Raw genomic sequence first — 72,089 nt, forward strand, 5'->3', positions numbered from 1 at the left:
AACACTTCTCATGATCCTGCACGGGCCCAAAAGTGCGTGTAATTTAGAAATCATCTTCATAATATCAACATCTTCGACTACACTCTGAAGGGTAGCTTTTAATTCTAATGAGATCAGGCCAGTGATTGATATGATTATTGGTAGTACAACAACACACTCAAGATGGTAAGTACGTTTCATCAGCATGGCCAAATCACTATACTTTGCAATCTTTTCACAAAACTTTGAGCGAAGGTTGCTGTCACTTGGAATACTTGCATCAATAAGGTAAGCAGAGTTATCTTGTTTTTTTCCATAGTACAATATCTGGGCGGTTACTGGGACAATAGCCAACCACTTCAACAGGTTGATCCCAATAGAGCTTAATTGAGTCATTCTCATAAACTGCCTCAGGGTCATGCCAATAATCCCTAGCATGTGATCCAACAAGGTAGTGATATAGTACTTTCAACACTTGATTATGCCGCTTCCAATACATAGTAGGAGTAAGAGGTGTACAGCTTCATATTATGCAAAATCATCATGACAACTTGAATGAGTTAAATTATCCTGTACTTTATCCAAAAGATTAGGATCGGTGTTTAGTCACAAAATGACACAAGATATGAGAGAAGCTCAGCAGCACACTCTTTTGTAGCTTGGGGATGAGGTTAGTGTAATAAATACCCAACTGCTACAGTGCACTCTTCAAGCTTGTAGGGATAGAACCAAGTGAGCCAAGTATTATAGGGACTATAGAAGCTGTCATTGACCACAGAAGTCTTCTGTGCCTCAATCTTCAGATCAGTACACCGCTGATACTTCTTGTTGACCTTTTGAGATATGCGACTATCTCCTGGGATGGCAATGTCAATGAGAAAAGCATGTTTCTTTGTAAAGTTATCTGGTCTGTTGTGGGGCAAATGTCTATCTGTTTGAACAGTAAAGTCCCATAGAAGTTTCATATTGTCATTCTGTATTACAGGCTGTGGGCAATGTTCCCACCACTTGGTAGCACACTCAAATCCACCTCTCTTGGCTAACTCCCAGTGGATTATCTTAGCAGCTACATCATGGCACTTCTTATAATATGTTTGAGCAATTACGTTACAGCTACTCAATAAGTGATCGACAGTCTCATCATGTGACCCACACAAACGACAATTAGCAGAACCAGCTTGATGGAAAATTCTACCCTTAACTGCATTAATTGTAATGGCTTGCTTGATCCTGGCAAGCCATGAGAAATCCTGCAATTTCCTTTTTAAAATTGCTGTTAGACAACCAGCTCCACTGAAACTTGTAATCTACAGTGTCTGATGTATCTCTAAGGAATTGGCCATGTAGTGGTTTAGATTTCCACATTGTAACATTTTCTTGCATTCGTCATTTCTTGTAGTCAGAGGGAGACTCATCACAGTCAAAATCACTGCAGATATACACTTTCTGAAGCCAAGGCTCAGTACTTAATTCCAGATACCTCCCAAGAGCCAGTTTTTCCTGGGCTACAATGTCTTATACTGACAGAAAGCAATCTGTATGTTCATGGGACATACAATCTGTTGATATCATCAGTAATACTAAAGCACTTGTGTAGTGTAAGCAACTTCCTGGTAGAGAAATCTAAAGTTTTTATTTCTGCTTGTGTCCATTTCACTATTCCTGCTGTGTACCTAATCAATAGTTACATTTCTACCATTAAGATCAGACTTCAAAATCTTTCGAACTCTCTTTGTAATTAGATGTAACTATTGACTTGATTTTCAAATCTTTGATAACTTCATTTTCAAACATTCCCAAAAATTATTATTATTAATAGGACTGCATCACGTACAACCAAGTACATACACCAACGTGATAACCCCCTGGTGAGGCTATTAGGTGATTAAGGCATGATCAAAATAATTATGATCCCAACCAATGGGACAAGCTACAGTATGTGTTGCTAGCACACTGCGTTCAAGACAACAATGAACCAGTATATAGCTACTCTTAGTGGTACTATATAAACATCAGTCATATAACAGTACTATGCAATTACATTTCACCTACATAGATTTTACCGAGTTGGTAGCTAATTGTAGATGTGACAGCTACAAGGTCGCTATAGTAGCTAGTGTGTTATCTTGCGGACATTCTCAAATTGATATATACTCTAATAGAGCAGTCACTTACCCTAAACAGTTTCAAACTATCACTTTCTTGTAAATAGTATCTAATCCAAAACAGCCAAGCTGTAAAAAAAGATTGCGGCCCTCAAAAAGGCTATAGTGAAAAAAGATGTGAAATCCAAGGTGGCGGCCAAGAAATGGCTGTAATGGTAGGTTAATGCCAAAAATTTTAATTACGACAATTCAGGTGAATTTGCGTTGCCTCCTCCACTACGATTCGGCACCAAATTCACCCGAAGTGTTGTAATTAAAATTTTTACCATTAACCTACCATCACAGCCATTTCTTGGCCGCCACCTTGGATTTCACATCTTTTTTTCACTATAGCCTTTTTGAGGGCCGCACTCTTTTTTTACAGCTTGGCTGTTTTTGATTAGATTTCACTTCTTTTTGTATTTGTATACCCCAAAGCCAGGGGCTTCCTTTTAACTTGTTTTTTTTTCTTTTCTGCAGGAATTGTGGAACAAAGGAAGAAATGTTGTGTACAGTTTTTTGTCTGATTAAAAATATTTGTATATTTAACAATGAAAGATAATCATACTGTAAGTAATAAGGTGACTTCTTATACATAACTGAACTGTAGCTGAAACTCTCATTGTTTCTAGCTGAACTCTCTACATGGTGATTTGTTTCCAACACATATTTCTACAGGGTGATCTGTTTGTAGCTGATCCCTATAGGGTAACTTGTATCTAGTTGATATCTCTACAGGGTGACTTGTTTGTAGCTGATTTCTCTACAGTGTTATTGTTTGTAGCTGAACTCTCTACATGATGGTTTCTTTGTAGCTGAACTTTCTACAAGGTAACTTCTTCTAGCTGATCTTTCTACAGGGTGACTTGTTTGTAGTCGAACTTTCTACATGATGGTTTCTTTGTAGCTGAACTCTCTACAAGGTAACTTCTTCTAGCTGATCTTTCTACAAGGCGATTTATTTGTAGCTGAATTCTCTACAGGGTGGTTTGTTTGCAGCTGAACTCTCTACATGGTAACTTCTTCTAACTGATCTCTCTGCAAGGTGACTTCTTATAGCTGAACTATCTACACAGTGATCTTTTCGTAGCTGAACTCTTTACGATATGATTTGTTTCTAGCTGATCTCTCTATAGGGTAACTTTTTTCTAGCTGAACTCTCTACAAGATGGTTTCTTTGTAGCTGATCTCTCTACAGGGTGACTTGTTTATAGCTGAACTCTCTACAAGGTGATTTGTTTGCAGCTGAACTCTCTACAGGGTGGTTTTTTGTAGCTGAACTCTCTACAATGTGATTTCTTCTAGCTGATCTCTCTACAGGGCGATTTGTTTGTAGCTGAATTCTCTACAGGGTGACTTTTTTTGCAGCTGAACTCTCTACATGATGGTTTCTTTGTAGCCAAACTCTATGCAGGGTGATGAAGTTTTAGCTGAACTCTCTATACAGGATGGTTTCTTTGTAGCTGAACTCTCTGCAAGGTAATTTCTTCTAGTTGATCTCTCTACAATGTAACTTCTTGTAGCTGATCTCTTTACTGGGTGACTCGTGTCTAGTTGTACACTCTACAGGGTGATTTGTTTGTAGCTGAATACTCTACAGGGTGATTTGTTTGTAGCTGAACTCTCTACAGGATGGTTTCTTTGTAGTTGATGTCGCTACAGGTGACTTGTTTCTAGCTGATCTCTCTACAAGATGGTTTCTTTGTAGCTGAACCCTCTCTCCAGGGTGATTTTTTCTAGCTGAACTCTCTCTAGGGTGATTACTTCACAGCTGAACCCTCTACAAGGTGGCTTCTTCTATTTGATCTCTCTACAGGGTGATTTGTTTGTAGCTGAACTCTCTACAAAGTGACATTTTCTAGCTGAGCTCTCTCTTATTTCCAGCTGATCTCTCTACAGAGTAACTTGTTAGTAAAGCTGAAGTCTTTACATGGTGGATTTTGGTTGTTAAAACTCTCTGAATGAAGATTTGTTTGTAGCAGAACTCTCTACAGGGTGCATGACTTGTTTATAACTGAACTCTCTTCAGTGTGACTCGTAATGTTCTGGATCACTACAGCAATATATTTGTAGCTGAACTCTCTATAGGGTGACTTGCTTCTTGTTGAGCTGTCTTTGAGATTAACTGTTTGCAGCTGAACTCCCTACAGAATAACTTGTAATGTAATAGAATTCTATAATGGAGTAAATGAATTAGCTGAATGCTCTATTAGGGTGACTGTTCTATTAGAGTATCTCCATCCCGAATTTGCCACATGGAGTTGGCTTTCGAATCAAAACTCAGTGGTTTGTAATCTGATTCTTTTGTACTACTGCAAGGACTTTCTATGAAGATTATTCCAGCTATATACTGATTTTCAACTCATTGTTCTTAGCGGTTTGCCCAGTAGGTGTAAAAACTAATACTTTTTATTCATAAAAGTCTATCGCGTAATTGTGACACTGGTTGGGTTTTGTGTCATATCTCCATGGTCTTTATCTTGATTCCTTTCAAACCACCTAAAGGTACTCCTACGTTGGTTACTCCATCTACATAGCAATTTTCAACTCATTCCATGAAGCGGTTTACCCTGTAGGCGTGACAACAAATCAATCTTGTTTTACGTGAATAATCGGTCATAACTCCCAAACTATTCATCGGATTTGCACCAAATTTGATGCTAGGATTTGCCTTTGGACTCCCTTTCTGTGTGCCAAATTTCAAGGCAATCGGAGCACACGTTTGCGTTTTATAGCAATTTTTGCAAGTTTGCGAAAACACGAAGAAAAAAAATCGAAACTTTGGCAGCTCGTATCTCGGAACTGGCTGGAGCAATTTCCTTCAAATTTGGTATGTAGACTCCCCTGGTTGGTGGGAAGCTCTTTAGCAAATTTGGTTCCAATTGAATAAGGGATCACCGAGATACAAAAGTGTGAAAATGATGTTTTTTTTCTTCCTGTCAATATACCCTCAGTGTGGCACGCCGGCTTCTTGGGCCGCACGACACACTATCGTGTGTCTTGATAACATATCTAACCAGTAACCGAATGCACACTGTGGGTAATTAAATGTGTGTGCTCTACTACAATTAAGTAGCTGCTCTATTAAGAGTATCTCGATTGTACATTACTTTATAAGAGACTTGCTTCCAGCCTTCTTACATTATTCTGCAAGCACCCTCTCCAAGTTACGACTCCCAATAGGCTGATGAGCTGGAGAAACCTGACACTAGCTAGCTAGCTAGCGTTATTTATAATAAGTCACCTGTAAACAATCAGCAGTAATGAAGCACCTGTCACCTGAATAATTAACATTAACCCATTTTACATCTACTTTGCAGCCCATCTTCTCTGTAGGATTCATTACTTCTCTAAGATTGACAAGCAAAACGAAGAGTGAAAATGTCACTACAATGGTATGCATGACACGTGCTACTTGTTTTGATTGGCATTAAATAGAATCATTATACTATTTCACTTACTATCACGGATAGACCTCACTATTATACAACTATGTCTTCGTTCAACAAGGATTGTATTCCTGGTGAGTACGGAGCCTTAGGCCTTCTAGTTTCCTCAAACTTAATTATTATTTATTTATTATTATTTATGACGTAATTTAACCGCATTTCGTATTATTCTTAGTACTTGGTTGTATAACTAGGCCTTGGCCAAATACAACCAAGTACATTCACCAACTGGACAACCTACTAATGGGGCATGTACCAACAGCGCATAGCCAACACAGTGTGTGCAGGTAGAATAGATGCACAGTATTACAATTCTAGAGGAATTGACTGACATAAGGGATGTATTAGTATACAATTACAATCAGTGATTATCCGACCGTGGAGATGTGATGATGCGAGATTGCACTTTAAATTGTGAGAATCATGGTATTGAATCTGACACCTACAAGCAGTAAAGCTTAAACATCCAACGAATACTTATTACATTAATTTTATGCAATTGTACACAATTTGTGTTACATGACATGTTTAAATGAGGATGGATTAGAGCGCTGGATTAAGACATGGCTGAAGTTGCCAAGAGCAGACCGGGATAAAAGCAGAGTATTTCAACTGTCTGTCACCTACAACTGATATTTGAGTTATGTATATATTTAACATGAACTGTGTCATTTGTACTAAAATAATCACATGATGCCGTGGATATGCTGCAAGACCAAAAAAAGTGGAGAACAAATGTGGCTGAAATGCAATACCAGAATTTCATGGATATGTCAGTGTGCACAAGTATGTGGAGCATTACTGATGGCGGCAGACTGTAGCTACATACAATAAAAGTAGTTAATAGCAAGCACAACCATGCACACAGCAATTATCAGCCTAAGGGTACATTTTGTGTATGTTGTATTTGTTCTCTCCATCAGCGTTCAGTATGTGGGATGCAATTTGGCAGTGAATGTTTATGTAGATTTCTTAGGCCCCATATCAGTGATCAGTCTGGGCACTCCTGGCACTAAAAGCAGTGTAAAAGGCTTCAGGTGGAGAGAGAGAGAGCTATGCATCATCACACAAACTTACCAGCTGGAAACTGCACCTTCTTCGCACAATGGCCTGCCAGGTCAGGCTTTTACACGAGTGAAGGTAGCCTAGTTACGCGAGACTAAAGAAACGACTATCAAAGTGTTGTAACCAACACAAATTAACCTCCAGCGATCAATCATGTTGTTTATTAAGCAGGAGTAGCAACCACTCGTCTTCCAATTGAAATAGTTACTGTCGCCCACTTGTAAGCACAAATGAACAGTAGTTAGCTTGTCTAGTGGGCATCACGTGCTAACTGTTTTGATCAGCATTAAATAGAATTGTCATATGTTTCTATCACCTCCACAAAAACACCTGTCCATTATACGATTGTCTCTTCATACAACATGGATTGTATTCCTGGTGAGTGCGAAGCTTTAGGCCTTAATGCTTGTAGTTTTCTCAAGTTTGTAGTTTTCTCAAACATTATTATTTATTTATTCATTTATTCATTATTTATGACGTAATTTTAACTGCGTTTCGTATTATCTTTAGTACTTGGTTGTATAACTAGGCCTGGGGCACATATAACCAAGTACAGTCACCAATGGGACAACCTACCAATAAGGCAGTCCATGACCAGTACAGTGTGTTGTGTGTTGGCACATGAATGCAATAGACAAATTTCATAATAACCATATATGTTCGAAACGGGGCAACCGCAAAATATTGTCACTCGGTGATAGTCAAATTTTGTCTCGTAGTTTTGCAATGCCAACTCACGACCACTGTTACATTCCTCAGTGCACTAATAGACAGAACAAGAACCCGTAATTATCGTATCACTCCACAAAGGTTATTACAAACTTCTACATGCTTTCCTCCATTCACTACAGATTCTCTTTAACATCGTGCTGTAGGTATTTACTCCCTACTTTTCCATCTTTATCTTCCCTCGCTAGGCAGCAGCCTTTGGTTTAATTTGCAAATTACTCGAAGGTGAGGGCTGTGGAAACCTGCAGACCTTCTGCCCACATTTTGTCACCTACTACTCTAGACATACTTCTCATTTGTCTGTACTCGATGACCCAGCTAAAGATTTCTGTCTAGCTGTCCTGGAACTTTAAAGTCATTCGATAGATTTTTACATAGCTGTAGTGTATGTGCCTGCTCCTTTGCTGACTGGTACCATCAAATGGCAAGATGTTATGAAGACGCTGCAACATTACATAACTGTAACTAGTAACTGATTCTGTTATTGTATTATACTAATGCCTGTATTTGAAAAAGCATTACCGTAAAAAAAGACTACTCTTTGAGTGCTATATTTTTTGTATAGTGTAAGCAAGGAAATGCCTTAACTGTTTTAAGGGACTTCCAAGTTTTGAGCTGGAGCTGAAGTAAAGCATGTGCTTAGACTTACCAAGCAAGCCTTCAGTGAAACAGTTGACTTCACTCTGGATAAGGATGTATCTAAAGGCATGTCCACACGACAAAAATAATGCGAATTGAATCCGCATTGATTCGAATTATTCGCGTCCACACAGAATGCGCATTAGGGTGATTCGAATTGAAAGTGGATTACACGAATCCACCTCCACAGGTGGTTTGAATACGAATTGGCTGTGAATCAGGATTAGCTACGTCATAATAATGCATCACGTGAGGGCTTGACACGTTTGCGCGTGACCTTTGTAAACAACACAGGATAGAAATACAGAAGCACTCAGTGTGATAAAAGCGCAGGGACGTATGGAAGCAGTGTTTCATCATCGTATCTAGCCCTTAGAGTTTGAAAGAACAACGGTCCCATACCCATCACGCACCATCAGCAGTTTTTCGTATTCTATTCGTAGAAATCCTTCCAGTACATTATAAACAAAAGTATAAGCGTTACTACGAGCTATTCCTTTCAGTCTATCGTTAAACTCACCTTTCTTTTGGTTGGCCAAATGAGTGTTTTCTCAACCGTTTAATTATCCATTTATCACACTAGTAAATTCAATAATGCGCATTACGCGATGATGCGTGTGGACACGTTCAATTCGGATTCAATACGCATTGCCTGAATTTGTTTTGCATCCAGTTCCTAATTCGAATTCGTGTGGACATGCCTTTAAAGACCTTCGCCTGCAAATTTAGACATTTTTTTCTTTCTGTAGGATGTAAAAGAATTACCTAGTCCTGCTGCCTTGCCAAGACATAGTAGTGGTGGTTTCTTTGTAGCTGAAATCTCTACAAGGTGAATTCTTTTAGCTGATCTTTCTACAGGGTGATTTGTATGGGTGCCTACTAATGCTGGCCATCTTAAGAGACTGGAAAGACTTCATTCACGGTTTTCATCATATGACTTTGCCAGATCTTCTGCATTTAATCTTACTTTAGTTGAATGTCGCAGATTTCATACTGCCATACAAGTATACAAGATCTTAAAAAGGCTATCACCCTCCTACTTACTTTCCACATTCAGGTCTGCTTTATCCGTCATAGGTCATGCAGGGCGCAATGTCCATCATTTGTATGTACCTGCTGTGCGATTAAACTATGGCAAACGAAGTCTATATTATCGTGGCACAACTATATGGAACAGCCTGCCTACCTCAATCACCGAGATGAACTCATTAAATGTGACCGGATTTGACAAAACCAGGCTTCTACACACATCCAGATTTGCGACTTTGAAGAACCATAACTCAATTTGGGAGTACGCTATCACTTTCAAATTTTGAATAGTTATTGTACTATGCAGAAAAGAATTTTGTGAAAATTGTAGATCAATAGCATATTTGGTGACCAAGCTACAACTGGTTAAAGTTGAAGAATTGGATGTGTGTGGAAGTCTGGTTTTGTCAAATCCGGTCACAAATAGCTTTAAGCTAGCTTATTTAAGTCATGTTTAGTTAATTGTTTGTATATATGTACCTATATTGTTTTGTATGCTTGTTCAGGGCACAGCTGAAAAACAGCTTCTGCTGATGCTGTCTCCCTGTTTAAATAACATTAAAAATAATAAAAAATAAGAAAACCTTTTACGCACATAACTACAGCCAGAATTTGCTATAGCTAGCTATACATTTTCACAGTTCTAATTTTTGACAGAAAATAAGTAGCTAGCTATTATTGTGAAAAACCTTCATGAATAGCCATGTTTAAATTTTAGCGATTTTAAATTTTGCTAAACCAATAGTTATTATGTGATGTCATGAACTACTCATTCACAATCAGGAACTATTAACCTTTGGGAATGTGGTTAGTTAAACAAATTATTCAAAACATTAAATGTAATGAGTTTTAATTTCACGGACTGTCAAAATTAGCTGTCTATACAAAGGGGTGCAGGGTGAGTTCATGGTGGCATCCCTTCTGAAATCATTTTATCATTCTAAGGAATCGCTGTACCAAATTTGGTGCTTTAATCTGCTGTGTCCCAATTTTGGCAAAATTTTGTCATAACAGACCCTACCGTAGTTACCAACTTCATTGCAAGGATCAAACCAACTGCAATAGTCTCAGTTTAACATCTGAAGTGGACATGATATCATGCATATATTGTATACGTAGGGAGAAAGTTTTGATGGGCAAATTTTTTGCGGGTTTCACTGTTTTGTCAGAAACCACAAAAGTTTTCCCGTGAATGCTGCTTCTAGCTGTGCACACTATACTGTGCAAACATTAGTGTTTGTGTATTAGCACAAGCCTGGTTGGGTACAAGACTAGTGATAAGTATCTGTCTTAATTTGCTTAACAATGTGGGAAGTCCATTTTCCTTTGTGAGCCATGACTGGATCTGAGCAGTCTCGAACCTGCAGCCAATGGATTTTTGTTTAAAGGAGTCTGCCAGATGGTCAGGATGTTTTCTCCTTGTCAATTTCATGTATTTGTATCATTATTGTCAATATCACATTAAATAGCTCATGCATAATTGCATGTCACAAGTTAAATATTTCCCAACCCTACATCACACATATGCAGGGTACTACTAGTGTTGTACATTTTATTTATTCCATTTCATTTCTAGCCACTGCAACATCAACTTCAGCTGCTGAGCCCAGTACAACTACAAGTACAATTGACATGACTACAACATCAACTTCAGGCGCTGAACCCAGTACAACTACAAGTACAATTGACATGACTACAACATCAACTGTGATGGGTATGTGGGATGTATCTGTTATATTGTAGTATACATCAAATCTAGTTCTACTTCTAAAATAACCATGCACTGTTCCCAAAACTGATTGTGTAGTATGAAATGATGTTATACAGACTCTGTTATGTAGTGTTCCTGTATATAGTAGCACTGTGGTCGTGTAAACTATTCTTTATGGCAAATATAGCAGTATTTTCGCTTTGATCTTTCACTCCAAAATTCTTTAAATACTAGTTAAAACACTGCTGCGAGTACAATATGGAAAAAATAGCTCGAGAGCATGGGCAAGGAAGTGTGCACCTGTGTGTAAGGTTAACTTTGCTCAAAGCTTTGGTTGCAGTATAACCACTGTAAATAGTTCTACCTTGAATACTGTTTGTACAAATTCATTTCTTTTGGATGATCATGTTACATGTACCTGCATGAATGGACAAGTACTACTAGCACCACATAGTTTGTATATGCATTGATTATTAATTTAGCTTACATGTCATTCTGCTGTTTACTCTCATGTTTCACTGTTACTATACTTGAATGATGGCATAAGGTTCATGTGCATAACTTGAGGACATGCTCTTTAATCCCAATGCATTGATTTGTGTTATTATATGTGAAGTAGTCCTATACTTAGGGCAGGTACCACAGTGTGTTGTAGAACATGATGTAGAGAAAACTCACCGTATGCAGTTCCATTACAAAACTACAGAATAAACAGTTGAACTGGTAGAACACCTGCGTTACATGCATCTGGATCCTGCTAGTGGTTTTAGCATGCCTTTTTTTTTTTACTTGACTTTTTCCTGCTCACAGTAAGTTCATAGTATCCTAGTTTTGCTTCACTGCATATGAAACGCTTAAAAACATATGTAACACATTTAATAAGTATATTGCAGATTGACATGGTAAAACCAATTGAATGTGTGTTGGTTTGTCTGTGTGACTATCCTGTGTGTTGTATTAGAGTAAGTGCCTTCTCTTTTGTAAGTTCAATTTTTCCTACTTGTGTACATTTAAAAATAATTAACCTGGGTGCCAGAAAGCTTGCGCCTGTGTGTTGCTCAAACCATTGCTTGGCTTGCTATGCAGTAACTCCTTTGCAAATAATATAGGTCTTAAATAATTTATGAGCTCTTTTTTTGCTGTTGGAAACTGAAGCCATGCCTGTAGCATGTGCCTGCATGGTAGGACAGGTACTACTAGTACTACATAGTTTGTATGTGTTTTTTTGCCTTACATCCAGCTGGTTAACACTTAATTAACTCTGCATGTTCACAACATTTCACTATATCTGCAGGATAGCATAAGGCTCATAGTGACACCACCATACATATTAGATAGCTTTAGAAATAATGTTTAATGTAAGGCTCAAACAAATAGCCAAATATTCAAATTGATATTCGTTTGCATTGTATTCAAATGAGCCTTATCCGAAATTACGTCACAGACATAAAAATGGCTGCTGTAATGTGGGGACGTTCCTAAAATTTGTATGGGCAACTATGGGAAGAAAATTTTTGAATGGCAATTTCTCAGCCAAGAAGGAAGATATCAAACTCTAACTAGCAGGTATGGCTATAGGACGTTACAATAAGTACGTAAAGGTAATTTTCGGTTGATTTTCAAAACAACACCAGATTTCTATTCTTTCAGCTAATTTATAGCCATACCTGCTGGTTAGAGCTCGATGTCTTCCTTCTTGGCTGAGATATTGCCATTCAAAATTTTTCTTCCCATAGTCGCCCATACAAATTTTACGAACGTCCCCACACTACAGCGACCATTTTTATGTCTGTGACATAATTTCGGATAAAGTCCATAATAAAATCAACCAGCAATTATTTGCACTTGATCATTTATACAAAGGCACATGATAATTAAGATTATGGTCAGGTCGAAGCCCTTTAATCCAGGGAAGCCAAAGTGTGCACCTCAAAAATTTCATAAACTGTACCACATTGCATAATACTCCTTAAATTTTAATAGTGATTGTGCCAAGGCTAGACTTTTTGTTAGGTTTTTAGTAGTGCATAAACAAATGTTCTAAAATTCGAATATTCGCTCTTTTGGGAGCATTTGAATATGAATTCATAACTGTGCAGCACCCAATGTATATAATTAGGTCACATGCAGCTGAAAATAGTACAGGACACACACACACCAGGTGTCAAGTTGTTAACATGTTCTTCACTATTGTTTACACTTAATTAACAGCCTGTTGTCTACAGTCAGGTGCATGTGAAGCCAAAAGTACTACACATGACAGCTAGCTAGCACGGCAGGTGTGAGATTGATTGCAGTGTAAACTACTACTTTGCTGCTGTTTACACATATTGAAACTAGCCATTGGGATTGCGCATCTAATAAAATTTACTGCTTTTAGCGGAATTCCGCATATCTACCGACTTGGTAAGGTCAAAAATGCACAAGAAACCCACTAAAAGTTGGCTTAGGAAACATGGCGTCTGTCTACAGAAACTAGAACAAAGCCATTCTAAAAAAGCGACACTATTCTCAAAGCGGCTCTCCTTAACTTTTGTCTTAAACTGAATGGCCCGCTCTAGGGCAATCACAGTAAATGATAAGAAGTGTTATATCCCTACTGTGCATTTCCATTGTGGTATCTTGAGCACAGTAAGGATATAAGACTTTATGTAATACTTTCACACCTCAGATTAAAGGAGCCGCCTGGGCTACATACGAAATTTAGACCGGGCTATAACTAGGCAGTGATTATATAGACGTTGATGCCGAAATCGATTGTGGAGATCGATTAATACTCACGTAATTAGGACACACGACTTGGATTTCGCTACAAAAACCACTCAGATGGAGAGCGTTTGTTATCCTCGCCATCCTACAAGTTGAGAAACGTTGGGCTAAGGTGAAAATTAGCGCTATAGCTTATTCATTGATGGTTTTCGCACGTTTCCAAATACGGACACGCTCCCATCACGAAGCTGCCACTCTGTACAGAGTAACCACTCTACAAGCAAGCTTACCTGTCTAGGCCTTTAGTGAACTGCGTAGTTTTCCATAAACAACTCAATAGCACTGATTAAAATATTAAACTCATGTAATGGAAATTCTCCGTGATATCTCTAGGATATGTCTGTATATCATAACCGCACGTAACCAGAATGTACTAGCTGCTGACCCATAATCAAAAATTTTAGGTATGCATATATAATACATCCAGTGGCTGCATTTGTATTGGCTTGGGTGATTGATCTCCCTGTACAGGCTATCAGCCTAATAAGTGTTTCATATTAGCTGTAACACGGGGCATTCGGGATTTGCTTGATATGTATGCCCTCAGGCAGTCGGGCATACATATCAGGCAAAGCCCTCATGCCCGTGTTACAACTATTACTTATTGTTTTAATATTGTGCACTACTCCAACTTGTTTCAGTACTTTTTATTGATGTGCTATGGTCCCTACTCTGGTTAAAAATTTTTAATTTTTGTGTACTTGTTTGTTAACTTTTTTGTAAAATAAAATTATCATGACTGGGTGAGCCCACACATACTGCATTAAAGAAAGAAATGGAGCCGTGCGCTCCAGCTATTAATTATAATCTGAAAAGTGAAGTATCCATTACCCTTTGCAAGTTATGTTCAACCCATTACACAGCATTGCGAATCAAGAACTGTTTGAAAAGCACCACTGCAATTAAAGTAGCCAGTATGAAAATACAGATGATTTTCGTTCCTAAGGGAAGCCATCACATGCTATCTCCAAATCAACACCTTTCACTGTCAGCAAAGATGAATAGGACACAAAGGAGGACACTGGTAAGTCCATGAAGAATACATTGTGCATACTGCGGTATACCAAAAGGCCCAAAGTGACGTCGAACAGTGAAATAATCAACCCCGTAGCCTTAGCTGTATTCGAGTTAAGCTTGCATCAGTCAGTTACTCAGTCAGACAGTAAAACATTCCATTTAATAAATATATTCTTTCAAAATTCCGTAGCAACTTGTTTAAAGCATTTTGGGTCGATCTGAAAGTTTGTTTGGGCATAGTTTTACCTAACCAATACTACCTTATCGTCGTCAAGAAAAAGTAAGGCTGGTTTTGGGTCATGGGCCACGTCCACACCTTTCTGCTCCCTACTATATACTCCAGCTGCACTTCATCTTGTATTTATTTGTTCTAGTCGTTTCTAGAAACTCCTACACCAACTTCAACTGCTAGTCTCATTCCATCTTCAAGTGATATGATCACAACATCTATGGCCGTAATGCTGCCATCAACTATGATGGGTGTATACTCATCATAGTTGATGGCAGCATTACGGCCATTGTGACAATTCCTATTTGTACTGACAGACATAGTGAATAAATGTGTAAGTTAACTGAAATTATGTGTGTGTGCGTGCATACGTGTGCACGCGCGTGCATGCGTGCTTGCGTATGTGTGTGTGTTTACTGGAGCTTTGTACACAACATTGACTAGTATATTAAAACTATAAACTTAAAAATGATGTAAGGATCCAAACGATAAAAAATATTGAAACAAGAGATGAACAATGGTAGCTATTGCAGCATAGTTCAGTGGGAAATCCCTACTTTGGCATGGTACAACAATTATTTTGTGTTCAATGCCAAAGCAGGGATTTCCCACCAAGCTATGTTACAATAGCTACCATCATTCATCACTTGTTTCACTACTTTTATCACTTGGATCCCTACTTCATTTTTAAATTTATAATTTTTTAAATACTTAGTTCTTTTGTTAAGGCATACAGCTAGCTATAAACATGTGACTGTTCTATTAGGGTGACTGCTGTATTAGAGTATCTCGAATCAGCCTGCAATGATGTGCGCTTTCCCAAAAGAGGCGTGGTCATTGTGGTTTTGATCGATTTTTAGAGTATCTTGAGTCAGCCTTCCAGCTTAAAGGTGTGTGGTCACTGAAATACAGTTAGCGTAAAAGGGGTGTGTCATTGTGGTTTCAATCGATAGATCGATAATGCATAGAATAAAGAATGGGCATGATCTTGTGACCTATCATGAAAGCTATCTATTACCGGTACCTCCGTACAGTAGCACGTAGTCTAAGCGCCTTAAATAATCTTGTGGCGTCTATTATGCTGCTTAGAGAAATGTTGATACGGAAAATTAATGCCTCGATATGGATTCATTGGATGAAGAAGACAAGCAGCCTGATTGAAGATAAAAGAAAAGACAAGATGCAGAGGACACACACTCGTCGGAACCCCAAAAGGCACATCCCACTGGTGAGTATTCTATATCCAGTCACTTGTAAGTGTTTTGTTGTATTTAATGCTGTTTTATGTATTATATGGACTAGTACTATTCCGTAAAGGTGATTTTCGTCTCGTAAGATATCTCTAGGATGCTTTGTAAAAGCAGAATTTTGGGAAATGCGTAAAAATTTCACCGGGATTCAGTACAACCATATCGTTTGATAAGGCCTTTGAATATTTTCTATAACAAATAAATGTTTTATAAAAACTGTTGTTACACCACCAATGGAGAATGGATTGTGACATGTATTATACAGTGCGGGAGTAACTAGATAATGCGAATCATCAAAGTTTGCCTTTTCCTTTCATAAAAGTTTGGCCAGAAACCGGTCTTACATTGTCTTAGTGAAGTATTGATTAGATTTAATCAAGTCCCATGTGTGACATGTATTTGAAAACATATTGCTCATGTGATAGGAGCTGTTAAATGTTAAGTACTGTTGATTTTTGCAACAGTTTATTGTAAATGTTCTCATCTTCAGCAATGGTGGCAAGCTCATCAGCTACATCAAGTGTTACCAGTAATCCATCACCAACTCCAGGTATATATGCACTGGTTGTGTGTTGTCTGTCTGTGTATCTGGGTGGCATGTACTAAAGTTCATACAAAATGGTAAAATCAGTGAAATAGGGAAAGGTTATGTCATAATTGGTTAGATCCGTGAGAATTAGTAGATCCCTGAGAATCACATTTCTCTGATCCAAAAACAGTTTAAAGATGGACTCTTTTTGAAGCGTCTTTTTTGAAGGAAAAAAACTTTTTGATCAAGGAATGCTATTAGTGAGTCATGAGTTTTGCACCTTCAAATACTTTGTACTACACATGTTTCTACATTATCATATGGTGATTAGGTACAGTCAAATTGTGTGCTAAAAGTGTTACATAACATGCACACACATTTATTTGTTATACTGTGCAAAAATCGCACAAGATTATTATGCACAGATATAATTACTTAAGTTATTACAAAACTGATCTAAGGAGAGAGAATCATACAGTACGATAGTAGTGTATAGTAGGGACCACAAAGGAGTAGGCATGGCCCATAAAATAACATCACCCCAAACCAGCCTTAATTTCTTTGACGATGATGAGGCAGTATTGGTTAGGCCCAAACAAGCTTTCAGATTGACCTGAAATGCTTTCAACTAGTTGCTACAGATTTTTTTTTTTGCTAATTATTTAATGGAATTTTCTACTGACTGACTAACTGATACCTTCAGACAAACGTAACTCGATAATGGCTAAGGCTATGGACATGATTTTTTCACTGTTTGACATCACTTCGTCCCGAGAGGTGCCTTTTGGCATACCGCAGTACGTACAATGCATTCTTCATCGACTTACCAGTGTCCTCCTTTGTGTCCCATTCATCTTTGCTGACAGCGAAAAGTGTTGATTTGGCCGTAGCACGTGATGCCTTCCCTTCGTAACGGAAATCATCCATATTTTTCATAGTGGCTATTTTGATTGCAGAGGTGCTTTTTGAACAGTTTTTGATTCGTACTGCTGTGTAATAGGTTGAACATAGCCAACAACGAAGTGTAATGGATACTTCACTCCTCAGATGATAATTGATATAACTGGGGCACGTGGTGCCATTTTAGATGCAGTATATGTGTGGGTTTACCAGTCATGATAATTATTTACAAAAAAAGTTAACAAACAAGTGCACAAAAATTTGGAATTTTCAACAGAGTAGGGACCATAGCACATTGATAAAATGTACCGAAACAAGTTGGAGTAGTTCATGATATTAAATCACAGTGAAACAATAAGAACCCTACTGTGCATTTCCATTATGGTATATTGAGCACAGTAGGGATATAACACTTCTTATTGTTTAACTATGATTTAATATCATGGACTACTCCAGCTTGTTTCAGTACTTTTTATCAATGTGCTATGGTCCCTACTCTAGTTGAAAATTCTAAATTTTTGTGTACTTGTTTAGCTATATGGGGAGGGAGGAGGTTCCAAAACTTAATTACAGATTTGTATGGTTCTCACTACTGTAGTATGGCCAACATGTTAGACTACCTTAACTTGAACGAAGAAGAACTTTGTTGAAACGTTTTTATAAGATAATTCATGGCTATGTCAAGACCTCTATAACATTACCGCTGACACTTCCAAGCCATGATCCATCAGTACCGAATCCTACCTTAAAGAGTCTGTATCGGTATTGCGATATCCCAATATATTGATATGTATCGCATACATCACTAGTAATCAGTCTGTGGGAAAAAGGTGAAGTAGAAGGCACTACTGTATTAACGCTAACACTCATCCTCATCATTATTCACTCACATTAGTGACATAACCATTGATATACAGATGCAGCTCATTCTAGGCTAAAATTAGATATATACCACAAGTAAAAGTGACTCATGGTAAACAGGTTTTAAGTACATTTTACTACTATACTGACTATACAGCTGAGACAAGTGGCTGGTACTACATGTAATAGTTGTGACACGGGCATTCGGGCTTTGCCCGATATGTATGCCCAAAGCCCGAATTCCCGTGTTACAGCTAATATGTAACACTTAATAGGGTGATAGCCTGTACAGGGCGATCAATCACCCAAGCCAATACGAGTGCAGCCACTGGATGTATTATATATGCATACCTAAAATTTTCGAATATGGGTCAACAGCTAGTACATTCTGGTTGCGTCCGGCTATGATGAACGGACATATCCTAGAGATATCACAGAAAACTTCAGTAACACGAGCTTAATCTTTTAATCAGTGTTATTGAATCGTTTATGGAAAAAGTATGCAGTTCACTAAAGGCCTAGATAGGTAAATTTGTTTGTAGAGTGGTTACTCTGTGCAGAGTGGTAGCTTCATGATGGGGGCATGTCTGTATTCGAAAATGTGTGGAAACGATCAGTGAATTAGCTATATCACTAGTTCTCACCTTAGCCCAACATTTTTCAACTCGTAGGATGGCAAGGATAACAAAACGTTCTCCGTCTGAGTGGTTTTTATGGCGAAATCCAAGTCATGCATCCTAATCACGTGAGTATTTATCGATCCCACCACAAATGATTTCAGCATCAACGTCTAGTTGTAGCTCGGTCTACATTTCATATGTAGCCCGGCTAGCTGGACTACATACGAAATGTAGCCCAGGCAGTTCCTTTGATCTGAGGTGTGAAAGTGTTACATGTTAGAGTTAAAGCACCACTGCGAGTGTGTATGGAAAATACAGCATGAGGGGGTGTGTGGAGAGGCCAATACAGCACAAGGCAAAGCCGAGTGCTGTATTTGCCTTGAGACATCCCCCAAGTGCTGTATTTTTCATACACATAAGCATAGGTGGTACTTTAACTGTTATATTGTACTTCCCGGTCGTCTGATCAGAGTGATTTTCTCTAGTACTCAAACTGCTGCAACTTTTGGTGATCAGGATATCAGTAAGTGTTTAACTAATCTATTTCTAGTTGTAGAACGAACTAATAGGATTAGTTTGGCTAGTTTTAGTGATTTACAATGTCACGCACATGATCAATTGTGCTGTCTTAGTGGAATCGTGTTTAAAAAGCTTCATGATCAGACAATCAGTAAGTGTTTATACAGTCTATTCCTAGGCATAGAACGAACTCGTAGGATTAGTTTGGCTGGTTTTAACAATTTACAGTGTGTTGTTTATGGTAACATTCCTTAAATAAATTCTCCGCATAACTGTACTGTATTTGCCCAAGTGTACTGTATTTGCCCAAGTGTACTGTATTTGCCCAATTAGCTGCATAACTGTACTGTATGACTCATACAGTACAGTTATACAGTTGAATAGTAATGTATGGACAACACGATATGCAGCATCGCTTTGATCCTCTCACGCAAAGTACAATATAGAAACCTAAAGCCTCAGTTTACTGCTGGGCATGGCCTAAAATCTGACAGTTTATTATGGGCATGGCTTGTGGTCATTGCTAAACCATTAACACATAACTTAATTAAAATGCCAAATAACTGATGTCTAGCCTCCCCCACATTATTATAATACAGAAGTTTTTAAGTTGCTTGCGAAAAACGCAATGTGTCATGTGAATTTTCGTAAAATGTCACGTGCTAAATACAAATCACAAATTGCGTGTGATTATTTGAACAAGCTACTGCTAGCTAGATAAATAGATGCCACAACTGATGGATTATGCCATTAGCATTGTCTAATGATCTGAGATGGAGGGTAGTGTGGTTACACTACTACAAGGAATTAAGCTGCAAAGAAATATCAGACCTGCTATATATTCATATTTCTACAGTTTACAGGATACTCAATCGTTTTCAAGAGAATGGTTTTGTAGCACCAGTATCTCATCAGAGTGGTCCTGCGCCGCTGCTGGGAAGCGTAGAAGAACATGCCATTACAGATGCTTTGATATCAAGACCAGAAATGTATTTAAGGAAGCTACAGGATGAGTTATTTGAGAGGACAGGCACACAAGCAAGCATAAGTACCATATTTCGAACAATTCGAAGATTGGGATTTTTGAGGAAAAAACTTCGACAAGAAGTGTTGCGAAGAAACAATTTGCTTAGAGCTGAGTTTATGGAAGAGATGAACTACCTAACAGCTGACATGATTGTTTGCCTGGATGAAACTGGCTCTGATAGGCGAAGAGAGAAAAGAAAGTTTGGCTATCACCTAAGAGGAATCACTCCATGCAGTTACAAGCTATCAGTTCGAGGGAAAAGATTGTCCTGTATTGCAGCTATGTCTACTAGGGGAATAGAAGATGTGGATATATATGAAGGCAACATCAATGGTGCAATATTCACCACTTTTATTGCTCGAAGTTTGGTTCCACTTTTGCAACCATTTGATGGTAAGAGCCCTAGATCAGTGGTAGTGATGGACAATGCATCTATACACCATATTGACCAAGTTGCATCTTTAATTCAGAGTACTGGTGGAATTCTCCGTTATTTACCACCATATAGTTGGGACTATAATCCACTGGAAGAGTCCTTTGCCAAAGTGAAAGCATTTCTGAGGGAAAACGAAGTAACTCATGATACGACAGATGATCCACGGGTACTGATAATGATGGCTTTCAACTCTGTGACTGAGAGAGACTATAAGGGATACACAAGACATGCTGGATACAGCTAGTATTAGTAGTAATTAATGACAGTAGTACTATTGTGAAACAAGATGCATTGAGCACATACAGTTAGCTATCATGTACAACTAACTAACGTGAATCAAACTGCATACCTGAGCATGCATAGGTATGTTACGTAAATGCTGTTCACTGACACAAGGAATCTAACTGACCAAGTAGCATATCCCTTTGCTTCTCAAACTGGTCCGTGGTTACTGCACCACATTCAAGCATCCAGTGTGCCAGGTCAATCTGGCTCAACAACTTGGCTTGGTAATCAATTTTCTTTCCAGGTGAAATTCCTAAGCTACTAGCACTATCTTGGTTCTCTTTCATTGTTGACTCTGGTCTATCATTCTGTGATTTAATAGTAAAATCTTATGCCACTGAATCGGCCATTTTAGTGAAAGCACTAGCCATGGTATCCACAGAAGAATCTTTAATTTTTACTGCCTTTGCCTTCTCATTGTTCCAAATTGATCCTGCTGGTGGGCTACTCTTGCTTTTGTGTTTACCTGAATCTATAGCTTCAGCCCACAACTTAAATTGTATCTTGTTGTACTTGTCCTTGTGAGTTTCCCTTAGTTCAACAGCTATTCCTTCTACTCTCTTAGCTATTACTTCACGAGCATTTAACTTCTCCTATACCTTGACTTTCTTTGGTGTGGGCTCACAATCATCATCTCCATCAAGACAAATCACCGACTTGCTCTCGCACTGAGTCTCATTCCTCCTTCCTTCGCACCACAAAGTTTTCCTCCTTCCTTCGCACCACAAAGTCTTCCCACTGTCTCTAATCTGACACAACTCTTCCTTAATATTATCCCCATTCACACAATGTATCCGTGCAGAGGAGACATAGTATCCAACAACAAACTGCAAATCAAAGGATGCTACGTCTTTACCAAGCTGTTCCAGTATCTCTTCTTTAAGGTGTATCAAATCATGTGTTGCTTCAACACAGAGACTCAGCATATAAGTTTTGTAATCCCACTTCTTTAGTAGTGGGTTTATCACTCTTACTGGTATTGCAGCATTACAGGTCGCCTTGGTTGCGGCTGTCACAAGAGGTACCCTTCTTGGCACCCCCGGGGCACTGACAGTCAGCACATTTGAATTCCCAGTCACAGAATTGTATGCATTGACGTTACTTACGCTAACAGTAGAGCTAACTGTAGGGAAAACCACTTTAAACTGCTCAATGACTTGATTTCTGCCAGGAATGCTCTTTAACATGGCTTCAAAGGCAAACTCCATGTTTGGTCATCTCAGTAAAATCACGAGAGTGGTCACGTGTGTACTCATGTGTGCAAATGTTTTTTTGCAAACAACCTGAAATCTACTGTACACAGCACAGTAGAGATTAACATTGGCTTTGATTTAATCAAAACCAATTAATCGGCTAGTGCCCGATACTGATTATTGACCAATTATCAGTGGAACCCTAGGTCTAAATACCTTTATAAAATGATCCATAATTGGATGGTGGTCGCTCCTATCACCCTGTGACAAGTTCCATTCGATTTGCCATTAAATATTCCATCAGGTCATACACGACTCAAACACGTAAACCCACAATTAAAATTAAATTTACGGTTAGAATTTTGAAACACGGAGACGTGACTCACTGTTGCTCATCGCTTCATAACAAGTAAGCTGCTGTAGTTACAATGTTTATTTAGCCTTCTCCAAGTACCCCAGTGAACAGACAATTAAGTTACCCCACATAGTGTTGCCATGCATGCCATATTGTGTAAACACGCATTCCCCAACCTGCAGTCCACATTTGTCCACATTTTGCCACCTCCAACACTGGACAGTTTTCTCATTTGTCTGTACTTGATGACCCAGCTATAGATTATTGTCTAGCTGTCCCTGGGACTTTTAAGTCACTGGATAAATTTTTAACATAGCAGTGTATCTGCTGTCCATGTCTGGAGTACTTTTCCTGCTCCTTTGCTGACATGGCAAGTTGACATGCATATGTGATGCAAGCAAATTAGATACACGTACCTAAAGCTATGATATTAGATTCAATATAATTATAGAGGAGCTACTGTACAGGTAGTGTTAGATGACATGTAGTGAAGTCAAAAGGTAGGACTAGACAGCATAGCAACGTCTCACCAAGGGGGGGGGCATCCCTCAATTTTGTACCATACTCTTCAAGTTGAGTATGTGTACATAATGAGCCTGGTTGGTCTAATTGTGTGATTACTGCTATACATAGCCAACCACACTTCACATTTCGCTTACCATAACCCTCAAAGTTTCATAAAGATGGTGTCTCTATAAGTCTTTGTATCAATTTTTTAGATTCACCTTTGTTTTCCCTTATTGTAGGATACCAGTATGCGTTGTGTGTCTTTTGACAACTTTCCACATTGGTAAGCAATGCCAATGTGGACAGTTGTTTTTGTAAAATTGTTCTATAAGGGAAGAAACATTACCAAGGAGGCTTAGTACTAGCTTAGAGAGTGAAAGAGTTTGTCCAACTTGCAGGATAGGCCTTAGAAACATCTCAAATGTTCCACATGGAACAACTCATATGTTCCACATGGAAGGATACATGTTACAGAGAGTGAACTCTTGATATCAGAAAGTTAACGAACTCTTAATATTAGAGAGTAAACTCTTACTTCTTAATAGTGTTGCACCGATATGGGATTTAGCCGATATTCCGATAACCGATATACTGGACAAGGAAAGAGCCGATAATTTTAGCCGATCCGATATAAAATATATATTTGACAAGTTTCTTAATCAGTGTAGTAATACATAGTAGTTGAAAATACAAAAAACAAATGGATGTAATTTATGGTACTCAAAACTGCTTAGTGGTGTACAGCTATAGCTACTGTAGTAAAAATACATCAGAACTAGATACGCATAATAAAGTAAATAAACCAGTAGTCACACAAGACCAACTGTATACAGTTACAGTGGTAATCACTAAACTACTTACTAGTATTTGTACTGAGAGCCAACTAGGCAAAAATTGTTTTGAATGAAAAGCAGGTCTTCAGTCAAAGTAGGTAAAATTCTGTTCCTCTTATCATCATGTAGGTTACCTGCTGCAGAGAACAGCCGTTCTGAAGGAACTGATGTTGCTGGGGGACATAAGTAGTGTTGTGCCAGAGTTGCCAGCATAGGAAACCTTTTCTTATTTTGACCCCACCACGTGTAAGGATTGCCAGTCTTGTAATCCAACAGTGGTTCACTTAAGAACTTCTCCACTTCTGATGTGGTAGCAGGAGTATCACCAGTAGAGTCAGTAATTATTTCAGAGATGACATCAAGTAAAACTGCACTTTTGAGCGGACACGTTCTCTTTGGTTGGCTGGGACCAGGTTCTTCAGCTGCAGTCTCACTAGCCATATCAACAGAACTGTTCATTTCCTCAACCAGCATCTCTTTGACTGTGGCCTTGATGATATTCCCCGAAAAAAATTTATCTTTGAACCTGGGGTCCAACAAAGTAGCCAAGGCCAATTCTTTCTTTTCTTCTATCCCTGCAAAGCGAGACTTTAAAGATTTCAGCAGCTCACCTTTCATTGTTTGAACACCGCTATCATTGTTGTTTTTCTCAAGTGTTATGGTTAGTATCCTTATGTATGGAATGACAATTGATATTGAAGCCATATCTGCTGATATAAAACGTGTAATTTCCTCTACAGGACTTAAAATATCGACACATTTCTTCATTAATTCCAATTGATGTGGTGTAAACTGCTGGATATTGCCAGTTTCTGCACAGTAGGCTGCCAGTGCCATTTTTTGCTCCAGAACAGATTGAAACATAAATAAGGTAGAATTCCATCTAGTTACGACATCTGATTTAAGCTTGTGTTGTGGTACATTTAAACTATCTTGTATTCTTTTCAGGTTGTAGCAGGCAACTGAAGAACGATGAAAATGTCCCACTATGCTATGACATATTGCTATTATATCATTTATGGCTCTTTGTACAAATAGTCCATCTTTTATTACTAATTGCAGAGAATGTGCAAAGCAACCAAAGTGCATAAAACAGGCATCTCTCATGGCTTTTACCATATTGCTTGCATTGTCACTCACAACAACATGCACTTTATCCCGAGATATCTCCCAGATTTGAAGCATACTCTCCATTTGTGCTGCAATGTACTCACCAGTGTGAGCTTCTTGTATTGGCTGTGCATGTAGGACAGCAGACACCTTTACAAATGCATCATCAATCCAGTGTGCAGTTAAACTTAACAAACAAGTTATATTAATACTACTGCTCCATATATCTGTGGTGAAGCTTATGTACTTGGCCCCACCAACCAACTTATATACTTCATCTTTCATGCCAGTATAAATTTTAGGTATAATGGTATCTGTGTAATACTTACGACTTGGACACTTGTAGCGAGGCTCCAGAGTTTGCAACACCCTTTTGAAGCCAATGTCTTCAACCATTGATAATGGTTGGCAGTCTACTGCTAGCATCTCACCAATCCTTTTATGCACACGCTGAGACCTGACATCGTTTATATCCCATGGCTTCGACAGTTCTTGCGTTTCTTCAAGTGACAATTGCTGTTCAAGCTTCCTTTTACGTGTTTGCTTCTGAGGTGGAGTTTCTTGAGACTCTTTTCGTTCAATATACTGTTTATTGATGTCCGGATGTTTAGCGAGATGGCTCACTAGATTTGTAGTAGTGTAGGACTTTGTGCTACCTCCTCCCCTCGAAACTTTCGCCTGGCAAGTGTTGCAAACAGCGTATTTCGTGTCCTCAGTCACCACGAAAAACTCCCAAATGATGGAGCGCTTCTTCGCCATTTTATTTTACAATGGAAATAATACGCATGCGCAAGCCTCACGTGACTATCGTATCGGCTTACTTTTAAAAGATCGATCCAATCCGATACCGATATCCAGAAAATCATGCCGATATATGGTTAAACCGATAACCGATCCGATTATCGGTGCAACACTACTTCTTAACAGTATAAACTTTTGAATTGACTCTAGACACTTATTGTGATTGCCCCATCCATGTTACACATCTGTCTAGTAGAGGCCTACAAAACTACGAGCTTCTTGTATTCTCATATACACTTGACCGTTTTATTAGAGTAGCTACTTACATGGTGAGAGTGTGTCAATCTTAAGTAACCCTCCTACATACACTAATCGTGGCATCTTTCTGACCATAGTTTCATTAGCAGCAAAATATGTACTTGGACAAGCAAAGCAGCTATTTTGCATATATATGTGTTTGCATGCTAATGATCAGTATGGGGCATATGTTTTATCATGCATGAGGTTGTGCCTGATAAATTTGGTACCATTCTTCCTTTGATGCAGTGTTATATAAATTTACTCACTAATGATGATTGTGTTACAAAAAGATTGTTTTTAAAAAGTTATTGGGTTTCTTGTGTGCTAAATGACGTGTGTGTTTTCTCTTTGCCAGTTACATGTCCAATATTTGGTGACCTTGTTAGTGGAATGGTGAATTGTATAGTTGGTGATGATAGTGATCTCAATCCTGGAGATACTTGTACCTTCACTTGTAATGATGGATATATGATAAGTGGCAGCACTAATAGGACGTGTCAGAATGATGGTACCTGGAATGGTAGCAATGCCATGTGTTCTAGAGGTATGTACTGATGGTCTTGCTAGCAGCTAATAGTGATATCTATATATATAAAGCTTAAAAGCTGTCTGTCTGTCTGATGGTCACGCTGCTTACTCACCAGACTTGGCGCGAATCGACATAGTCTGTGCTGATAATGAAGCGCTCATCATCCGCCTACTCTAAGATTGTTATCACGAGTTCACGCGTGCTTCCGTTCGGTCTCTACAGTGCGTAGGAGGCCAAGGTGTAGAGAAAACTTGAGCAACATTCCTTTGAAAACCACAGCACATACTGTTCAAGTGGTAGAACGCCTGACTAGCGTGTAAGAGGTCGTGGGTTCAAATCCACGTGTTGACAGATTTTTTTCTTTCTACTCAGTGTGAACACCTTTTTAAAACACGACTTTTAGCTCATCATATCTTGGCATGCAAAGCACGTATTGAGGCGGGACTTTAGCGAAATTAAACGCCCATCATCTGGCAGCTCGAGTGTTGTTGTAGCAAATCAATACGTGCTTTTGTTTGCTCTTTATAGGGCGATGAAGGCACTGGTGTAGGGAAGGATCACTGAAAAGTTGAGCTACATTCCTGTCAAAACCACTGATAAACAACTGTGGCGATTTGTCCACCTCCCTTAACCCCAAGTTATTATAACCAGCCAGGGTTCAATCCCCGCCTAGGTCATAACTTTTTTTTTCACTTTTGGGACCTTTTTGATGCACCTTTTTGCTCTATCTGTTCCATGCAAGTCTTCATCTACAAACTCTTATGATCAGTTTTTCAGCACTCACCCGAAGATCATAAGATACTCCAAAGTGATCTTGACACATTATCATCATGGGCTGATATTTGGCAAATGGAATTTAATGTTTCAAAATGTTGCATCATGCAGATATCTACACTACATTCTGCTAGTGAGTTCTCCTATACAATGTACAAAATCCCCTTAGAAGTTGTTGAGAGACATCACTATTTGGGAGTACTTTTAGATAACAAGTTGTCATGGACCCCTCACATAAATTCAGTGTGCAATAAAGCAAATCGTCTACTGGGATTTTTGCGAAGAACTCTCCACCATTGTCCACCTCACTTAAAAGAACATGCATATAAACAGATCGTCTTGCCATCTATTGAATACTGCTCTTCTATCTGGGATCCACATCAACAATCACTCATTCACAAGTTAGAGATGATACAACATCGTGCTGCACGTTTCGTGTTAAATAGACCTTGGAGAAGGAATCATAGGGACAGCATAACTGAAATGTTAGTGGAACTAAAATGGCCAACACTGGAAGATTGTAGGAAACAGGCACGTCTGATGCTGTTGTTTAAGTTTGTAAACAAATTAATTTATGTTCCAAATCAGTATCTGCCAGTGTTATCTCCTGCAACAAGTACCAGGGCAAACCATCCCTTGAAGCTATTACAGTTGTATGCCAGAACAAATCGATATAGTAACTCTTTCTTACCAAGATCAATACCAGACTGGAACAATTTAGATATGGAAGATCTTGACAATATAGACTTACTTACTTTCAAGAACCGTTTGCAAAATTCATAGACACTAAAATTTTGTTTTTGTACATTAGTGATTTACCCAATGGGTTTTGCTAATCAATAATAATCAAGACACACGGTAGTGTGTCGTGCGGCCCAAGAAGCCGGCGCATAACACCCGTGAGTATATTGACAGGAAGAAAGAAAACACAATTTTCGCACCTCCGTAGCTGTGTGCTTCCTTGATGAAACAAGACGATTTTTGCTGTGGACATGCCCTCCAACTGCAGCACTCCACATTCCAAATTTGAGCGAAATCGCTTTGCGCGTTCCCGAGATATGCGACTTCAAAAATTGGCTCAGTTTCTTCGTTTTTTTTTCTTCTTATTTTTCTTTTTCTTGTCGCACACTTACAAAAACTGCTATAAAACTCGAATGCCATATCCGATTGCCTTGAAATTTGGCACACAGAAGGGGGATATAAAGGCGCATCTGGGCTGAAATACGATAAACAGGCAAAGAGTTATGAGCGATTATTCACGAAAAATAACACCAATATGTTGTCACGCCTACAGGGTAAACCGCGTATGGGAAGAAGCTGAAAATCGGTGGGTGAATAGGTTAACTATTGAACCTCAAACCTTTTGTGGTTTGAACGAAATCAAGCTAAAAAACAGGAAGATACAACGAAAAAAACCAACAGTGTGTAACAATTACGCAATCGAGATTAGCTAATAAAAAAACGAATGCTTGCCACGCCTACCAGATAAACCGCTTGGGGTAATGCTTTGAAAATCGTTGTACAGATGGAGTAATCATCTTAGAAAGGCTCATCAATGGTGTAGAAGAATCAGACTTAAAGCCACGGAGTTATAACACGAAATCCAACTTGGTGCAGCAAGTGCAAGATCGAGATACTCTAATAGAGCAGTCATCCTAATAGAGCAGTCACCCTGAAGAGAATTCAAGAGATCAGCTAGAAACAAGAAACCTGTATAGAGATCAGCTACACACAAGTCACCCTATAGAGAGATCAGCTAGAAGAAGTTACCTTGTAGAGAGTTCATGCAACTATGGAAAGGGATAGTTCAGCTAGAAAAAAATCACCTTGTAGAGTTCAGCTACAAAGAAACCACCATGTAGAGAGTTCAGCTAGAAAAAAATCACCTTGTAGAGTTCAGCTACAAAGAAACCACCATGTAGAGAGTTCAGCTACAAACAAATCGCCCTGTGGAGAGATCAATAGAAGAAGTTACCTTGCAGAGAGTTCAGCTACAAATAAACCATCATGTAGAGAGTTCAGCTACAAACAAATCTCCCTGTAGAGAGATTAGCTAGAAGAAGTTACCTTGTAGAGAGTTCAGCTACAAAGAAACCATCATGTAGAGAGTTCAGCTACAAACAAATCTCCCTGTAGAGAGATCAGCTAGAAGAAGTTACCTTGTAGAGAGTTCAGCTTCAAACAAATCACCCTGTAGAAAGATCAGCTAGAAGAGGTCACCTTGTAGAGAGTTCAGTTACAAAGAAACCACCATGTAGAGAGCTCAGCTACAAACTAGTGACCTTGTAGAGACATCAGCTAGAAGAAGTCACCTTGTAGAGAGTTCAGCTACAAAGAAACCATTCTTTAAAGAGCTCAGCTGCAAACAAATCACCTGTACAGAATTTAGCTACAAATAAATCACCCTGTAGAAAGATGAGCTATAAAAAGTTACCTTGTAGAGAGTTCAGTTACAAAGAAACCACCATGTAGAGAATTCAGCTACAAACTAGTGACCCTGTAAAGACATCAGCTAGAAGAAGTTTCCTTGAGAGAGTTCAGCTACAAAGAAATCATTATTTAAAGAGCTCAGCTGCAAACAAATCACCTATACAGAATTCAGCTACAAACAAATCACCATGTAGAGAGATCAGCTAGAAGACGTTATCTTGTAGATAGTTCAGCTACAAGCAAATCACCCTGTAGAGAGATCAGCTAGAAGAAGTTTGCTTGTAGAGAGTTCAGCTACAAAGAAACCATCATTTAGAGAGTTCAGCTTCAAACAAATCACCTGTAGAGAGTTCAGCTACAAACAAATCACCCTGTAGAGAGATCAGCTAGAAGAACTTACCTTGTAGAGAGTTCAGCTACAAACAAATCACCCTGTAGAGAGTTCAGCTACAAACAAGTCACCCTGTAGAGAGATCAGCTAGAAACAAGCCACCCGTAGAGAGTTCAGCTAGAAGAAGTTACATTGTAGAGAGTTCAGCAGTTTAGCTGCAAATAAATCGCCCTGTAGAGAATTCAGCTACAAACAAATCACCCTGTAGAAAGATCAGCTAGAAGAACTTACCTTGTAGAGAGTTCAGCTACAAACAAATCACCCTGTAGAGAGTTCAGTTACAAACAAGTCATCCGGTAGAGAGATCAGCTAGAAGGATCACCTTGCAGAGAGGTCAGCTACAAAGAAATCACCCGGCTTCATCTTTTCTTCTTCCTGTAGTAAAGAAAAGAATGACAGGTTAAAAAGCCCTAAAGCCGGCCTATGGCCAGCTTTGGGGTATACAAATACAAAAGGAAGTGAAATCTAATCCAAAACAGCCAAGCTGTAAAAAAAGAGTGCGGCCCTGAGAAAGGCTATGGTGAAATCCAAGGTGGCGGCCAAGAAATGGCTGTGATGGTAGGTTAATGGTAAAAATTTTAATAACAACAATTCAGTGAATTTGGTGCCGCTTGGTCTTGGCACAAAATTCACCTGAATTGGCGTTATTAAAATTTTTACCATTAACCTACCATAATTTTTACCGTTAACCTACCATCACAGCCATTTCTTGGCTGCCACCTTGGATTTCACATCTTTTTTCACCATAGCCTTTCTCAGGGCCGCACTCTTTTTTTATAGCTTGGCTGTTTTGGATTAGATTAGCTGTAACATGGGGCATTCAGGCCTTGCTTGATATGTATGCCCTCTGCCCCCAGGCAGTCGGGCATACATATAAGGCAAAGCCCTCGTGCCCATGTTACAACTATTATGTAACTAATATCAATTGTAATAGCTTAATGATCAATATATCTCAACAACTGAAGAAGAGAAAGCTGGTAGCCAGCTCCAGCTTATTTATACAATCACATACTAAGGTCAAGGTTACATCATCATGTACAACTAACAATAAACAAATTAACAGTTCTAATTATCCATAAGAATTAACATCGGTTCATAATGTATTACAATTACATGCAGTGCAACATCCAGAGTTTTTTATCCCTCCATCACCACAAAGTGTTAACCTCACACAAACTGCCACATTTACATGTTCAGCTACTGGTTATAATGTCCAGTACCAATGGAGAATTGGATCAGGATCATTTCCTAGTAAAGTGACTGGTATAAACAGCACTACCCTGGTGATCCCAGATGTGAGATCATCTGATGATAACATGTATGGGTGTGTTATCAGTAATGAAGGAGGAAGTAGAGGTCGTGATGGTGGGAGAGATGTTAGACTGACAGTTACTGGTATGACTATAGTGATGTTGTTAGGTGTTAGTGTGAATGTTGTATTGGTGGTACAGGTCTACCAGAGGTGACTGTGATGTCATCCAGTCAGAATGTAGAAGTGACACACACTGCCATGTTCACTACCAGAGTGAGTGGTGTGGGAGTGGAGAACTTCACATACCAGTGGAGACACAATGGAACAAACATCACTGATGAGATTAATGATACTCTCATCATCACTAATGTGATGGAGAGTGATAGTGGAGACTATGAGTGTATTGTTACTAATGAGTATGGAGATAGTGGTACATCTGATGTAGTTGTATTGATGGTTACTAGTGAGTTGTCTGTTTAGTTGTACATGTTGATTAGTGTAATTATTAGGAGTACCACCTGTTATTACTACTCACCCAATGGACACAACAGTTACCTTAGTAAATGATATCACAAGTGTATCACTAACTTGTGAGGCAGATGGAGCAACATCATATAATTGGGAGAGACAGAGTGGTAGTATTCCATCTGGTGCTACTGGAGTGAACACTACTACTCTCACTATTATTAACCTAACACCAGAAGATGCTGGTAACTACCGATGTGTAGCTACTAATGCTAGTGGGAGTAGTGAATCAAACTATGCTAATCTGACTATTAATGGTGAGTATGTTTTTATTTATTTATTAAGGCATTACAAAGTGTCAAGTGTCGTGTTTGTTTCGCGGTGAGATGTCTAGAGAAGACATTTCCTCTGTCTCTTTATTTGTGTGACTGAATTATAATGAATTTGTTCAACATTTATAGAAAGTGCTTCTATATAATGTACACCCATTACATAATATTACATCATTAATAATAACTCATTCTATGACACTGTGGAGATAAAATAAAATATAATTTATCTTACAAGTAATTTCCTTAAGAAATTCAATCAGGAGTAATTCCATATCTGTTTAGTGTAAAGGACCTCTTTGAATGGGACCAGTGATTTGTGGTAACACTTTAGCATATAAAACAGCAGTCGAACCCTCCTGGTTTCAAGATAACTTAATTTAAGAATGATTTAATAATCTTGTGGACAAAATAACAGCATTTACCAACAATAAACAGTTCAGTCTCTCTTCTTCTTCACCTAGTCCTCAGCAAAATTTTCTTTTAGAATTCAGCTATCAATAAAACTTCTTGTAGAGTTCAGCAGCAACCTTTACAGAGTCTTTTAGCAGAGAGAAAAAGTGTTATAGAGTACTGTTCTATTTGTACTATGACAAAAGGTAACCTTCAAAAGGGCAGCACTAGAAAATAAATCTGAATTACAAACAATGACTTATGAAATAATAAACACTGACTTCAAGAAACAGTAACTTGTCATTTGTAAGAGTAGACGAACCTTTTCTCCATTTTCTCCCTTTAATTATCATGATCCACATGATAATGAATCGAAAATAAATCAGCTAGCTCAATAATTGTAAATCTGTAAATAAAATAATGAATCTGCAATAGTCCCTTATGCATTGGTACATTATCAGATAGAGCTGTCCAGTTCCAGTGGACACAGCTTTACTATAGGTCTAATTAATTGTTTGTTTCCTACCTGCAATTTGACTGAGCAAACTCGTCCATCTTTACCCAGATATGTTTCTATCACTCTTCCCATTGGCCAATGTGTTCTTTGATTCTCAGGTGAAACTATCAATACAATGTCATTCCTTGTGCTCAAGCTGGGTACCCATTCAGTCATCCATCAATGCCAAAAATTTCTTGCTAATTCTTTTTATTCTTCTTCATCTTCTTGAGGTCATAACCTTCTTGATGTCTATTTCTGGTACAAATCTTCCTCCTCCTGACCAAATAAAAAATGATTTGGTGTCAAGGGTACATCATCCTCAGGATCTGTAGTCTGGTATGTTGATGGTCTTGAATTCAATAAATACTCTGATTCAGTGAATGCTGTGAGTAACTCCTCGTCTGTGATGTCTGCATTTCCTAAAATAGCTAGTATGGTTCTTATAGCAGCCTTGATCATAGTTTCAAACACACCACTAAAATGAGGTGCATTTGATTGGTTGAAAGTCCATTTTACTACTTTGTTCACGAAATTCTCTTTTAGTTTACTACTTTCTATCATTTGTCTAGTCAATTTACACAATTCTTCATTAGCTCCTACAAAGTTAGTCCCACTATTGGATATCATCTCTTCTGGAAGACCACGACGATTAGACGTTCTGCAAAATGCTCTCATGAAAGAGTCAGTATCAAGACCATACGCCATCTCCAAATGAACAGCACATGACGCAAGACAAGCAAAGAGACACAGGTAATGTTTCTGCCAAGGTTTACCTCTTCCTTGCTTGGTTAAAAAGGGGCCTCTAAAGTCCACTGCAGCTCTTGCAAAACTTCTAAGTGACAACTTCAAAAGATTTGTTGGCAATGGTGTCATAATCTGCTCAGCATTCTTTGCCTTTCTTCGTTTACAAGTAGCACATTCCTTCTCCCATTCAATTGTTTCTTCACAAGCAACTATGATCCAATACTTGGTAGACAGCGAAGACAAAGTTTGATTTGTTCCTGAGTTGTAGTGCCCTTTCTCATGATAATGTTTAACAAGTTTCGTAACCCAGTGTTTTCGTGGCAACAATACAGGGTGTCTAACATCATATGGTATAAATTCTGCATACTGTAATCTGGTATCCAATCTCATAATTCCATCCTCATCTATCTTTGGGCACAAACCAAGTATTTTACTGTGTGGTGAGAGCTTCTTTCCTTTTTGTAAAGCAAAATATTCCTCATAGAATACTTTCCTTTGAACATCTCTGATTATGTATTTCTCGATGTAGTCAACACATTCAAGGTAGGTTCACCTTTTGTTCTATGCTCTTCACCTTCCAGACCATTACTAATAAACCTGTTTACCCATGAATGGACTCTTACTAATCTTACCCAACTTTCTCGAGAGATGCTTTGGGTCAAGTCTCCATAAAGAATTTTCTTCATCAAAATTAATGTTATACTTGTTGTCACAAAACTTTCTTTTTCTCTAACGTACTTCTTTCTTACTTCTTAAACAACAGGCTTACACACTTTATTGACTGGCCACTGTGTTACTCTACAAGGCCCCAAGACCAGCCTATGGCTGACTTTGGGGTTCACATTCCTTCTTCTCTATACAGACACAAAGATGGCTATTAACAACAGTTCATTTATAAAGCAGAAATTTAGTGAGGTGATCAGCCAAAATAGCAGTGGTTCAGTGGTTAAGGATGTAGGTGTTAGGTATGGAAGTTGCCGGTCCAAACTCTAGTAAGTTCTTTTTTTTCTCAACGTTTTTGTGCACCTTTTGTACCCCACAGTGAGTCTATTAAAGTATCTCGATTCTACAATTTTACACTTGTTTGATTTTGCTTTACAACTTTGTAGCTGTAACTCTATTGCTATTCAAACTATCAAAACACACTGCTACGATGATCAGCCTATGTGTACACCAATTTTCAAGTTATTCCCATACTTGGTTTACCCTGTAGCCATGACAAAAGTTTGATTTTTTTTACATGAATAAATGCTCATGATATTGATCAGATTCACGATAAACTTGCTGTGTGAATCACCTTTATGCACTCTTCATTTGAGCCAAAGATCGAGGCATTCGAATCGCACATTAATTTTACATTTTATAGCAATTGTGTGAAAATAAATTGAAGCCCCTGTAGCCCCTGTACAGCTTAAGAAGAAAAAATGAAGAAACTAAATTGAACTTTGAACACCCATATCACACAAGTGGCTGTTGTGAATTTAAATTTTGTTGTGTGGCAGTGGACAGCTATAATGCAAAATGGTGAGCTTTTGAAAAGGGCCATGGAGTTATGCATATGTGAAAAGCTGTTTTCTTTCTTCTTGATAATATACTCATGGTGTGGCGTGCCAGCTTTCTTGGCCACATGACACAGTAGTACTGTATACTCTAGCTAGGGATCATAATAGAACTGGGCTTTTCCACCCAAGCCTCAATTTCCCTGCATGACAGCTTGGCAGTATTGGTTAGGCACAGCCAAGCCCAAAATGTCTTCAGACCAACCCCAAACCCTTCCAAAGAGTTTCTGTGGATTTTTTAATAAATTTTTCTTTAACAAAATAATTTACACAGACTGACTAACTAAGTAATTAACTGATTCCTCCAGCCAAGCACAATTCAACAATGGATAGGGCCCAATGTTTGATGTCGCTTCATCCTGAGATGTGCCTTTTTGCCATCCACAATACACACATCATGGACTTGCCTTTGTCCTCCTTTGTGTTCCAGTTCTTTTCGCTGACAACACAAGGTTTTGATTTGCAATGCGGCTTCCCTGTGGCTGTGTTAGCTACAGTGTATTATGCTTATTGCCCAATTTTTTTTAGCAACTGGATTGACTGAAGAGACGCTTCTCGTAATGAATGTTCTTTGTTTGTAACGCTGTGTAATGGGCGAACTACTATAGTATGTTCACGTTGAGCTGAATCCTGAAAAACAGCTAAAAATTAAAAGTGGATTTTTTCTCTACAGAGTTATCATTTCAGCCAACCAGATGATTATTGGTAACAGCAAAGGTGTCAACAGCAGACACATACGGTTCAGCTCCATTACAAGTTTGGGAAAGGGCTGTAATGGACACTGTACTTATATGGCTTCCCCATAGGAAATTTATTGTGAAAATTTTGATTGGCCATAAATATTATGTCAAACATTTGAACAAAAAGATTTTGAAATGTTTTTAGTGGGTCAAGCAATACTACAAATGAGCCAAATTTCAAGATCGTGTGCATGTAATTGCATCCATGAGTTATTAAATGTTTTTGAGGATTCAGCTCAACGTGAACATACTATAGGGCAGAGCATAGCTGAAAACAAAGCATAATGGTCACCTTCCTTTCCATTGTGTAACTGATTGTTGGGATGCACATTCTGATGCAAAATTGCTTTTATGGCATTCCTGGCGCCATTATTTTTTTAATGCAGTATGTGCTGGCTCATTTGTCATTATTATGTTATAACAAAGTAAACAACAAATAGTGGGAAACTTAGAAATAATAAGTTGGATTAAGAATCAAAGAAAACAGAAAGTAGTGAAACAAGGAAATAGCTAAAAAGTGGTGAATAAGGAAGGTTGCGTATATGTAATAGTTAGAGATCTACCATAGGATCTTCGTGATTTTAAAAACCCGAGGCAAAGCCAAAATTTTTCCTGAGGGAGGCAAAGTAAATCAGTGATCAATTGTGAGATTTGCAATGCTACTCAGCACATCAGTGATTATTAGTGAGGTGTGCTCCCTCAACTGGAGATAGGAGGTCTTATTTTAGAGAATCTCTCCAGAGATATCTTAGGGATTTTAAAGACCTCATTATCATTATCTCTGCAGATATAATAGTTGATGTTTAATCCCTAATTCAGCCATGGTTATAGACTGAAGCTTAGGGATTTAATGTCCACCAGTATATCTGCATGTATAGGCAACCTGCCTTGTTTCACCACTTTTTAGCCATTCTTTTGTTTCATGACTTTTTTCTTGATCCCTAATCTAACTTGAATTCTACTTGTGAATATATAAAAGCAAATTTGCATTTTAAAATTGAAAAATCAGTTTTTAATGATAATGTCTTGGTTACCACCGATCAATTGCTGCTGTTTGGTATGACATAGCAGTTTGCTATCTTATCTAGTTGTTTTTTTCCCAGACTAAATCAATCCACAAATGCAGTGTTTATTCACCCTCTTTGTGGAGGAGCTTATTGCCTTCCTCAATCTGTTCAAACTCATTTTCTCTATTTTATAAAATCATAATCTCATGTGCTATCATGATGTCATTGTGTACCTATTATGTATTGATTGTTACATACACTTACTAACTTTGTGAAATATGGTAATGTGTTTAGCTTATGGCAAAAAAGCCAGTGATATAGCTCAGTGTGGTGGATATACGGCGTATATAGCTAGGCAACTACATATAATAGTTATACCATGGTTGTGAGGGATTTTGCTGATATATACAACCGAACCCAAGGGCCACAGGCCCAAGGGTGTATATATCAGCAAAATTCCAACACAGTCGTGGTGTACTGTAAGTGATATATATTCCTCAAGGCACACTCACCTGATAGATGAAAGAACTACAGATCATTCACCCCATTTGTTTTATACACTAGCATCTAATGATCGATTGTGGTTTCAGTTGCGTAGACAAATAGCTCTCAGAACATTATTCCTACATCATGTTTCAATACATGCCAGTAATTTCGATTGTGGGATTAACTTTTGGGGTGTAAAGTTTTTAATACTACATTAAACCTTCACTATTGTGGTAGTAAGTAAGTTAATGCATTAAGTTAAGTACTTAGGACTATAAGCTACTCACTTACTTGTCATATTCTTATTGTTTCGTGGTCTGCTCAATGGCTGACACGCCCCCTGTGTAGTGGGTAGAATACGCATTCATGCATCACCCAAGTGATCATTTTACAGATCATTCACCTTAGAATGTAGTTAGTTACTGTAAAATCATCTAAACTTAACAACTACACTGAGCCTTGTCTAATGTGTAAACTAAAACCCACAATAAAATGCTCCACGGTGCTAAATAAAACAAGTCAAAGCATTTTGTACCTTTAAACTGGTTAAGCATCAAAGCCATAAGCAAACCACATTCCTATGATATTGCCCAGTAATATCTAGATATTGCCCAGTGAATATGTGAGTTAATTTCTGAGCGGTGCTTTTGAACGAGTGATATATATACTAGGTTGTGTATATGAGCACATCATTATATGTAATGGAGTCATGAATAAATGGTGGCATCACCATTTCTCCCTGGAATGTGCCACCATGTTACTATCAAACTATAGATATTATGTTTCAGCTAGTAGTGAAAAGTATTAATATTATACAGTGCAACGTCCAGAGTTTGTTATCCGTCCATCACCACAAAGTGTTTATCTCACACAAGCTGCCGCATTCACATGTTCTGCTACTGGTTATAATGTCCAGTACCAATGGAGAATTGGATATGGATCATTTCCTAGTAAAGTGACTGGTATAAACAGCACTACCCTGGTGATCCCAGATGTGAGATCATCTGATGATAACATGTATGGGTGTGTTATCAGTAATGAAGAAGGAAGTAGAGGTGATGATGGCCGGAATGATGTTAGACTGACAGTTACTGGTATGACTATGATGATGTTGTTAGGTGGTAGTGTGAATGTAGTATTGGTGGTACAGGTCTACCAGAGGTGACTGTGATGTCATCCAGTCAGAATGTAGAGGTGACACACACTGCCATGTTCACTACCACAGTGAGTGGTGTGGGAGTGGAGAACTTCATGTACCAGTGGAGACATAATGGAACAAACATTACTGGAGAGACTGGAGACACTCTGATGATCACTAATGTGATGGAGAGTAATAGTGGAGACTATGAGTGTATTGTTGCTAATGAGTATGGAGATAGTGATACATCTGATGTAGTTGTATTGATGGTTACTAGTGAGTTGTCTGTTTAGTTGTACATGATTAGTGTAATGATTAGGAGTACCACCTGTTATTACTACTCATCCAATGGACACAACAGTTATCTTAGTAAATGATACCACAAGTGTGTCACTAACTTGTGAGGCAGATGGAGCAGCATATAATTGGGAGAGACAGAGTGGTAGTATTCCATCTGGTGCTACTGGAGTGAACACTAATACTCTCACTATTCTTAACCTAACACTAGAAGATGCTGGTAACTACCGATGTGTAGCTACTAATGCTAGTGGGAATAGTGAATCAGACTATGTTAATCTGACTATTTATGGTTAGTATATGAAACTAACTTGTTTAGCATAGCAGTTTTCAGTATTTATGTCTGTCATGTTTGGTTGCTACTGATGAATTCCTGCAGTTTAAACTATCATCACTTGCTTTTACTTAGCCGCCATAAATGCAATGTTTGCTTACCCTAAGAGCTTATCACCCATCCTATAAGTTGCCTGCTCATTTCCTCTAATTTATACATTAAATTTATAATCATGTGTGCTATCATGGTGTCACTGGATACTTGTTAATTGTTATGTATCATTACATATCGTTACTGGCTTTGTGAAAATGTTATTCGGGCAAAGTAGGCAATAATAGAGCTCAGTGTGGTGGATGGGTGGTGTGTATATCTAGGCAACTATACTAGATTGTGTATATGAGCACACACATGTAATGGAGTCCTGAACATAATTATGGTGGTATCACAATTGCTGGCAGGGTGTGCCACTACAAAACGACATGTCAAACTATAGATGTTATGTTTCAGCTATTGCTACATGTATTATAATGTAAAGTGTATTAATATTATACAGTGCAACGTCCAGAATTTGTTATCCGTCCATCACCACAAAGTGTTAATCTAACACAAACTGCCTCATTCACATGTTCTGCTACTGGTTATAATGTCCAGTATGAATGGAGAATTGGATCAGGATCATTTCCTAGTAAAGTGACTGGTATAAACACCACTATCCTGGTGATCCCAGATGTGAGATCATCTGATGATAACATGTATGGGTGTGTTATCAGTAATGAGGCAGGGATTAGAGGTGATGGTGGCCGGAATGATGTTAGACTGACAGTTATTGGTAGGACTATAATGATGCTGTTAAGTGGTAGTGTGAATGTTGTATTGATGGTACAGGTCTACCAGAGGTGACTGTGATGTCATCCAGTCAGAGTATAGAGGTGACACACACTGCCATGTTCACTACCACAGTGAGTGGTGTGGGAGTGGAGAACTTCACATACCAGTGGAGACACAATGGAACAAACATTACTGATGAGATTAATGATACTCTCATCATCACTAATGTGATGACAAGTGACACTGGAGAATATGAATGTATAGTTACTAATGAGTATGGAGATAGTGATGTGTCTTCAGCATCACTGACTGTGACAGGTTAGCTTATACATGATCATTCTTTACATACAATTACCTATATAATTGTAACTACAGTTCCTCATACACAATTGTGTGTTAGAATATAACAACCTGATGATGCATAATCAGTACAGTCATGTTATTATCTAATCCAAAACAGCCAAGCTGTAAAAAAAGTGTGCAGCCCTCAGAAAGGCTATGGTGAAAAAAAGATGTGAAATCCAAGGTGGCGGCCAAGAAATGGCTGTGATGGTAGGTTAATGGTAAAAATTTTAATAATGACAATTCAGGTAAATTTTGTGAAGCGGCACAAAAATTCACCTGAATTGTCGTTATTAAAATTTTTACCATTAACCTACCATCACAGCCATTTCTTGGCCGCCACCTTGGATTTCACATCTTTTTTCACCATAGCTTTTCTGAGGGCCGCACACTTTTTTTACAGCTTGGCTGTTTTGGATTAGATTTCATTTCTTTTTGTATTTGTATACCCCAAAGCCGGCCTATGGCCAGCTTTGGGACTTTTTTAACCTATGTTTTTTTCTTTACTACAGGAAGACGAAAAGATGAAGTAGATGTACTTTAAATATTTTATCAGTAAATGTACAAATTATATATATAATACATATGTGATCGGATTTGCGAAAAGGGGTCTTCCACACACATCCAATTTGCCAACTTTGACAATTGATAACTTCAGATTGGAAAGAGCTATTGCCTTGAAATTTGGACAGTGGTGATTTCTTTGCAGCTGAACTCTCTACATGATAGTTTCTTTGTAGCTGAACTCTCTACAAGGTAATTTCTTCTAGCTGATCTCTCTACAGGGAGATATTTTGTAGCTGAACTATCTACAAGGTAACTTCTTCTAGCTGATCTCTCTACAGGGTGATTTGTTTGTAGCTGAATTCTTTACAGGTGATTTGTTTGCAGCTGAGCTCTTTACAGAATGGTTTCTTTGTAGCTGAACTCTCTACAAAGTAACTTCTTCTAACTGATCTTTCTACAGGGTGATTTGTTTGTAGCTGAACTATCTACAAAGTAACTTCTTCTAGCTGATCTCTCTACAGGGAGATTTGTTTGTAGCTGAACTCTCTACAGGTGATTTGTATGTAGCTGAATTCTGTACAGGTGATTTGTTTGTAGCTGAATTCTGTACAGGTGGTTTCTTTGTAGCTGAACTCTCTAAAAGGTAACTTCTTCTAACTGATCTTTCTACAGGGCAATTTGTTTCTGGCAGAATTTTCTACAGGGTGATTTCTTTGCAGCTGAACTCTCTACATGGTTTCTTTGTAGCTGAACACTCTACAAGGTAATTTCTACTAACTGATCTCTCTACAGGGTGATTTGTTTGTAGCTGAACTATCTACAAGGTAACTTCTTCTAGCTGATCTCTCTACAGAATGATTTGTTCGTAGCTGAATTCTGTACAGGTGATTTGTTTGCAGCTGAGCTCTTTACAGAATGGTTTCTTTGTAGCTGAACTCTCTACAAGGTAACTTCTTCTAACTGATCTTTCTACGGGGCAATTTGTTTCTGGCAGAATTTTCTACAGGGTGATTTCTTTGCAGCTGAACTCTCTACATGGTGTTTTCTTTGTAGCTGAACTCTCTACAAGGTAACTTCGTCTAGCTGATCTCTCTACGGGTAACTTGTTCGTAGCTGAACGATCTACAAGGTAACTTCTTCTAGCTGATCTCTCTACAGGGAGATTTGTTTGTAGCTGAACTCTCTACAGGTGATTTGTTTGAAGCTGAACTCTCTAAATGATGGTTTCTTTGTAGCTGAACTCTCTACAAGTTAACTTCTTCTAGCTGATCTCTCTACATGGTGATTTGTTTGTAGCTGAACTATCTACAAGGTAACTTCTTCTAACTGATCTTTCTACAGGGCAATTTGTTCTTGGCAGAATTTTATACATGGTGATTTCTTTGCAGCTGAACTCTCTACATGGTGGTTTCTTTGTTGCTGAACTATCTACAAGGTAACTTCTTCTAGCTGATCTCTCTACAGGGTGATTTGTTTGTAGCTGAACGATCTACAAGGTAACTTCTTCTAGCTGATCTCTCTACAGGGAGATTTTTTTGTAGCTGAACTCTCTACAGGTGATTTGTTTGAAGCTGAACTCTCTAAATGATGGTTTCTTTGTAGCTGAACTCTCTACAAGTTAACTTCTTCTAGCTGATCTCTCTACATGGTGATTTGTTTGTAGCTGAATTCTGTATAGGTGATTTGTTTGCAGCTGAGCTCTTTAAATAATGGTTTCTTTGTAGCTGAACTCTCTCAAGGTAACTTCTTCTAGCTGATGTCTTTACAGGGTCACTAGTTTGTAGCTGAATTCTCTACATGGTGGTTTCTTTGTAACTGAACTCTCTACAAGGTAACTTTTTCTAGCTCATCTTTCTACAGGGTGATTTATTTGTAGCTGAATTCTGTACAGGTGGTTTGTTTGCAGCTGAGCTCTTTAAAGAATGGTTTCTTTGTAGCTGAACTCTCTACAAGGTAACTTCTTCTAGCTGATGTCTCTACAAGGTCACTAGTTTGTAGCTGAGCTCTCTACATGGTGGTTTTTTTGTAACTGAACTCTCTACAAAGTGACCTCTTCTAGCTGATCTTTCTACAGGGTGATTTGTTTGAAGCTGAACTCTCTACAAGGTAACTTCTTCTAGCTGATCTCTCTACAGGGAGATTTGTTTGTAGCTGAACTCTCTATAAGGTGATTTGTTTGTAGTTGATCTCTCTGCAGGTTGATTTGTTTTAGCTGAACTCTCTACAGGCTGATTTGTTTCTAGCCGATCTCTCTACAGGGTAATTTGTTTGTAGCTGAACTCTCTACAAGTTGCTTTGTGTGTAGCTGATCTCTCTGCAGGTTGATTTGTTTGTAGCTGATCTCTCTACAGGGCAATTTGTTTGTAGCTGATCTCTCTACAGGGTGATTTTTTTGTAGCTGACCTCTCTTCAGGGTGATTTGTTTCTAGCTGATCTCTCTACAGGGTGATTTTTTGTAGCTGACCTCTCTTCAGGGTGATTTGTTTCTAGCTGATTGCTCTACAGGTTGATTTGTTTGTAGATGAACTCTCTACAGGGTAATTTGCTTGTAGCTGAACTCCTTACTTTGTGTCTAGTTTGTAGCTGATCTCTCTACAGGGTGATTTGTTTGTAGCTGAACTCCTTACATTGTGTGTAGTTTCTAGCTGATCTCTCTACAGGGTGATTTGTTTGTAGCTGATCTCTCTACAAGTTGATTAGTGTGTATATAGATGATCTCTCTGCAGGTTGATTTGTTTGTAGCCGATCTCTCTACAGGTAATCTGTTTGTAGCTGAACTCTCTATAAGGTGATTTGTTTGTAGCTGATCTCTCTGCAGGTTGATTTGTTTTAGCTGAACTCTCTACAGGGTGATTGCTTGTAGCTGAACTCCTTACATTGTGTCTAGTTTCTAGCTGATGTCTCTACAGGGTGATTTTTTGTAGCTGAACTCTCTTCAGGGTGATTTGTTTCTAGCTGATCTCTCTACAGGTAGATTTGTGTTGATTTGTTCATTGCTGATCGCTCTAAAGGTAATTGATTTGTTGCAGTTGAACACCCTGCAAAGTGTTTTGTTTGTAGCTGATCACTCTAAAGGGTAATTTGTTTGTAGCTGAACTCTCTCCACAGTGACTTGTGTGTAGCAGAATTCTGTGTATCTGAATTCTCTAGAGAGTGACTTAATTGTAGCTTAATTCTCTACACAGTGCATGACTTGTTTATAGCTGAACTTTCTTCAGTGTGACTTGTAATGTTCTGAATCTCTATAGTGGTATATTTGCTTAACTCTCCACATGGTGACTGTCTTCTTGCTGAACTGTCTATAAGATTAACTGTTTGCAGCTGAACTCCCTACAGAATAACTTGTGATGTAATAAAATTCTATAATGGAGTAAATAAATTAGCCGAATGCTCTATTAGGGTGACTGTTCTATTAGAGTATCTCGATCTCGCATTTGCTACACGGAGTTGGCTTTCGAATCATAACTCAGTGGTTTGTAATCCGATTCTTCTGTACTACTGCAAGGACTTTCTATGAAGATTATTTCAGCTATACACCGATTTTCAGCTCATTGCTCTAAGCGGTTTGCCTAGTAGGCGTGAAGACTAATACTTTTTTATTCATAAAAATCGATCGCGTAATTGTGACACAGGTTGGGTTTTGTGTCATATCTCCGTGGTCTTTATCTCGATTCCTTTCAAACCACCAAAAGGCACTCCTACGATGGTTACTCCATCTACATAGCAATTTTCAACTCATTCCATGAAGCGGTTTACCCTGTAGGCGTGACAACAAATCGATCTTGTTTTACGCGAATAATCGGTCATAACTCCTGAACCATTCATCGGATTTGTACCAAAGTTGATGCTAGGATTCGCCTTTGGACCCCTTTCTGTGTGCCACATTTCAAGGCGATCGGAGTACGCGTTTGCTTGTTATAGCAATTTTTGCAAGTGTGCGAAAAGACGATAAAGAAGAAAAAAAAAAACGAAACTTTGGCAGCTCGTATCTCGGAAATGGCTGGAGCGATTTCCTTCAAATTTGGAATGTAGACTCCCTTGGCTGGCGGGCAACTGTGTATCAAATTTGGTTCCAATCAGATAAGTGATCACCAAGATACAAAGGTGTGAAAATGACGTTTTCGTTCTTCCTGTCAATATACTCACGGTGTGGCGCGCCGGCTTCTTGGGCCGCACAACACACTACCGTGTGTCTTGATATTGTGTACTTCAAAGTACCAAATAAACATGTACTATACTTATTGTTACTTTGTTATTTTATTCCTCTGTAGTTACTCCTCCACTTGTAACTATGCATCCAGTTGGTGATACTATTTCATTACTTACAAATAACTTTAACTTCTCACTAACTTGTGAGGCAGATGGAGCAACATCATATAATTGGGAGAGACAGAGTGGTAGTATTCCATCTGGTGCTACTGGAGTGAACACTAATACTCTCACTATTATTAACCTAACACCAGAAGATGCTGGTAACTACCGATGTGTAGCTACTAATGCTAGTGGGAGTAGTGAATCAAACTATGTTACACTGACTATTAATGGTGAGGTCATATATATCATCTTGGTTCAAAAGTTAAGTACTTTTTAATACTACTAGTGATTCCTCCAAACATTATTCAGCAGCCAATGGATATAATGGTTCCAGTGACTACAGTTGCAGTTTTTACATGCACTGGTCAAGGATATGGAGATGTAATTGTTACTTGGGAAAAGATACGTCTTTATAGGAATAGATTTAGTCCAATATCAGATAATGCTATTGTTGATATCACCGTAGAACCAGATCGTGTTACTAGTATACTAACAATACTCGATGTATCACATAATGATAGGGGAAGATATCGTTGTGTTTTTAATAACAGTGAAGGTGAAACTAACAGTGAATATGCAAGATTGACAATTGTAAGTAAGTAATAGTTGAGAACCATTGTAAAGTGTTTAGCTACTTGTTTCTATTTCAGTTCCTCCCCCTTTTATCACATCCCATCCAATGAACATTACAATAAGGAATGGATCAGATGTAACTTTTAACTGTGTGTCATTCAGTTATGTGCCAGTTGGCTTCACTTGGGAGAGAAACGATTCAGTAATAAACAATATTACTGGAAAAACTGTTATTACTGGCAGTGAGGATAGTATTAATACTGTTTCCACCACACTGATGATACTAAATGTACAATCAGTAGATGAAGATGACTATGTGTGTATTGCTACTAATGAGGGAGGTTTTGTGCTCTCTCATGTTGCCACTTTATCAGTAATAGGTAAATATACAATATTTATTGTCTAGCTGTTTTTGCTTTTATGTGACTCATTTAAGATGTGTTCATCTGTACCTGGGACCATACATATATGTGACTATCTCAGCAAAAACCTGTCTAGTTCACACAACTTCCAAATTTCTTTTTTATTTTCTCAGTATTATCTGCATGGTCCAAGGAATGGTTCACCAAAATTTCAGTCAATTATGGTGAGTAGTTTTGGAATTACAGCACTAGAAAGTAGGAAAAGCAAGGAAATCGAATTGTACAGTGACTATACTAAAAATAAACTACAGGTGCTTACATTAGCAGCCATAACTTTCATTTAGATTAGTCTACAAAGTTGGGATTTGGCTTACAATGTTCACCATGGTTGGCAGATCAGCCAAGGTATAGTTTTAGTCCTGCAGTCACTTACGCATAGGCATATGAAGGCAGTTTTATTGAAGAAACGGCGACGATTTTGTTTACGTCTACTGCATCATAAACAAATGCATGTGACACACAAACCATTGGGTCTACAGAAATGCAACAAAGGTTTTCAAACTCCCCATGAGTAGGCAAATAAGATGGTATATAGGTTTAATCAATTTAACACTTCCTTTCCTGAGTAATGGCTTGATTAAAACTTGCATAAAATTTTCTTTAATATGTGTACTTTCACCTATTTTTTGCTGACCGCACTACGGTTAAAAATGGTTTGTCTCGGAAGGTTGGCTCGGAGGCAATTATTGCAACGGTTATTAGTGACTTTATGGAAATATAATGCCAAAATGGTCCTCAGACACTATGCTCTTTGCTCGGAGGGCACTATAGATTTTGTTTAGGTTTTTGTAATGTAGCAAAGTAGGTGTAGTAGTTTAGTTTCTTGTGATTAGTTTGGTAGCTTGTAATTAGCTTTGTATTCTTTTGTGTTACCTCAAATAATCAGTAGAAAAAATAAGTTTTTTTTTTATTTTTGTTTTTCTCAATACACATGCTTGTGCGAACTATACGGGTTTTCGCTGAGACGATCACATATTTGATCAGGGTGATGAGCTAGGGTGTACACTTTATCGAATTTATCAGTTTTATTTTGCATCATTGGTTGTGTTGAGCAATTTCCAGTATTAGTTTTGTGTTGTTTAGTGAGTATTGCCTGCAAATGTAGTTTTCAATCATAATAAATGCATTGTAATGTAATTCAGTGCATTGTCTAAAACTATTAACCAGTATATTGTCATTCATAAATACATCTAGCTATACTGTGCATATGATTAATCAGCTCCATGAACAACATGGTTTCTATTCCAGTTCCTCCCTCTATTACACAACATCCTAGTTCAGTGATTATCAATGAAATGGGAAACACTTCACTATCATGTGATGCTACTTGTAATGTACTAAATGTCACAATCACATTCACCTGGGAGAAGTTTGATAACACTACAAACAGTTGGGGACCAGCTACTGGTACATCATCTGGTATTGATACAATGATGATCAGGTTTAGTAACATCCAACAAGACCATGAGGGAATGTATCGGTGTATAGCTAGTAACTCTGCTGGTAACACTTCATCTAATCCTGCTATTGTAACAGTGTATGGTGAGTTGTGAGTTAACCTGTCAATACTGTATTACATGACTGTCACCTCAGGACCACCCAAGATTGTGTCATTGCCTGATAATGTTACTGTAGTTGAAGGATCCAGTGTTGATATAGTATGTGATGTTACTAATGATCGTGATGCTGTGGGTACTCAGAATGTTACCATCTTATGGTTTGGTAATGATGGTGGTAGAGTCTATGAAGATGATCGTATTACTATAACCAACAGTTCTAATGATGGTTATCAATTATCTTACATTAGTACATTAACAATTAACCCAGTGTTTCGTCAAGATGCTGGCCAGTACAGATGTCAGGCTTTTAATCATATTGCACTGAGGGATAGCCAGAATATTAATTTGATAGTAGAATGTGAGTTGGTTTAGTTTTGTTTTCAGTTTTATTCATTATCAAAATATTGTGTAGTTGTTCCAATAGTGACCATTACTGCAGTGGGTCAAATCAACCAATCAGCAGTAAATGTGACATGGAATAAAGAGTTAGACATATTTTGTGAGGTTGAGTCTCATCCTTCTGCTCAAGTTCATTGGGAAGAAAATGGTGTGCCAGTTGATGGTAGTAGTGGTGAAGTTACTCGGCTAAAAGTAACAGCAAACTCTGCTATACGTGGAGCCAACATCACTTACACTTGTGTGGCAGAGAATGTGGTAGGAGGAAACAATCATTCTGTTAGTAACAACATCACTGTCTATGTACAAGGTAAGATATTGTGTTATAAACATTGGAGTTGTAGTGTAGAACTTTTTTTACCCCTACAGCCATTCCTGATGTTATACCTGGTGATGATATAAAACAGATTAGCAATACTGTAACAACTATTGCAGTGGAGTGGCCAGTACCTAATTATTATAATGCTCCAATCACAAAGTATCAGTTGATGTTGTGTCAAAAAACAAATATTGATGATTGTACAGGCTCTATAAGCCTCACTGTTGATGCTAGTGGTAGTGACACTACAGTAAGGTATGGTTGACTAATTGTTTAGTAATGTGATGTGTTGATCCTGTCATTGTGTATATACAGGTATACTATTAGTGGACTAACACCATTTACTGCATATCAACTGAGTATATCAGCTGTTAATGAAATTGGATCATCTCCATTCTCCTCACAAGTTCCTATTAGAACAGTTAATGCAAGTAAGATCATTGTGTGTGTATGGAATGAGTGTGTTTGGTAGTGACAAGTGAGTGGTTAAGATGTTTATCACTTGTTGTATAGTGGAGGCTGCAGTCCAGGGTCTTAATGTGACAGCTTATAATAACTCAGAAGTGATTGTGACATGGATAGTGCCAGAGTATTTTGAATTAAGTGACTTTGTGGTCATGTATTTTTTTAAACCTGATAAAGAAGAAATGATAACTGTTAATAGACCACCCTACCAGCTCAGTGACCTTATTTCAGGAGAGACCTACACTGTCAGGGTGACTTCATGTTACTTAAATGGTGTCAGTGATATGACTGTTAAAGCTGATACAACTGAAGATACAATTACACTTGAAAAGATTGGTATGTAATACAGTACAGTACTTTGGTTTGTTATGTGTATATGTTGTATATATTTTGTTTTATAAAATTTAAAATAAACTTTACCAATAGGCAGCAGTACCTCCTTCCTCATACATGCAATAACCTCCAACACCACTAGGCATGTGTAGCTGCCAATCGCGGCTACCAGTTCATATATACTATGAAAACCACACACATACACTAGCAAGCTCACTGGCATATTACAACAGCAAAATTGTGCACAATAGCCTTTAATATACAAGTCAGCATGTAAACTAAGAGGGTGGGGGCCTGCACAGAGCAATTAATTTAGGAATCACTGTGCCCAAGTGAGTTTAGTGGAAAAAACCGGACAAGCAGCATTTTTTTCTTTTTCTTTTTTATCTTCCTGCCCAGAAAAAACCATGTGCATACCATCCCAAAAACTGCATGAAAACAACTGTGTGCAAAACAAAAGTCCATTCTCATCACTGCCTTTCATCATGGTCTGCTAATATGTCAGGAAAATCACAGTGGGAAGGTGGGTGGGAAGGTGGGTGGGAAGGTAGCCTGCACTTGGAAATACTGAGAACACGTGTTCACACATACTGTTTATATACCCCCTTGCATGTGCCGGGCACATGTGCTTGCATTGTGTATTACGGAAAGAGGTTATTTTCCATCTAATTTGCAATGCTCAACCAACAGAAAATACACCTCCTTCCTCATACATGCAATAACCCCCAACACCACTGGGCATGTGTAGCTGCCAATCGCAGCTCAGTTCTTATATACTATAAAAACCACACTAGAATTTCAAAGAGTGGGGTGAAGCATTAAGCCTGTAAATAATGCACAGCAAAAATAATGGACCCCTTGTAAAAAGTGCAATACTTTATAGTAAATGCAACTATTATTTGACAATCAACAAGGAACTGATAATAATTATAGGAATCAAGCACGTATATATATACCCTTCCAGCAATTGTTACCAAAGTCATAGTACTAAGTTTTTGGTGACTGATAGTCGGTTTTCCAGTGTATCTTCAACATATCCGTCCTTCGTGTTCTCAGTTTTCCAGTGACCATGACACTTAAAGATCCTGTCAGGGATACCGGCTCCCGCTGCTGCTGTGGTTCCTCCTGATCGGAGGCTGTGTGGGCTAAATTGCATTGGTGGGAAACCCAAATCCTTTTTTTTTTTTTTTTTAGTTTTTGTTTTTACTGTGAAAACTTCACAAACAGAAGAATATACACAGATATAATATAATAAATAATTGATTGCAAAATAATAGTTACGTAGCAGAGATTTGAATATGTCAGTGTTTTCCGCTTCAAAGACGTAGCGAGGTAGTACGTTCCATTGCCTTGATGTTGATGGTATAAAGGAGTACTTGTAGGTGTCAGTGTTACAAAATGGTTCAATGAGTCTGAACATATGGCATGATCTGGTCTGTACCTGGTATTGTGATGTCTGCAGATGAAACTCGGGTATGTATTCAGGTGGTAAATAGACATTTTGTTTAAGAATGTTGTATAGCATAGTTAAGGAGAGCTGTTCTCTTTGAGACTCTAGTGATTCCCACTTAAGTTCGTTAACTATCTGTGTTACACTGGCATGATAGGAGTATATACCTTTGACATATCGTGCAGCACGCCTCTGAACCTTTTCTAAAGCGATCTTGTCGGTTGCTAAATGAGGGTTCCAGACTGTAGTTGCATATTCAAGTTTAGGGCGTACTAGGCTAAGGTAGGCTCTCTCTCTAAGGTGTATAGATGATGTCCTCAAGTTACGCTTTAGCAGACCAAGCATCTGATTTGCTTTGGAGGTGATAGATTGAATATGTAGGTGCCACTTCAGATCACTCTGAATAATGATGCCTAAATATTTGTAATGTTCAACAGGTGAGAGGAGATGATTGTGTAGTCTGTAGGGAGTAATGATTTTATTTCTTCTAGGATGTAAAACAGTCATGGCAAAGCACTTTGATACATTTGTTCTCATCAGCCATCTCTGCTGCCATTCTTGTAATGCACATAAATCTTCTTGTAACCTCTCAGCATCTTCAGGGGTACGGATAGCCTTATATATTATACAGTCATCAGCGAAAAGTTTAATAGAACTATGTAAAATGGATTCCGGTAGATCATTGATATAGATGGAGAAAAGAGTAGGGCCAAGGACTGTGCCTTGAGGGACACCAGACAGTACTGGGCATCTGGGAGATGAAATACCATCTAGCACAACACACTGCGTTCGATGATTCAAAAATGAGGAGATCCAGTTTTTCAAATTTCCTCTAATGCCATACCAGTCTAATTTGTACAGCAGACGTCGGTGTGGTACTGTGTCAAAAGCCTTTGCAAAGTCAGTGAAGATGATATCTGTCTGTATTCCAGTATCATAGCAACAGGATAGATCACGTAGTAGAGTGATAAGTAATGTTTCACAAGAATGAGAATGACGAAAGCTGTACTGATGATCACTTAGGATATTGTTGGTTTCTAAATGTTTCATGATGTTTGAGTTTACAATTTGTTCAAATAGTTTAGAGACAATGGAAGTTAGTGAAATTGGTCGATAATTGGAAGGTTGTTGTCGGTCACCCTGCTTAAAGATTGGTGTAATATTTGCAGATCGCCACTCATCAGGAATGACTCCAGAGTCTAAGGAGCACTGAAACAATGTTCTTAAGAAGGGGGATATAACATCAGCTGTTTCTTTAAGTACTCTTCCATGTATTTGTAGCAGAACCTTGTGTAAGAGAGGTTGCCCGTTGGTCTAATAAGTGCTTTGTAACTTTCCACTTGTAATTCCCCGAAATAGGAAACCTTCGCTGCCCAGAGTGATTGCTGCCTTCTCCATGTACATCTCCAACGTGGTCACTGGACAGTGTGGGATCCTGCTCTAGCAGTGACCACTTCATCACCCTGTCTAAGTTGGTTACCCTTGCTCTCTGTGATCCTTATCTTTAAGTGGCTAGGATTTAGCTCTATATCAGATGGGCTTATGTTAGCCAACTCACTGCATCAGAAGAAACCAGCAAAGCCAAATAAGCACATAGCTGCCAGTTGAATATTGGTTAGGGACTTGTCTGTTAGGGCATCATCTGCAATGTTTTTCAGCATATTTGCAGTAAATGCAACCTTTTTGGTAGTAGGTTTGGCTAATGATCTCTTAAAGCCATCTATCACTAATCGGACAAACGGATCTGCTGTAGGTGATGGCAGCCCAGCCATGGAATGGGCCCAGGCTATTCCATTTACTGCTTCCTCTGCTGCCACTTGGTCTGCCCCAGGTGCTGTAGATAGAGGGCCACATGAGTGGCTGTAGCAGGAAATATTGCCAAATTGTACTCTGCTGCCCAGATCTTCCACCTTCTAAAGGCCCCCAGGTATTTAGTCATGGTTGAGCTGGCCTTAGAGCAAAGAACTGTTGATGGTAGTGCTTTGGCAAGGTCCTGGAGCTTGTGATCCTTTAGATTCCTTATGAGGGACCAGTGACCTAATGTCAATACATCTATAAAAAGATAAATAAATAAAAGGGAAACAAATTTGTGTTGGACAAGCATGTGAATCTAACCCAGCATAAACTGGTACTCAGTACTCATACTGGTAAAAGTACACCCTGGTACTCGGACTGGTAAAAACCACCCCAGCACCCAGACTGGTAAAAAACCACCTCAGTACTCATACTGGTAAATCACTTCCCAGTACTCAGACTGGTAAAAAAGCCCACCCCAGCACTCAGACACACCCCAGTACTCAGACTGGTACATCACACCTCAGCACTCAGACTGGTAAAAAAGCCACCTCAGTACTCAGACTGGTAATTCACAACCCAGTACTTAGACTGGAAAAGGCCACCTCAGTACTCAGACTAGTAAAAACCACCCCAGTACTGTAACACATAGTTATATCCGAGTATAACTGACTGATAGGGTGCACAGCCAGTGTTCGGAGTGGTTTCAGTGTCTAGCATCCAGTCTAATTGCCAGTAGTCTAATTGCCAGTAGATCTGTATTTGGCGACCCTTTCAATAAGTTGTCACCTGACCTACCAAGGATAAGTGAATATTCGGATTTGTCTATCACTACCACCTCTGTTATAAATGGGGCTGGGAGACAGCCATCTGGGAATAGCATAGGCCAAAATGGAGTTGATAACCACCGTGGAACTATCAGGGTACCATGGGCACCCATTTGGATAACATGTTTTATAGCTCAGAGTAACAGATAGGGAGGTGGACAAAGCCAGTTACACTCATTTGACCAGTCACATGTGAAGGCATCAACTGCCTCAGAGCCTGAGTTCCAGTAATGTGAGTTAAAGTGGGGAGCTGGGTATTATAGAAGCTAGCAAATCAGTCTATGGAGTGTGGTCCCCAAAGGGAATCAAATCTAGCAAAGAGTGATGGGTCAACCCCCCCAGTCGTCATAGTCAATTATACAGCTGAGCAAGTCTGCTTGGTCATTTTGGGTCCTTGGGATCCATTCTGGTTCAATTCGGATTTGACCACCTAAAGCTGCTGAAAATATTGCCAAGGCCTCTGTTTGCAAGTCTGGCTCCCAGCTGCCTGTTTGCAAGTCTGGCTTCCAGCTGCCTGTTTGAAGGATCCACACCATGTTTTGGTTGTCTGAATACCGTCTTATGCACTCTTTTTTTAGCTTAGGTGCGAGTGATTCCAGTACCATATGGACTGCTCTCAACTCCCGCCATTTAGAGCTGCATGTCGCCTCTTCAGCTGTCCATGGGCCATGTGCTATGTAGTAGCCATGTTCCACAGTGTAACCGGCATAGCCTGTAGAGCTGGCATCAGTATATAGCATCCTTACTGCGGAAGGGGTGTACCATATGCCCTGTCCATTGAAGGTATCTAACTTTTGGAGCCAAAAGGAGATTTCCTCCTGCACAGGGTCAGTTATAGAAAGGTATTGACACCAGAACTGCCGCGTATTCAGCAGTGCATACATGCTTCTAGTCATCAGGCATGTCACCGGGTCCATGGCAATAGACATAGATATTATTTTACCTGTAATAATAGCAAGGGACTTGGCTTTAATTCGAGTGCTATTGGAAGGTACTTGCAGCTGGGTTTTCAGTGAACACAATTTGTCTTCAGGGACAGAAATCTGGCCTACTCCTAAATCTAAGTCGAAGCCTACCCATTTTAGCTTCAGGGTTGGTTCCCATGTACATTTGGCTGAATGTTCAACTAGACCGGCTTTGGCTAAGTCCTCTCTAACTTGTTGGCTAGCCAGTTTGGCAGCCTCCTCACGTGCTACTGCAATGATCCCATCATCCAGGTACAATAGAGCCCGTAAGCCTTTCCTTCGCCAATATTTTACTAGTGGTCGCAGTATCTTGGTGAATGCATAGCACGCTGTATACAGGCCAAATGGCAGTACGTTGAATATGTAAAACATTGGTTTTCCATCAGCTACCCACTGGAACCCTAGGAACTTCCTATGGGGTTAGTAAATATCAATGTCATGGTAGTCAGACTTTAAATCAAAGGAGAACATAAAGTCACATTTTTGAAACATTAGCATAGCTATACGAAGGTCTTCATATTTATATTTAGTCCTGCCACAAAAATTGGTTTAGGTAACGAAGATTAATAACAAGGGGTCATTCCATGTCAAATCAACAAGGAATTTAGGGTCACCTCTCGGATTTTGACGAAACTTGGTGTGTTTGTAGTACCTGTAGTGCTTATCACTCATGAAAATTTTTAGCTCCATACATTTCATAATTTCTGATTTATGACCACAAATATTTTGAATATTTCATGAAAATTTGGTCCATCTCTAGTTACAATATCAGCTGTACTGGGTAAATATTTTTAAACACAATTTTCACTGATGGAAGACTGTTGATTGGCCTTTCCAGTGATCCCTAAATTATGGGATATCTACTTAATTATGGCTCAAAAGTACTTTATTGAAAACTTTAATCCTTGAAAAATGCTGCTTGAAAATTTTCAAATTCTTTTGTGAATAATTATTGGGTCATAGTCTATGTTTGATAAAAGTTTTGTGGTGGGACCACAATGGGTTCAAGAGATATAATGAATTATGTTGTGGTATGCGGTGGAATTTGCAGTCTATTATTGTTGTATTGGAGTGTATACCTCCAATAACCACTCACAACAAGGCCATGCCAAGTTTGTCTTACAGAGTGAAGGTGTCTAGATACATTGCAACCTGTATTAGTGACCACCTGTATTGAAAGACCATCTACACTGTATAAGCTGCAGCTAATTTATACTTTAATTGGATCTTAACGTATATCATCAAAGCATCAATCTTTTCTAGCAAAATCCAAAAATGGTCCTTATTAGACAGGTTGACTATAAATGAGATCATCATGCATCCATAAACACATTAATGTTGTACCATCTCTTCAGTTATACCTAATTTTATTAAGTAAAATCTTGCAGTAGTGCACTTACATACATATCCCCACTCTACACTATTCAAGTTACATACATGACTGCATAGGTACAACAGTCCTCCTCTAAATAGATATCTGGGTACCTTGATAGCCTCATGATCTTACTTTATAATTGTACATACATTTTGGACCCAAGACAAGTCTGTGGTTTATCAAAAATGAACACTTCATCAATGGTCCAGGGAATAGAAGAGTTACACTATATACAGTAGATGCATTACTTGTACCAAGAGTTTTTATATTATTAACACTTGTTTGCACCTCAATGCATGATTTATAGTACTGTAATTACTAAACTTAATGGTTTTTCAAAGTATTTTGTGTTGACAGTTTGAAGATCAGTACAGGTAAATGTTAAATATGTCGTCAACATGTTTACTTCCTACGTGAGTATGTGTATGAATTTATGACTTGATCTTCAAAGTGGTCATGAATGTAAAGTAATGTAGTAATTAATTTCACACATTGAGGTACAATTAATGCATGTATATGGTAAAACCCCTCCATTGCTAGGACCATAATAAAGTGCTCATATTACAGAAGCCACAGAAGTATCTTGGTCTAAATGTATGTGCACTGCTAGAGTGGGAGTACAGTGTATAAACAGGTGTCCTGGTTATCAAGGTATCCCTTCTGAGGAGTTCTGTTGTATGTACCTATGCAGCCACATACGGAACTTAAAATGCCTAAGTCCACTACAGTGGGATTCAACTTAATACAGAAGGTACGTGTGAATAACATCTACATGATGTTTATGGACACATGGTGGTCAGATCTGTAATTTATATTCAACCTGTCTAATAAGGACCATTTTTGGATTTGCTAGAAGGGTTGATGCTTTGGTGCTATACATTAAAGAAATATAACTTAACTGCAGCACATAGATGGCCTTTCAATACAGGTGGTCACTAATACAGGTTGCAATGTACCTAGACACCTTCACTCTGTAAGACAAACTTGGCATAACCTTGTTGTGAGTGGTTATTGGAGGTGTACACTCCAATACAGCAATAATAGCCTGCAAATTCCACCACATACCACAACATAATTCATTATATCTCTTGAGCCCATTGTGGTCCCACCACAAAACTTTTATCAAACATAGACTATGACTCAATCATTATTCACAAAAGAATTTTAAAAATTTCAAGTAGCATTTTATATAAAGGATTAAAGTTTTCAATGAAGTACTTTTGAATCATAATTAAGTAGATATCCCATAATTTAGGGATCACTGGAAAGGTCAATCAACAGTCTTCCATCAGTGAAAATTGTGTTTAAAAATATGTACACAGTGCAAAGTTGCAGTCAATTTTATAACTAGAGATGGACCAAATTTTCATGAAATATTCAAAATATTTGTGGTCATAAATCAGAAACTATTGAATGTATGGAGCTAAAAATATGCATGAGTGATAAGCACCACAGGTACTACAAACACACCAAGTTTCGTCAAAATCCGAGAGGTGACCCTAAATTCCTTGTTGATTCGACATGGAATGACCCCAGGCGAAGTTTTCCCCATCCATTGTCCACTACTGACAGGGGGCTACAAATATGAAGTTGGTGGTCAACCTGCTGGATACACCGCTTGTGTTCCAGTTCTGAGAGGGCCAGGTTGACAAATCAGATAAAGCAGATTGTTGGCAAGATTTGCAAAACTGATCAGGCACTAACGGAGGGGCAGTTTATAACCCTCCCTAATGTAGCTTAAAATCCAGGGAGCTGGGTCTAGCTCTTTATTCCAAAAAGTAAGGCAAGATTTTAGTCTACCTTGGACATCCTCTACCTGACCTGTACCCTCTTCTACTTCCCAGCACCTGATCAGAAGTGGGTCCTACTCCCTTTCTTCATGCAAAGCAAGGGTGCTTACAGGGGTACTTGGACAAACCACTGGTCTGACTCAACGACACAGTTAGTGTTAAGTACCCTAAAGCAAGGGTGCCTACAGGGGTACTTGGACAAACCCCTGGTCTGACTCAATGACTTTAAATACCTCACAAGAACTGCTAAAACTATTGCGGTGACCTTCTGACCTCACACTTACAATGTTAACAACACCCTGCCTGTCACTGTCACACACATGAGTCACGCATTCTTTCACACTATCAACACAACTATGGTTCAAAAGATACTCTTTAACTGGTAGGTGATGGTTTGGGCAGTTTGCCCTGATGTGCCCCAGCTGGCCACACTGGTAACAGGGTCCTCTTTGCTTCCTGTATGGCATTATTCTTGATGGGGGTACTTTCTAGTTGTTGGGTGGGTCATACCCTTGAAACTCTGGGTATTCCTGGTAGCTCCTCTGTGGTGGCTCATACTCTTCATACCTCCTCTGAGGATAACCATAATCCCTATGGCCTGGGAAGCTCTTCGGTTTCTGTGTGTTGGCAGCTACCTACCACCGCTTCTTGACTGCAGCAGATCTATTCGATGAGTCCAACTTTCTATCATCCTCCTTGTCATCCGTGAAGCTGTATCCGGTGTACTCTGCCACCGTGTCCCAGCCACTTTCTGCTTGGTACACAAAGTGGATGTGCTTCTGCCTTTCCACTAAGGATGACGCACCTTCTTGAAGCTCTTTGATGGCTTTCTCCACTATGGGTTTCTCCTTCTTCGGTGGGGCTAATTTTCCAGCTGTCTGGATGCTTATGCCACATGGTCTTGGATATCGGCATTGAATTGATATTGCTCTTCGTGGTCCTTCTGTTGAAACTGCAATGGGCAATCCCTCTTGATTCACTTGAGTGCTTGCTCTGTATTCTCCTCCTGACTCTCCTTCGTTAGCTCCAGGTCCCCTTCCAGAAAATACATATCTAATCCAAAACAGCCAAGCTGTAAAAAAAGAGTGCGGCCCTCAGAAAGGCTATGATGAAAAAAGATGTGAAATCCAAGGTGGCGGACAAGAAATGGCTGTGATGGTAGGTTAATGGTAAAAATTTTAGTAACGACAATTCAGGTGAATTTTGTGCCATTTTTTCTGAGGGCCGCACTCTTTTTTTACAGCTTGGCTGTTTTGGATTAGATTTCACTTCTTTTTGTATTTGTATACCCCAAAGCTGGCCTATGGCCGGCTTTAGGGCTTTTCAACCTATCATTGTTTCTTTACCACAGGAAGAAGAAAAGATGAAGCAGGGTGATTTCTTTGTAGCTGAACTCTCTACAAGGTGATCCTTCTAGCTGATCTCTCTACTGGATGACTTGTTTGTAGCTGAACTCTCTACAGGGTTATTTGTTTGTAGCTGAACTCTCTACAAGGTAACTTCTTCTAGCTGATCTTTCTACAGGGCAATTTGTTTGTAGCTGAATTCTCTACAGGGCGATTTGTTTGCAGCTGAACTCTCTACATAGTAGTTTCTTTGTAGCCGAACTCTCTACAATGTAACTTCTTCTAGCTGAACTCTCTACAGGGTGACTTGTTTCTAGCTGATCTCTTTACAGGCTGACTTGTTTCTAGCTGAACTCTCTACAGGTGATTTGTTTGCAGCTGAACTCTCTTACATGGTGGTTTCTTTGTACTCTACAAGGTGACTTCTTCTAGCTGATCTCTCTACAGGATGACTTGTTTCTAACTGAACTCTCTACAGGGTGATCTGTTCATAGCGAAACTTTCTACTGGGTGATTTGTTTGCAGCTGAACTCTCTACATGATGGTTTCTTTGTAACTGAACTCTCTACAAGGTAACTTCTTCTAGCTGATCTCTCTACAGGGTAATTTGTTTGTAGCTGAATTCTCTACAGGGTGATTTGTTTGCAGCTGAACTCTCTACATGATGGTTTCTTTGTAGCTGAACTCTCTATTAGGTACCTTCTTATAGCTGATCTTTCTACAGGGTGACTTGTTTGTAGCTGAATTCCCTACAGAATAACTTGCAATGTAATATAATTGAGTAAATTATAAACGCAGCTGAATGCTTTATAGGGTGACTGTTCTATTAGAATATCTCGATTTCACATTTGCTACATGTAGTTGCCTTTCGAATCATAACTCAGTGGTTTGTAATCCGATTCTTCTGTACTACTGCAAGGACTTTCTATGATGATTATTCCAGCTACATACTGATTTTCAGCTCGTTGCTGTAAGCGATTTGCCTGGTAGACACGAAAACTAATAATTTTTTTATTCATAAAAATCGATCGCGTAATTTTGACACAGGTTGGGTTTTGTGTCATATCTGCATGGTCTTTATCCCGATTCCTTTCAAACCACACAACGGCACTCCTACGATGGTTGCTCCATCTACATATCAATTTTCAACTGATTCCTCCAAGGGGTTTACCCTGTAGGCGTGACAGACCTTCAACCTTATTTTACGCAAATAATCGGTCATAACTCCGTAAATGTTCATCAGATTCCTACCAAAGTTGGTACGGAGATCCGCCTTAATGTGCCCTTTAAGTGCGCCAAATTTCAGCCCTATCCGAGCACGCATTTGTGTTTTATGGCGGATTTTGTGAAGTGTGCAAAATGAAGAAGAAAAAAACGAAGAAATTAAAACGAAGTTTGTTCGCTCGTATCTCGGAAATGGCTGGAGCGAGTTTCTTCAAATTTGGTATGTAGACTCTCCGAACTGGCCGGCACTTTACTAGCAAATTTGGTTCCAATCGGATTAGGGATCACAGAGCTACATAGGTGTGAAAATTGCGTTTTCTTTCTTCCTGTTAATATGCTCACGGTGTGGCGCGCCGGCTTCTTGGGCCGCACGACGCACTACCATATGTCTTGATACTAGGCTTATATCTTCATTTTGATGGTAATTTATACTTTTACGGTGTTAAGGCTTATGCATAGATCATAGCATTTCATTTCATGTATTTAAAGCATGTAGCAATCCATGCCAATGGTATTGCAGTTATTCAGTAGACCCAATAGCAAGTATAGGATGTTAAAGGGGAAATGCATCCAAGAATCTTAAACTGCAATTTTATTGGCAGTAATAACATGTAGTGTTTTGTTAGGATAGGACATGCACAAACAGAAACATTGGAGAACAGTCTTTGGAAATTTTGAAAGGATCACTGAAAAGAAGGGATTGCTGGAAATATAAACACAAATCTCTTTTGACTTAATAGGTGTAATTTATACCTTTTAGTGTTGACCATTCAGTGACAAATATAACATTTTGTAGTTGACCCACCATAATGTCCTACCATGTGTAGTTTATGAACAGACATGGTAGAGCATGGCAGGACACTTTAGTAGTAACTATGTTTGTAAACATGATTTTAACAGTGAATTGGCATAGCTTATGGGAACAATGGTCACTGTGTTGTTGTGGGCTATATGGCTGCTGCTAATTGGCCAAGTACATTCATGGTCACCCCTTGGGTTGTAACAATGTAGATCTCCTATAGCAACCAAAGGACATGCAGATATGATCAGCAGTAAAAACCATAAAACAAATAGATAATCTATATTCCTTAAGTTCCTTTTTGATGGTTAATACATTAACTTCATTATGGTTTGACGTTTATGTTATTTGTAGAGCAAATGAGTGTCTCTGCTGTTAATGGCAATGAGAGACACAGAGACTGTCGTTCTAAGGATGAAAAGGACATAAATTGATTTCTTGTGAAACAGAAAAGGCTAATGGAGATTTATGGGTTTTCATGTCTTTTAGAAGGCTTGCACCAATTATGCTGGCATAATTTTGAGCACAATAGTCTAGCAAATTATGCCACCTAATAGAATGATTTTCAAGATTTTAAAATAAAATGCATCATGTGTACAGCTAAACATGAACATTTGCATTTCATATCAAGAAAACATAATGTTATTTTACTCTTTCTTGTAGATTTCCTGGATATAAGATTGAGATACTCTATTAGAGCAGTCACTTACTCTAATATAGCAGTCAAAAATAAAACAGTCATCTCTCAAGCATAATAATGACTTTGAAATCATAATTCTCCATTTTATCACTACAGTGCTTAAAAGCCTAATAGTCAAGCCTAAAGTGAAAACACAGTTAGTCTGACCTCTATTATGTACATATACTGAGTATTTGGCTCTAGTCACATGATGTTCTGTGATGAAATACCATTAACACTTAAAGGTGTGAGAAGGAGTTGACATATTGATTTTGGACCAGACCAGACCCCTTTTTTGAACACATACTTATAATTGAAAATTGATAAGCACTGCACCAAGAAAATAGGGTCTGCATGGCCATCTTTGTAGTACTCTAATAGAGTGCAACTTTTTCTAATACAACACACATAGAATGTTCTAGAACAATCTAGACTTCCATTGATAAATCTATGTAGTTGTTAAACTTTACCATTCTGGTGTAGTAAGCTTGAATGTTTATTTATAAGGTTGAAGTAAGTTCAGCAACTGCCACTGTGTGATAAAGGATTTGGGAATGACAAACCCTGAACTATTGTTTCATACAATTTTACTTCTCAGTAACTGTTCTATTATAGTATCTCAATCATGCTTGTTTCACTTATGTGGTTTTTACTTTAACTTTATATCTCAGTACTTTCAAATCACATAAGGTTTGTGTTACAATGGTCAGCCTATCTACATACTGATTTTAACACATTATTGAAAATTGCTCGTATCATAGCACTAATTTACCAATCTGTACACAAATTTGACGACATTATACTCTATGTATCCTCTAAATTTGAACAGAATCCAATAAACCTTGTGCGAGATATGGTAATTTTTGAAACTGTTGCAAAAAATTAGTGTAAGATGAAGAAAAATAGATGAAATTTTGAAGGCATTTATCTCATAGATGGCTGAATTGATTTACCTCAAATTTGGTATGGAAGATTTTCCACCCTTCCATAGAAAAAATGGACCATTTTTACATAGCCTCTACCAATTAAGGTATGTATGCATGAAATTGCCTTTTCTTGGTTTGTGTTGCACACCGAGATACATCGGTTTTCCTTGGCCATGCAATATGCTATCGTGTGTCCGGATCAATGGGCTTCAGTTAACTGAACAAATTCACTTACTGTATAGTGGGAAATTTTCGAGGGATGAAACTTTCGCAAAACTGTGCAAAATACGATTTTCATGTTTTTTAATTCATGAAAGTCTAGAAAGTGGGTAGTAGCTATGTGTATAAACTGCAATATTTCACAATTATATTTTCACGAAGCTATCATCACTCACAAAAGTTTTCCCTCGAAAATTTCCAGTTATACGGTATGTGAACACTCTTGTTAGGAGCAAAGGTGTTTGAGTAGCTGAGGGTCGACTGTATAAATTAATATACATCATTAAGGCGAACCATATATAAATGATACATGGCTTTGACTTACACATAAGACCCTGAGTAATTGGATAGGTTTTTATCAATAAAAGAACTGTTTACTGTAAGGTCTGTAATACAATGTATAGTGAAAATTGTATATGTTATATAATGCATTTTAACATTTCACACAGAGCTCATACCTCCAGTTGTGGATGAGCTGATGCCTATATCAGATGATAATCCATTTGGACCTGTTACACTTAGTTGGACTAAACCTGTTCTAACAGATAATAATAAAGAGTTCTTTTCTGGTTACAATGTCACTACCACTCGAACAGTGCTAGAACCAATGTTAGGATCAAGGAAGAAGAGAATTGTTGATATACCAAATTCTGGCAGTCAAAGTGTCATGCTTGATCCAAATGCTACCAGTTACACATACAACACACCTTGTCCTTACATTACTGATGTCACTTTATGCCCATACTCACAATATTGTTTTACTGTTGTTAGTGTGTTCACATTTAATAATGTCTTCATTGATTCATCCGTACCCACTCCAATGTGTACAGGAAGCACTGCTGAGGCTGGTAAGATTATTTTTATATAGCTAATAAAGTATGTTTCAATGATGACCGGTTAGCACCTAGTGATCCACCACAAGAAGTAAGGAATACCACTACTGGTATACATGAGATTGAAGTTGGCTGGAAATTTCCTCAATTTCCTAATGGAATTATCATTCACTTCACAGTAAGAACATTACATCAGTAGAATGATGTTATAACTTATCTCATTTAGATATATAGAAATGGAAATGATCAACGAGTTGAACCCACCAACTGTAACATCAACACATTATCATGTTCATATACTATATCCAACCTGGACCCATATACTATATATGTTATTGATGTGTCATCTTCTACTGCAGTAGGAGAGGGACCTATTTCTGATAGTTTTGTCGTAAGGACTGATATAGGCAGTAAGTGATGAATATTTTATAGTTAATACCAGCCTCTTGTAATTCTGAAGTTTTGTTACACACAATGCAATAGCTTTGTGTTTTAGTTTGTGAGCCATATTCCATGGCTACAATCAGCACTCTGTTTAATGTTGTTATTTATAATGGTAAAAGCAGTCTCAAGTCTGGTCGGGCCTGTGCCTATTGCATTTTGTAATGGCAATGATTAATATCAAAGGTACAAAATTGAAATGTGCTAAGAATGTGTCAGAATTTAAATGTTTTAATTTAGTTGTCACTTACATGTACATGGTTGATTGGATTGGTGGCCTCATTTTGTCTATCTCAGAAACCAAAGTGCCTTGGGAAATTTTAAGTGATCATAGAAATAAATAGTAATGAAACAAAGGAGGTCCGCTACACTGAAGTAGGGATTAAATGTTACCTAGTATGTAAGTGACCTCACTTGTTTCATTTCTTTTTTTTTTTCTATGAGATATGATCCCTAACTTCTTTTTTGCAACACAATTATGACTGCCGAACCTGCACATACTGCATAAAAAAGAACAGTACCAGACTTATTTTTTTGTCTGAACACATACCCCAATAATCAATTATTGAAAAACAAAGTGACTGTTATGTTTCATTTTCAACTGTGTTCAGCTTGTTACACAGCATTACAAATGTAGAACAATATGAGAAGTACCTCTGTCATCAGTCCAGTCACTATGGAAAATATGGACTATTTCTGTTATAGCATGATGGTCAGCAGAGGGAAGCTATCAGTACGCGCTACTGCAAATGGACACCTTTTGCTATCAGCAAAAAGAAATGGGAGGACAACAATAAGTTCATGATGCATGCACTGTATGTACTACAGTATGCCCAAAAGACACCTGTTGGGATGAAGTATCTAATAGTTAAAAAATCAAACCCAGCCTTATTCATTATTGAGTTACATTTGTCTAATGGCAGGCAGGCTGGCAGTCAGGCAGTTAGTTGGTCAGTTAGTAAAAAATTCCACTGAATAAAAATTTTAAATTTTGTGTCATCTAATAAAAGTTTTTCAGGTCATACTGAAGGCACTTTTGGGTTTGGTATACTGTACCTAAGCAATACCACCAAGGAGCCATGAAGGTATTGTCAGGCAGATTGTTTTTTTTTTAAGTGAAAACCCTATGACCTAATACAGTACAGTAGTACTATATGATTTCTGTTGCCTCTGATTAGCTTTAGTAGCTATTTGTGTTTAATAGCCTTTGAGTTACATATTACATAGCACTACCTTCCAACATTATACAACTCCTTATTCATCATCTATCACCACATGATGATTAGTTAGTACAAAATTGACTGGAAAGAGAATGATGCTGAAAGACACTGTCTATGTTGAATATTGTATTTATTTCTTTTATGTACACATAGGGCCTATACAAACAACTAACATTGATAGTGAAGCTAGATATTCAGGAAGTATTGGGTCCACAGAAAGTGGTCCAATTGATGTAGATATTCCTGAATTTAGTGGAAGGGATGGACCAATAAGGTGAATAATGCTAGTGTTATATTGTGGTTATGTTTAAATGTGTTTGTTCTGTTCCCTAGTCACTACTTCATTGTGGTTATCAATGCCTCTATAACTGATAATGAATTACCTGATTCTATTAGTGATGATGAACTGGCACCACACAATGGTCATAGACCATACTATGTTGCAGCAGTTTTATTACCTGATCAATATAAACCTGATAGTCCTTACCAGTTGAGTTCTGACAGGGTGACTATATTTGATGGAATAGTATACAGAGATGTACCACTAACTGTTGGGGAGTATCGTTATTTTGTACGTACTTACACTATTGGACCGGTATGTTGCACTGCTTCTGCATTGTAAATTGATATTTTATACTCTCTGTTTCTAGAGGCTGTCAACCAACAGTGAAACATCTCCTGCATTTATAATACGTAAGGTCTTGAGCATGATTTATATATATTCTTCATTGTAAAATGTTTTCAGTCACATGTGACCCCTAAAACAGGTTTAGAATTGACACCAGTGTGGGAACACACAAATCTACACATAATAGTCTTCCATGTACATACAGCCAGTGCAGGCCCACAACAGACAAGTGTGTGTTTTACAGGAGCCAAGAAATAAAAATAGGGTGCCTCCTATTCCAAATTTCATGGGCTGTTTCAAGAAAACTAAATCAAAAATAGGTCATGGAGATGTGCAATGATCCAAATATGTATAACGTTCTTGTAAAGTCTGATTGTGAGCCAAATCTGCCCATACATACCTTCAAAGTTTGTCTCATGTTCTTTTCATTTCTTTTCTCACACTTTAGAAAAATCATGATAACTTGCACATATTTTAGTTTATTTAATTTGTGCCACACAAAAACAGCCAAGCTGTGGAAAAAGGTGCAGCCTTAAAAAGCCTCGGTGAAAAAAGTTGTAAAATCAAAGGTGGCGGCTAACAAATGGTTGCAGTGTTGACCCGAAATGCTTTTAACAAGTTGCTATGGAATGTTTTTTAATTATTTACCGGAATTTTCTACTGACTGAGTAACTGACTGATAACTGATCGACTGATGCCTTAAGACAAGTGTAGCTCGATAATGGCTAAGGCTACAGGCTTGATTTTTTCTCTGTTTGAGCCTTTTGGCATACCGCACGCAGTACATACAATGCATTCTTCATGGACTTACCAGTGTCCTCCTTTGTGTCCCATTCATCTTTGCTGACAGCGAAAAGTGTTGATGTGGCAGTAGCACGTGATGGCTTCCCTTCGTAACAGAAATTGTCCGTGTTTTTCATAATAGCTATTTTGATTGCAGAGGTGCTTTTCAAGCAGTTCTTGATTTGTACTGCTGTGTAATGGGTTGAACATAGCCGACAACAAAGCACAATGGATACTTACTTTTCAGATGATAATTAATATAACTGAGGTGCGTGGAACTATTTTTTCCTTCAGTATGCATAGATTGCAGAGGTGCTTTTTGAACAGTTCTTGATCCAAAATGCTGTGTAACGGGTTGAACATAGCTGACAACAAAGGATACTTCACTTTTCAGTTGATAATTGATATAGCTGGGGCGAGTGGTGCCATTTCAGATGCAGTATGCATGGGTTCACCAGTCATAATAGTTTTTTACAAAAAAAGTTAACAAACAGGTACACAGAAATATTTGGACTAGAGTAGGGACTATAGCACATCAATAAAAAGTACTGAAACAAGCTGGAGTAATACACGACATTAAATCACAATAAAACAATAAGAAGTGTTATATCCCAAGCAGCTTCCCAGCTCACTACAACTTGTCTGTTGAACGTTGCTAACTAATCAGTTGGCAGGCACCTTGACCTTATTCAAAATTCCCGCCCACACTATGTTGGTGCACATTACTGCACTGAGATCAACAGTAGTGCTATATGAACATAAGAAGAACCTTCTAGTTAACACTGTTTAACCTGCAGTTAAACTTGTATTAACTAATTGCAACTTCTGTGACCAAACAACACTATTATATGAATACATATGAGGCTTCTCGTGTGGAGTAATGGGTGTGCCAGGGTGGAATGGCTGAATTGTCTGGTATTATTATTGCATAGCTAGCCATATTCCTGATTTAGGGTACATGTGAGATGCTCACATGATCTGGGATACAATTCAGCCACTACAAATCTTCATTAACAAACTCATGTGGTAACAGCCCACATAAGCTGGCATTAATGATGCCAGCATTTAATTACCCACATGAGTAGACACAATGTGGAACCTGACAACACCCGTACAAGCAAGCCATTGCATTGAATAAGTCACATACCTGTAGATGTGATGGTGTATACACAAGTCTGTCACATCAGTAGAACAAAACCTATGATGGTTGCTCATTCTACCAATTAAGTAAGTGCCTTTACATACTACCATAACTTACAGTATGCTTGATGAAACCTCAAATATTTGATGGTACTGCTTGGCTTCTTAAACCTTACTATGACAGTTTGCATTCACATGACTATGAATTTTCTGCCAAATATGAAATAATCATAAGGAAGCCATGTTATGGAGCCAGAGACATACATGTATGCTACTGTCATTGCCATTTTGTTTTAATCTGAGGTGTGAGAGTGATATAATTATTGCTGTAACATCACAACATTAACCTAAGGCAAGTGGAGAAGAATCCTACATGGACATCTGATGAGGGACACTGCAGCTGCATGAGTTGAGTATGGGATAAGGTTGGGTCTTCCTTTGGCATTGCACATGCCTGGTAACTCAAAACCACTGACAGCCAATTGCCATGAATTGCCGACATGGTCCGGGGCATTGAACTGAGCCATTTTTCCACTGTTTGCCTCACCAGACTTGGCTTGGGCTCAAGGGAGTGGGAAACCATTTGGTGTGTTTCATCTCAGGTTGAACCTGGTGGCTGTGGATAGAACTAGGGATCCAAGGAGGTGTAAATAAGTATGATGATAATGAACTAGAATATAATGTATGACGGTGTTGTAAATAAGTGTCACATTTGTCACAGTAATGTAGATAAATACTTCATCACTTCACTAGTGGATGTTTACAGAGATGATAACTACTAAACCAGCAAGGTTATGATTATTAAACTGGCTAACAGTGACTAAATAAACAGCTAATTTTAGGTACAAGACCACTTACAACACACTATCCTTCACTATGAAAGCAGGAAAAAAATCAGCAAAGGTTTAAATAATATTATACTTGTGTCCACAATAATAATCCACATAATAGCATTGTACTATAAAATTTATTACATCACCTTATTATTATTATGGCTATCGTAGCATTAATAGTGTACGGGAGACTTGAGCTGTCAACATTCCGCTCCAGTACCATTATGTGCCAGGAGCTAGGGCAATAATTATGAAGGTATTTCTTGACTTCAGCAAACACTGGATTGGAAGAGTGAAAATTACTTGTAGCATAATCTGATTCAGACAGTTTTAAATATTCAGTGTGTTGTAGCTCACCAATGGTAGAAGCTAAGTGTACCAAATTTTCACAACAACTACTTACCTTCAAGAGCATGCACAGTAGAAGTAGCCAACGCTTAAGTTTCCCGTCATTTTAGATAGTTTTTATACTGAGGTTGACTGTACCAGGCGAGCTCCAAAAGGGGTAGGAAGCGGGGAGCAGAGGCAGGAAAGGGATTGTTTAAAATAATTAAAAAGGAAGGGGTAGGGTCAAGTTATGAGTTATTAAAGTATCAAAACTGGCTAAAATGAAAGGACATTTACAGCACATGTCTTTATTCAACTCCACAAAGCCATACAGTCACACACAGCCATCCCCAGACTGGCCAGGGCTCCATTGGGGCCCCAGACCGTTCATACAGATCACCACTGTGCTTGGGAAAAGCAGCCAGAAAAAGCAGACCAACTCAAGTCTTGATTGTGAAATTTGATAGTTTATTTATGTAGCTTTGTGTTCTTGGTGACAAATCAAATCTGCTATCATGGGCGATAAGACCAGTTTTGCCAGACCCAGTCTCATATAACAATGAACGTAGGGTCTTTAAGTACATGATAATGTTGTGATCACTTGTACAAATTCTAATCCATACTAAAAATTCCAAGGCTTCACATAAATAGAATCATAGTAAAATTGTTTCGTAGAACATTCAATTACTGAAGCTCTTGATGTATTAAAACATGCATCTGTTGGGATGACAATATTTGTTAAATCCTGTTGCCACCAGTATGTGATCAAAATCCAATAGCATTGTCTCTGTCAATCATTGTATAAATTATACAAAGAAGGTGTGAGATAAATGAATTGATTGCTGGGAAGCACATACAAACACAAAACTGTCCAGTAGGGAGAGTGGACAGCCAAATGATGATCACACCCCCAATAGGATGGAACTTAAGGCCCCTTTCTCCTTCTAAAGACTGCATAGTAGTGATTAGAGTAGAAGGATAACAACCCATGCAGTATTACCACGCATAAGGTGTATAGCATAAATTAAAATAACTGAGTATTATTGCTAACATGATGAAGAATATCCTGACTTGTCAGTAATTGAAGATAATGAGCTCTCACATACATGAGTACCACAATTTGTGATATGAGATAAGTACAGGGTGGAGCCAAGAAAGTGTCTGTGTAGAGAACAGCATTTGCACAAAATATGACATTATGGCTTGCTGCAACTGAGTGACAGTCATAAAATTGACTGGCAACTTTTACTTTCCTTTACAGTAAACATGCTAGTAGATCTGTTTTTGAAATGAAAGATACTCCTATCACTATACCACACAGCATCTTATATAGTTGGCAGCATACATATGCCAGCCTGTTGAGCAAGACATTGCAAGCATGCCAAAAACACATAATAGCAAACACACATGATCCACTACTAAAAGTATAGGTGCGGTAATTATGCTGGAATAATTTCAGCTTAATGCCAGAATCATTCTAACATTATGCTAGTATTTTGAAAGAATTATCAAAGATTTCATGAATGAATAATCAATATACTCTAATAGAACGGTCATCAGATCAAGATACTCTAATAGAACATTCACCTATATATACTCTAATAAAGCAATCAATCCTATTTTTTGCATACTATATTAGAACAGTGAAATATCCTGTTTATTTTCCATAGAATTTTTAATAAACAATCCTACATTATTATTTCAATCTATTTGGAATAATTTTGAGAGTAATGCATAAGTTTTGGAGCATAATGCAAGTTTTTTCCAGGAAATTCTGAATAGAATAATGCAAAGAATCATGAGCATAATTACCTCAGCCCTAACTATATGGCAATACCACACTGTATGACATTTGCTACGTACGTGTACTTGTTATATAGGTAATACAAAGAGTAATGATGATGATAGTAATATAGCAGTGGTTGTGTTAGCAGCATTACTAGTAATCTCTGGAATTGTTAATGTTGCGTGTATAGTATTCATTATTATACTGCTATGGAAGCTGAAGAAATACTCTAGGTGAGGTATTTATACAAACTGCTTATGGCTGTGAATTTTTATAACATACGTACTAGTGCTAGCACAGAGCTGAAAGAAGTAGTACCAGTAGAACCAATTCCCAAAACTGGCAAGGAAATAGCTGATCCTGTTTATGAATGTGTTGATGTTCCATTGGAGGAGTCAGATAACATCAAGATGGAACAAAACCCAGCATATGGTACCAGCACTTTTTAACTGCAGCCATGGTAGTCTTTAACAATTATACACCACATGTTGCTGTTTTCTCACAAATGTGTACGTGTATATAGTGTTCATTAGTTTTCATAACCAGGATTTGAAAATAAGACTTCATTGTTCAAGTACGTAATAGCTATGTCCTGATGACTCACTAACACTATGCTGCACATCTTTGTATGTATATATGCTCCAACTCATAAACTGAACCGGAACTGCTGCTAAATTGAAAGCTATACTTGATGTTCAACTATTACTTATACCTCTTTGAAAAATGCTTTCAATGAACAGTTAAAAAATTAGCAAGAGTTTTGTATGGGTTTAAAATGCCGTATTAGAGATGAGTAAAACTTCAAACAAAATGCAAATCACCTTTGGATCAAATCAGTGATACTGCTTTCTGCCTTAGTCCTCGAAACAATTAAGGCTTTCTGCTTAAATTGTACGGGTATATCCCTAGATCCCAAATGTGGCAACAATTATTGGACAGTAACTAAACAGTTTTCAAGCAACAATAAGAATAACTGTAGCTATACAAGTATGGAGAGGTAGATGTTAGGTGCTTCCCCCCCCAGGGGTTTGAGTGTCCAGCATAGCTACTTAACTATTCTAATATGTTTCTTTGCATTCTGTACCATCTACGAAGAATATGAAAAGGAAAATT

The 72,089-nt window shown here is 38.3% G+C and overlaps 3 protein-coding genes across 3 annotated transcripts; 2 read left to right on the top strand and 1 right to left on the bottom strand.

Annotated features, from left to right (window-relative positions):
- Positions 1-31,288: 31,288 nt before the first annotated feature.
- LOC136256546 (carcinoembryonic antigen-related cell adhesion molecule 1-like) lies at positions 31,289-33,397 on the top strand. The gene is made up of 5 exons (XM_066049525.1): positions 31,289-31,385; positions 31,470-31,745; positions 31,802-32,065; positions 32,112-32,384; positions 33,225-33,397. The coding sequence occupies exons 1-5, from the start codon at positions 31,289-31,291 to the stop codon at positions 33,395-33,397; spliced, it is 1,083 nt and encodes a 360-aa protein (XP_065905597.1).
- Positions 33,398-33,537: 140 nt separating this feature from the next.
- On the bottom strand, positions 33,538-34,422 carry LOC136256547 (uncharacterized). Its single transcript, XM_066049526.1, has one exon. The coding sequence runs from the start codon at positions 34,420-34,422 to the stop codon at positions 33,538-33,540; it is 885 nt and encodes a 294-aa protein (XP_065905598.1).
- A 577-nt stretch (positions 34,423-34,999) lies between these two features.
- LOC136256549 (carcinoembryonic antigen-related cell adhesion molecule 5-like) lies at positions 35,000-49,602 on the top strand. Its single transcript, XM_066049527.1, has 14 exons — positions 35,000-35,024; positions 38,643-38,918; positions 38,975-39,238; positions 39,282-39,551; positions 40,087-40,362; positions 40,419-40,679; positions 45,482-45,754; positions 46,397-46,477; positions 47,768-48,061; positions 48,113-48,436; positions 48,491-48,784; positions 48,844-49,048; positions 49,109-49,224; positions 49,307-49,602. The coding sequence occupies exons 1-14, from the start codon at positions 35,000-35,002 to the stop codon at positions 49,600-49,602; spliced, it is 3,255 nt and encodes a 1,084-aa protein (XP_065905599.1).
- The last annotated feature ends 22,487 nt before the right edge of the window (positions 49,603-72,089 follow it).

Source organism: Dysidea avara, chromosome 5 (assembly GCF_963678975.1).
Source record: "Dysidea avara chromosome 5, odDysAvar1.4, whole genome shotgun sequence".
NCBI classification, from domain to species: domain Eukaryota; kingdom Metazoa; phylum Porifera; class Demospongiae; order Dictyoceratida; family Dysideidae; genus Dysidea; species Dysidea avara.

What these genes read in the sequence shown, in the direction of transcription:
- LOC136256549 (XM_066049527.1), top strand. Translation starts at nt 35,000, where the DNA reads ATGGAAGTTGCCGGTCCAAACTCTA. An exon ending in TGTTACACTGACTATTAATG is followed by an intron (nt 45,755 to 46,396) that starts GTGAGGTCATAT and finishes ATGTACAATCAG; the next exon opens with TAGATGAAGATGACTATGTG. An exon ending in CATCACTGTCTATGTACAAG is followed by an intron (nt 48,785 to 48,843) that starts GTAAGATATTGT and finishes TTACCCCTACAG; the next exon opens with CCATTCCTGATGTTATACCT.
- LOC136256547 (XM_066049526.1), bottom strand. Translation starts at nt 34,422, where the DNA reads ATGAGATTGGATACCAGATTACAGTATGCAGAATTTATACCATATGAT.
- LOC136256546 (XM_066049525.1), top strand. Translation starts at nt 31,289, where the DNA reads ATGATCAATATATCTCAACAACTGAAGAAGAGAAAGCTGGTAGCCAGC. An exon ending in TGTTAGACTGACAGTTACTG is followed by an intron (nt 31,746 to 31,801) that starts GTATGACTATAG and finishes TTGGTGGTACAG; the next exon opens with GTCTACCAGAGGTGACTGTG. An exon ending in AGTTGTATTGATGGTTACTA is followed by an intron (nt 32,066 to 32,111) that starts GTGAGTTGTCTG and finishes TGTAATTATTAG; the next exon opens with GAGTACCACCTGTTATTACT.